Source organism: Nicotiana sylvestris, chromosome 3 (genome assembly GCF_000393655.2).
Source record: "Nicotiana sylvestris chromosome 3, ASM39365v2, whole genome shotgun sequence".
NCBI lineage: Eukaryota > Viridiplantae > Streptophyta > Magnoliopsida > Solanales > Solanaceae > Nicotiana > Nicotiana sylvestris.
The window spans coordinates 171,975,500-172,047,588 of NC_091059.1; the positions used below are offsets into that span (position 1 = coordinate 171,975,500).

General features: G+C 38.6%; 3 protein-coding genes across 7 annotated transcripts; 2 read left to right on the forward strand and 1 right to left on the reverse strand.

Moving 5' to 3' along the window:
- The first annotated feature begins 22,745 nt into the window (after positions 1 to 22,745).
- On the forward strand, positions 22,746 to 28,152 carry LOC104228340 (probable serine/threonine-protein kinase WNK3). Of its 2 annotated transcripts, XM_009780788.2 has the most exons (9): positions 22,748 to 23,215; positions 23,467 to 23,504; positions 23,627 to 23,854; positions 23,934 to 24,157; positions 24,263 to 24,420; positions 25,949 to 26,132; positions 26,205 to 26,342; positions 26,423 to 27,341; positions 27,475 to 28,152. In XM_009780788.2, exons 1-9 carry the CDS (start codon positions 23,123 to 23,125, stop codon positions 27,647 to 27,649), a joined length of 2,157 nt encoding a protein of 718 aa, XP_009779090.1. In that variant the 5' UTR covers positions 22,748 to 23,122; the 3' UTR covers positions 27,650 to 28,152. The 2 variants fall into 2 exon arrangements, with proteins under 2 accessions (XP_009779088.1, XP_009779090.1); XM_009780786.2 differs by having other exon boundaries at positions 22,746 to 23,215; positions 23,934 to 24,420.
- Positions 28,153 to 29,613: 1,461 nt separating this feature from the next.
- LOC104228341 (elongation factor TuA, chloroplastic) lies at positions 29,614 to 31,460 on the forward strand. Its single transcript, NM_001425495.1, has one exon. The coding sequence runs from the start codon at positions 29,731 to 29,733 to the stop codon at positions 31,165 to 31,167; it is 1,437 nt and encodes a 478-aa protein (NP_001412424.1). The 5' UTR covers positions 29,614 to 29,730; the 3' UTR covers positions 31,168 to 31,460.
- A 3,173-nt stretch (positions 31,461 to 34,633) lies between these two features.
- On the reverse strand, positions 34,634 to 38,167 carry LOC104228342 (protein DEHYDRATION-INDUCED 19 homolog 5-like). Of its 4 annotated transcripts, none has more exons than XR_711323.2 (6): positions 37,860 to 38,167; positions 36,356 to 36,498; positions 36,121 to 36,198; positions 35,786 to 36,027; positions 35,339 to 35,577; positions 34,898 to 34,981 (listed from the first exon to the last, which is right to left on the reverse strand). XR_711323.2 is itself a non-coding variant. In XM_009780794.2 (5 exons), the coding sequence occupies exons 1-5, from the start codon at positions 37,939 to 37,941 to the stop codon at positions 34,882 to 34,884; spliced, it is 645 nt and encodes a 214-aa protein (XP_009779096.1). In that variant the 5' UTR covers positions 37,942 to 38,167; the 3' UTR covers positions 34,634 to 34,881. The 4 variants fall into 4 exon arrangements, 2 of the variants coding, with proteins under 2 accessions (XP_009779096.1, XP_009779095.1); XR_711324.2 differs by having other exon boundaries at positions 34,903 to 34,984; XM_009780794.2 differs by lacking the exon at positions 35,339 to 35,577 and having other exon boundaries at positions 34,634 to 34,981.
- Between the last annotated feature and the right edge of the window lie 33,922 nt (positions 38,168 to 72,089).

Consider the following 72,089-nt stretch of genomic DNA (forward strand, 5'->3'; position numbering starts at 1 on the left):
AGGACGGATAAGTTACGAAGCCGGACGGCCTTTTGGTTCCCGGTAAGTTGCCCCCTCCTCGACTCGAGTTGTCCGCTCGGGTACACTGTCTAGAACACTGACCCAGGTTTTTGAACATAGAATAACGTGACTTCATGCCGGATCCCTAGTAGGAACGCTTATTTGCATCATGTTGCATTTTGACTTAGGGGACTCAACACAGGGGTTGGGTCCGTCTAGGACAAGCAACCTGATATGAAAAGACCATCCTAATGCATCCCATTTGTTTTCCGTGCATTTATTTGTCTCGAGCGTGCATGCTGACCAGTGTTTGAATAACGTAAAATTGGAAAAACAAAAAAAAAAAAAAGGGGGAAGGAATAGCGGTTAAGGGGTTAATTGTTTATTTTTGAAAAAAAAGGGCCAATGCCAAAATACCGTCAAAACTCTGCCGAAATTTTGAGAAAATGAAAAGAAAACGTCTTATTAGTTTTGTTTTATTGAACGCAAAGGAAAAATAGCAGAACAAGAAAAAAAAAAAGGTCGTCGTTCTGTTTTGTTTTTTAAAAAATATATATATATATATATATATATATATATATTTGTTTTGTCAAAAGTCATGAAAGTTTTTAGACCCTGAATTTTCAAAAAAAAAAAAAAACTTTATACGTCTAAATAAAGTTTTATTTTTATTCACTTGGCATAATCACCCTAATAAATGTGCAGGATGAGCACGGTACAAAACGAACCTTTTTCACTAATGACCAAGGTCCCGTTTGAGTTGCGATTATGGTGGAACGACTTAGGCAAAAAAGGGCAAGACAAAGTAAGGAAATATCTGAAAGGTCTCCCGGACCTACTAAACGTTCAGCCTCGGGGTGATATCATCAGATCATTGGTCACTTGTTGGGATTCCGCACACAACGTGTTCCATTTTTCGGACTTCGAGCTCACCCCGACGTTGGAAGAAATAGCAGGGTACATCGGGATTGATGAAGCCCCTTTTAGGTTCAAATACTTGATTGCACCTAGAGCTGTCACGGTACACAGGTTTTTGGATTTCCTAAAAATACCTCGGACGTTCCACCATCCAGATCTTGCCAAAGGATTCTGCAGTCTCCACCTCATATATGCTAGATACGGCCACGTGGGCGGGTTCAATAAGCCGGATTTCAAACTATGCAGTAGAGGCAACCGACAAAAATGGGACGAACACAGGCTAGTGGCTTTTATGACAGCCTTTCTGGGTCTTATAGTGTTCCCTAGGAAAGATGGAAACATTGATCTAAGGATAACCGGGGTCGTCAATACTTTGCTTACCCAAGATAAAAGTACTCTGGCGCCTATGATTATGGCTGACATTTTTCGGGCTCTCACTGCTTGTCGAGCCAGGGGCGACTTTTTCGAAGGATGTAACCTACTGTTGCAAATGTGGATGACCGATCATTTATGCCATCGCTCCTCACTTTTGGGTTATGGTTCGCCAGAGAAAACTTGTATTGGAGAATTCTACACGAGAATCAAAGGGCTCAATTTACCTGAGGGAGTCACATCATGGACCTCATTTCTCCGAACTCTCACTGCCAGCCAAATCCAATGGACGCTCGGATGGTCACCTATCGAGGAAATCATATACATGCCGGCAACCCGGCCTCACTTTCTGTTGATGGGACTGAAAAGTATCCAACCCTATGCACCGTATCGGGTTTTGAGGCAACTTGGGAGGTACCAAGTGGTACCAAAAGATGAAGATTTGAGTACCCAAGTGATTGAAATCAGTCCGAACGGTCATTTCCCTGAAGAAGAAGTTCGCCAAATCTGGAGTGAATGCCAACATCTGACAGCAAACACTTGTGTGATTGATACGGCAAAAGGGGAAGTCGCCCCAGGATATCACGCTTGGTTTAGAGGTAGCCTGTCCTACGAAAGACCGGCTAAGAGGCCGCATCTCAAAGATTTCGTAGAATCATCCCAAGGGCAATGGAACTGGTTAGCAAAAGAGAAGGGTTATCGGGCAGAGATTGGCGATTTGAAGCTACAAATGGATAGTCTGAAATTCGATAATAGCGTACAAGTCGCGGCGGATCGAAGCGAAAAGAATAGATTGATCCAAGAGAACGAAGAGCTTAAGGCCCAAATCCAAAAATTGAGATTGTCTCTCGACGAGCAGCCCAGAAGTCGATCAGACCAGCGGTTGATAAAGGGTTTGAAAAGGGAGATCGCGGAATGGCGAGACAGGTTAGAAGAATCCGAAAAGGTCATGACAGAGTTCAAGGCACGGTGGGGAACAAGAGTAGATAAGCATCGCCGGTGTTTGAACCAATTGAAACGTGACCACGAGAAGACTGTGGCCAAAATAAAGAGGGAGATGGCTACACTCGAGTTTAAAGCAGTTAAGCAGGCCGGGGATTTCCAATCGGAGAGTAGATACTGTTACGACTTGTTGGCCCAAATGAAGGAAGAAGTGCGACAGCTGAGGGATCAGCATATACAGGACTCACAGGTATTCAAGACGTGCAGTGATCAGATAAGACACCTACTCATAGAGAAGAAAAAAACCAGAGACAAGATCAGGGCCATTGCCCATGCCATCATCAGAAGGTGTCGACGGTGTGAAAACATGACCTGTGTTACCGTTCTCCCAGCAGTGATGGGTTATGTCAAACAGACCATGCACGAGTTGGAGCAGCTCGAAAGGGATCTCGCACCTAGAACCGCGAAAAGGCCGAATGATGTCTCGCGGGTCCCTAAGTTGGAAAATTAACCTCTGGTCGAGTCTTGTTTTAGTTGAGCTTTGATGTTTTCCCATATGTTGTTTTCCATTTTTCCTTCAATCAAATAGGGTCAAAGAACCGTGGAGTCTGTACTGTTGCTATTTTGTTTGAAGCAATGTGTAATAGCAAATTTTGATAATGAAATTAAGTGACTCCGGAAGAATTTCTATGTGTCTTTACTTTAAGGCAGAACTACGCCTGGTCTGATTCACGCGGGGACGTGATACGTAGGCAATCCCCATAAGATTCGACCGCTTTTAATAAATAAAGAAAAAATGTAAATAAAATAAAACGCGGGGTTTCGCAAAATACTTTAAAAAGAAACGAATGAACAAACCGGGATGACGCATGTGGTTTGAAACAAAGCATGTAAAAACGGTTAACTGCCTAGGTGCATTGCATCCTCTATGTGTTATGATCAAATCTGTTAAGCTCTAACACTAACAAAGTTTGTTGTTGTCTGATATCAGACAGTTAGTTGTTAAAGAATTCTGGCAACACATTCATACCAAACCAGATCCAAAGGACCGGTAGCAACAAGCATGACTACTTCAGAGAATAGTAATGAGGAAGAAAGGCCGATGAGCCAGTTGCTAAAAGAGGCAATGGAAAAGATTGAAAGGATGGGACTAGAGATGCATGCAATGCAGCTAGCCCTGGCCAAAACGCAAAAGAGCCCTGGAGACACTGGGACACGTGCCGGAGTACCCTCACTCTGGCCCTTCCACAAGCCGCCCAAATCCCCTCTATCATCAAGAAAGAAGCCCTCATGATTCCCAAGCTCCACCACCCCATCAACCTCTCCCAACACCCAATATTCCCATTTTTGTGGGACCTGCATCAGCCCCTTTGCAGCGAACGACCAGTGAGCCATTGTTTCAGGCTCACGATACACAATACTATCCCCCTGAGCCTACATTCCACGCACCGGAACCACAGGCTTACAATCCCCATTTGGAAGTACCGGCAGAGGTTGAGAAGCCGGTTAAGGCCCCTGAACAGGATGAAGTGTTAAGAAAGTTCAAAAGCCTGGAGCAATCCTTCAGGAACTTGCACGGGCTGGGCAATCAAGTCAGCGTGGCATACAAAGATCTGTGCCCTTTCCCAGATGTCCAACTCCCGGCTGGGTTCAAGATGCCCAAGTTTGATTTATATGAAGGGCACGGTGATCCCATGGCACATTTGCGGGGATTCTGTAGCAAAATGAGAGGGGCAGGAGGCAAGGATGAGCTTTTGATAGCTTATTTCGGCCAAAGTCTGAGCGGATCTGCACTGGAATGGTATACCAGGCAGGATTTCAGCAGGTGGTACACGTGGGATGACCTGGCGCAGGCTTTTGCAGGTCATTTCCAATACAATCTGGAGATAGTCCCTGACCGTCTCACGTTATTGAGAACTGGGAAGAAACCCGGGGAAAGTTTTCGCGAGTTCGGGTTCCGCTGGAGAGAACAAGCAGCTAGGTCGATCCTCCCATGAGAGAGGGAGAAATGGTAGACTACTTTTTGCAGACATTGGATCCAACCTACTTTGGTCACTTGGTGACAACGGTTGGAAAATCTTTCAACGAGGTGGTCAAAATAGGGGTCATGATAGAAGAAGGTTTGAGGTCGGATAAGATCTTAAACTATTCGGCACTTAAGGCCACAACCCAGGCTATTCAAAGCGGCACGGGAGGTGCGCTAAGAAGAAAGAAAGAAGAGGTTGCCACGATCGAGGCAGGCAGTTGGTCCAGGGCTGGCAGGCCGCACTACAACCAACCCAGGCCTCACAGGTCAAACTACCCATACAACCCACCACAAAATTTCTATCCACCTCGAGAACCACATTGTTCCGTACACCAAGCCCAGGTATACACTCAGCCTCCGGTTCGCCCACAATGGCGCGCACCGGCTCCCCAGAACATATATGCACCACCACAAAACACTTACCCTCCACCAAGGGCATATAGAAATCCTTCAGGGGCAGGTTTCCGGGGAAATTCAGATGCCAGAAATGACAGGTTGCGGAAGCAAAGAACCTTCACCGAACTGGGAGAAACCTACACCGCTGTGTTCCACAAGCTGCGGCAATTAGGTTTGGTTAGTCCTGTCCATACTCGGGAACCAAATCCCCCGCCTCAGAATTTGGATCGTTCAATCAGTTGTGAATACTGTTCAGGGATGCTCGGGCACGATACCGAGAAGTGTTGGAAGTTAAGGCATGCCATACAGGATCTTATTGACACCAATAAGATCGAGGTCCAGACACCGGAGGCTCCTAACATCAACCAAAATCCGCTGCCAGCGCACCACGAAGCTCACATGATTGAGTTGGTGTGTGAGGGAGGTGAATTAAGAAAACCCTCACAAACAGTGATGATGATCCAAGCTGCCCCAAAAGAAGTCTTAACCAGTGGAGGAACAAATGTACAGTCGCAGGGAGAAGGTGTCAAGCCGGTAGTATTATGGGGGAAGAACCCGTCCGTCATAGCAAGCAAACCCGAGCCAAGTAAGTTGGTAATACCAGGGATCCTGCCCACACCGGCGGTCGTGTTGAAAGGGGTATGTAGAGAACGGGTAACCATAAAGCCGGTGGTCCAACTGCCTATGCTTGACAGCAGGGCTGTGCCCTGGAAATATGAAAAAGCAGTGGTGACGTACCAAGGAAAACAGGTGGAAGAAGTCAGTTGTGAAGCGCAAGGGCTGACTCGATCAGGTCGATGTTTTGTTCCGGTGGAGTTAAGAAAAACCAACCCAGTGGCAACCAAGAAGCCAGTGTCAGAGGAAGAGGCTGAAGACTTCCTGAGGAAGATGAAAGTACAAGACTATTCTGTGGTTGAGCAGCTGAGAAAAACGCCTGCCCAGATCTCACTATTGTCATTACTCCTCCATTCCGAGGAACATCGCAGGGCCCTGTTAAAGATACTGAACGAGGCCCATGTACCCAGTGAGATTTCCGTAAACCACCTGGAAACCATTGCCAGCAAGATTTTCGAGGTGAACAGGGTAACATTCTCAGATGATGACCTGCCGGTGGAAGGTACGGAGCATAACAAAGCTCTATATCTAGCTGTCAAATGTGAAGACTCGGTGGTAACTCGAGTATTGGTGGATAACGGCTCAAGCGCCAATATTTGTCCATTATCCACCCTGGACCAGTTAAAGATTGACCGTGGAAGAATCCGGGAGAATAGCATCTGTGTCCGGGGGTTTGACGGAAACGGAACAGCCACTGTGGGGGATGTCGTACTTGAACTGACCATTGGCCCGGTCCTATTTACCATGGAATTCCAGGTGTTGGACGCCACGGTATCTTACAACTTGCTGTTAGGACGACCTTGGATTCATGCGGCTAAAGCGGTGCCTTCCACCCTACATCAGACAGTGAAGTTCGAGTGGGAAAGACAAGAGGTCGTGTTGCACGGCGAGGATACAACATGCACCATGGGCGGAACCATTGTGCCTTTCATAGAGACCACTGATGACAAGGGTCCCTGGGTCTACCAGATTCTCGATACGGGGTCGGCCAACAAAATTTCTGAAGGAGAAATCATCCCGCACCCTAGGGTGACTGCCGCAACAGTCATGATGGTATCAGAAATGCTGGGTAATGGGTTTGTGCCGGGAAAAGGCCTGGGAGTTGAACTTCAAGGGATAGTCCAACCTGTCTCCCTTCCTAAGAATCTGGAAACTTTCGGGTTGGGGTTCAAACCAACCGCAGCAGACAGGAAGCAAGCGCGAAAAATGAAGAAGAGAGTCTGGTCTCTGCCTAAACCAGTGCCACGCCTCTCAAGGTCTTTTGTTAAAGCTAGGGCCAAGGGATCAGCGATCCCAAAGATTCGAGGACCTTTGATCAGCATAGTGAAGACCTGGATCAGAGTTTTGAGAGACTATTCGCGGATGTCAGTATGGTGGAAGCTGGAGAAGGTTCCAGCAGAGCAGAGATACAATTTGTGGGGCCTGAGGCCAAGACCAACAATTGGACGGTTACTCCTCTTCCTGTCCGAGGGGAGTCTTGGTAGTAGGCTTTGATTAATGTTTTGTTTGTTTGTTTGTTTGATCGGATTATTCAAGGGTGTAATCCCAGTTTTACTTTCGTTTTGTAAAAGTGTGAACCCTTTTTATCCTGCAAATTTAATAAAGTTCTTTTCTTTTGTCCCATTTTAATTTCTTGTTTTGTTCTTTTTCTTTCTGAACAGTTCTCTTTTTACTGGTCCTAATGACATGGCATGCACAGCGGATCTTCGACCTAGTCTAATAAATCAATCTGAATCTGACTCAACAATGCAAGAGGTCGTTTGTGATAATGAATCCGAAGGTGACGAAGGGGAAGCCTTCGAAGAAATAAACCGAGAACTGTGCCAATTTGAAGAGAAACCCAAGCCTAACCTAAATGACACTGAGGCTGTGAACCTAGGAGACGCTGATAACATCCAAGAGACCAAAATTAGCATCCACATTGAGCCGAATGTCAAAGCAGAATTGATCGAAACTCTCAGGGAATTCAAAGATGTTTTTGCATGGTCATATGATGATATGCCTGGATTGAGCACCAATTTAGTGGTTCACAAATTGCCCACTGACCCGGCATACCCTCCGGTCAAGCAAAAACTAAGGAAATTTAAAACAGAAATGAGTGTAAAGATCAAAGAAGAAGTGATTAAGCAGTTGCAATCGAAGGTCATTCGGGTCACTCGATATCCCGAGTGGTTGGCCAATGTGGTACCAGTCCCAAAGAAGGATGGAAAAATCAGGGTGTGCGTCGACTACCGCAACCTTAACAAAGCAAGTCCCAAGGACAATTTCCCGTTACCCAACATTCATATCCTGATCGATAATTGCGCTGGGCGCGAGATCGGATCCTTTGTGGATTGCTATGCGGGTTATCATCAGATCCTAATGGACGAAGAGGATGCTGAGAAGACAGCGTTTATTACGCCATGGGGAACCTACTGCTATCGGGTAATGCCGTTCGGGTTAAAGAACGCCGGGGCAACGTACATGCGAGCAATGACTGCTGTGTTTCATGACATGATACACAAAGAAATAGAGGTGTACGTCGATGATGTGATCATCAAATCTTGGCGTCAGGAGGACCATGTGGCAGACCTAAGGAGATTTTTCCAAAGACTCCGGAGGTATGATATCAAGCTTAACCCGGCCAAATGCGCATTCGGGGTTCCATCAGGAAAGTTGCTAGGATTCATCGTCAGTCGACGGGGGATTGAGTTAGACCCATCCAAAATTGAATCCATCCGAGACTTGCCACCGCCAAGGAACAAAACAGAGGTAATGAGTTTGCTGGGTAGACTCAATTACATCAGCAGGTTCATCGCTCAGCTCACAGCAACTTGTGAGCCCATATTTCGGCTACTGAGAAAGGATGCTGCAGTAGGTTGGACGGCAGAGTGTCAGGAGGCTTTCGACCAAATCAAAGGGTATCTGTCTAATCCACCCGTATTGGTCCCGCCTAAGCCCGGGAAACCCCTAATCCTTTACCTGACGGTCTTGGAAAATTCATTTGGTTGTGTACTGGGGCAACATGATGACACAGGAAGGAAGGAGCAGGCCATCTACTATCTTAGCAAGAAATTCACAGTGCATGAGGTCAAGTACACTCAACTCGAGAAAACATGCTGCGCCCTAACTTGGGTAGCTCAGAAGTTGAAGCACTACCTGTCTTCATATACTACTTATCTCATATCCCGCTTGGACCCATTGAAGTATATCTTTCAGAAACCTATGCCCACGGGAAGGTTGGCAAAGTGGCAAATTCTGCTCACAGAGTTTGATATCATCTACGTAACGAGGACGGCCATGAAAGCCCAGGCACTGGCAGACCATTTGGCAGAGAATCCCGTTGACGAAAAATACGAGCCCTTAAGAACGTATTTTCCTGACGAAGAGGTGATGCACACGACTGATTTGGAATTACCTGAGGAACCGGGTTGGAAGCTTTTCTTCGATGGAGCTGCAAACGCAAAAGGGGTTGGAATAGGAGCAGTACTCATTTCTGAAACAGGACGGCATTATCCTGTTACGGCTCAACTGCGCTTCTATTGCACCAACAATATGGCCGAATATGAGGCTTGCATTCTGGGTCTGCGCCTGGCTGCCGACATGGATGTCCAAGACGTCTTGGTCTTGGGAGACTCGGACCTCTTGATACATCAAATTCAGGGAGAATGGGAAACACGAGATCTAAAGCTCATACCATACCGACAATGCTTGCATGATCTGAGCAAGCAATTTCGATCGGTGAAGTTCAAACACATCCCGAGAGTTCACAATGAGGTTGCAGATGCCTTAGCCACCTTAGCATCAATGCTGCACCACCCTGACAAAATGTATGTTGATCCTCTGCATATCCAAGTCCGTGATCAGCACGCCTACTGCAATACCATAGAAGAAGAAGCAGATGGCGAACCCTGGTTTCATGATATCAAGGAATACCTCAGAATGGGGATATATCCAGAACATGCCTCTGGAGACCAAAAAAGAGCCCTTCGGCGTTTGTCGAATGGTTTCTTCCTCAGTGGAGGAGTATTGTACAAAAGAACCCCGGATTTGGGATTGTTGAGATGCATAGATGCCAGTCAAGCAATGACGGTTATGGAAGAGGTACATGCGGGAGTTTGCGGACCGCACATGAGCGGATATGTATTGGCAAGAAAGATCCTTCGAACAGGGTGTTATTGGCTCACCATGGAACGCGACTGTATCACTTTTGTGAGGAAATGCCATCAGTGCCAGATACATGGAGATTTGATTCATTCTCCGCCAACAGAGTTACATACGATGTCAGCACCTTGGCCGTTTGTGGCCTGGGGCATGGATGTCATTGGGCCCATCGAGCCAGCAGCGTCCAACGGTCACAGGTTCATTCTAGTGACCATTGATTACTTCACCAAATGGGTTGAGGCTAAAACCTTCAAATCAGTAACTAAGAAGGCAGTGGTGGACTTTGTTCACTCCCATATCATCTGTAGATTTGGGATCCCAAAAGTGATCATCACGGATAACGGTGCGAATCTTAATAGCAGCTTGATGAGAGAGGTATGCCAACAATTCAAGATTACACACCGCAATTCCACCCCATATCGTCCTAAGGCAAATGGAGCAGTCGAAGCAGCCAATAAGAATATCAAGAAGATACTGCGAAAAATGGTGGAAGGGTCCAGACAATGGCACGAGAAATTGCCCTTTGCTTTGTTGGGTTACCGCACTACCGTCCGGACTTCCATAGGCACAACTCCTTATTTGTTGGTGTATGGAACTGAGGCCGTGATACCAGCGGAGGTCGAAATTCCGTCCCTCCGAATTGTCGCTGAAGCCGGGATTGATGATGATGAATGGGTCAAAGCTCGATTGGAACAGTTGAGCCTGATAGATGAGAAAAGATTGGCAGCAGTGTGCCATGGTCAGCTGTACCAGAAGAGAATGGCAAGAGCGTATAATAAAAAGGTGCGCCCCAGGAAGTTTGAAGTAGGGCAGCAGGTATTGAAGAAGATCCTCCCACATCAGGTCGAGGCGAAAGGCAAATTCGCCCCAAATTGGCAAGGGCCTTATATCGTGACCAGAGTCTTGGCCAATGGTGCTTTGTGTTTGACAGATGTCGAAGGTAGATGTGTCGACATGGCTATCAATTCAGATGCAGTCAAGAGATATTATGCGTAATTTCTTTAAATTATGGCAATTTTGGTTTATTTGTTTGTATTTGGCATTTGTTGAATAATGAGATGACGGAGGCAATTCTTTCTTCTATCCAAACACTTTTAACCTTCGCTTCCCCCTTTGAGCCTTGAGCAAATTCTTTCAATACCCCTCTTTTGGAATCACTAATGGGAAAGATACGAAAAAAGGGAAAAGAAACGAAAGGAAAAGAAAAGAAAAAGAAAAAGAAAGGGAAAATGAAAAGAAAGAAAAGAAAAATCAAGGAATATAAAACCGTGGGAACTACGTTTGACCTGATTCCTCAAAGAGGATACGTAGGCGCCTCACGGCTCGGTCATAGTATGCATCATAGCAAATATAGGATGCATAATGTACATAGTGTGCATAATAGGCACAATGTGCGTAACGCACATAGCTCAACATAAGCATAAAAAATAAATTCCCCAAAACAAGAGAACTGGGGCAGAGGTTATGTTTTAAGTTCCAACAAAGGTTTGATTCCAAAAGTTGTAGCACATCACCCTTCAAATTGTTTTCATTTTTGTAGCCTTTCTTCAATCCCACACCAAAACCAACGTCAACATCCAAAAGACCTCCCGATCAATGTTCGAGAGATGCCAAATCCGGCAAATAAGACCGAGAATGATACACCAATCCCCAGCAAAGAAGAGGATCGTAAGACTGGGAATGAATTGATAGCCGAAGGAGTCTCCAGAAGAGAGGGTCGTATCTACAACGCCCCGATTCCTCGAAAGAAATAAAATGAGAGAGTCTTATCGGTGAAAACCTTCACAGGCACCGAGAGGCGATGTAAGATGAGGGCTATGAAATGAGAGAGTCTTAGTGGTGAAAACCTTCACAGGCACCATAAGGCGCCGGGAGATGAGAGAAAAGAGAGAGTCTCATTAGTGAAAACCCCTCGAAGGGCACTATGGGGCGACAAGACAGATCAGCAAAGCTACCACATTCGAAACGAAGTGAACACTCCTTTATCATCCCCAGCAAGTCAAACCATCGAGCAAATCAATCGATACAAATAGACTGGGTCGGAATCTATGGTGCACGCCATGATCACGGGGACCAGTTTTGTCCTCCAGATAAGTTCTGTGGATTGTCTCCTCCCACAAAATATTGGTTCAGAAAGTTTTTCTCTTTTCCATATCTTTATTTCTTTTCCTAAAAAAGTGTCTTTAAAGGATTTTTCAAAGCTTACTACCAGGAATCAAAGGGGAATTCATCCAATGCAGGATAATACAAACAATCTTACAGGCCGGCCCCAGGCAATGCAGGGATTGTGCTCGGAAATGTTGGAAGAAGTAAGCTCCAAAAGGGAGTGGTTTCAGGAGTTAGAAGCAGACTCCCACATCATGTGTTTAAAGAGAAAGCAGAGTAGGGGATAAACTGAAAACCAATCCCCAGCAGGCTAGAAACCCCCCAACAGGCAACTTTGCCCGCCAACCAATTATGGGGACAAAGAGCAAGAGAAGGGGAAGAGAGAAAAATGGCTTGCCAGAAAGGCACCACCACGATTAAAACTGACTAAATCCTTTTGTCTGTTGCAGGAGATCAAAGAATTGATGATGGCAGCAAGATGCAACGCCATGGAAGTCACCAAAAACCGGGGCAGAAATTTTCTGCCGATTGTCGAAAATTTTCTGGAAGAACGGGAAAGCAATTTCAATACTTTTAAGTTCTAGGTCGCCCACCAGTATAATGCGGGAATACTTTTAAGTTCTAGGTCGCCCACCAGTATAATGCGGGAATACTTTTAAGTTCTAGGTCGCCCACCAGTATAATGCGGGAATACTTTTAAGTTCTAGGTCACCCACCAGTATAATGCGGGAATACTTTTAAGTTCTAGGTCGCCCACCAGTATAATGCGGGAATACTTTTAAGTTCTAGGTCACCCACCAGTATAATGCGGGAATACTTTTAAGTTCTAGGTCGCCCACCAGTATAATGCGGGAATACATTTAAGTTCTAGGTCGCCCACCAGTATAATGCGGGAATACTTTTAAGTTCTAGGTCGCCCACCAGTATAATGCGGGAATACTTTTAAGTTCTAGGTCGCCCACCAGTATAATGCGGGAATACTTTTAAGTTCTAGGTCGCCCACCAGTATAATGCGGGAATACTTTTAAGCTCTAGGTCGCCCACCAGTATAATGCGGGAATACATTTTAAGTTCTAGGTCGCCCACCAGTATAATGCGGGAATACTTTTAAGTTCTAGGTCACCCACCAGTATAATGCGGGAATACTTTTAAGTTCTAGGTCGCCCACCAGTATAATGCGGGAATACTTTTAAGTTCTAGGTCGCCCACCAGTATAATGCGGGAATACTTTTAAGTTCTAGGTCGCCCACCAGTATAATGCGGGAATACTTTTAAGTTCTAGGTCGCCCACCAGTATAATGCGGGAATACATTAAGTTCTAGGTCGCCCACCAGTATAATGCGGGAATACTTTTAAGTTCTAGGTCGCCCACCAGTATAATGCGGGAATACTTTTAAGTTCTAGGTCGCCCACCAGTATAATGCGGGAATACTTTTAAGTTCTAGGTCGCCCACCAGTATAATGCGGGAATACATTAAGTTCTAGGTCGCCCACCAGTATAATGCGGGAATACTTTTAAGTTCTAGGTCGCCCACCAGTATAATGCGGGAATACTTTTAAGTTCTAGGTCGCCCACCAGTATAATGCGGGAATACTTTTAAGTTCTAGGTCGCCCACCAGTATAATGCGGGAATACATTAAGTTCTAGGTCGCCCACCAGTATAATGCGGGAATACTTTTAAGTTCTAGGTCGCCCACCAGTATAATGCGGGAATACATTCGGCTCTAGATTTTGGAATCAGTCACCCCACCTGAAGACGGAAGGGTACAACAGAAAGCCCCAAGCAGGAAACCATAAAATCCCCAGCACCAAGAAGCAGACAACTGCAGAGGCAAGCGCGCAATTCAAAAGGAAAAAGGAACGCATCTCAAAAGAAGCAGTTTGGGAGCGTTGTAGCATGCCCAGTATGACGGTTGATGAAGAAACATACCACTGAAGAAACCATTGGAAAATTTAAAGAAGAAAGTCGTGTCCCCAGCGGATCAAGCAAAGTGATGAAACTGGCATTCAAACGTCAGCAAAGGACCAGCATCATCTCCCAAAGTCACAAGATAAAGGCATCGGAGGAAAGTGGTAGCCGACAAGAAAGCAAGGCAACAAGAACAAGTTGAAGATGGATGAGATTTCAGGATCCTCAGTTTAGCTTAGCTTCTTGTTTTCCTTTGAGCAATGTAATAGGGAGATCGGTTGAGCAGTAGCATCCTACATCAGCATACAACAGCGCACAACAACAACAACAAGCACTACAGTCACACGGTAGTCCCAGCTACCAAATTTCCCGAACTACATTGACCTGATTCCTGTTCAGCCCAGGATATGTAGGAAACCTCTGAAGCAAAGGTTCGGTCAAATCTTTTTCAAAAAATGCTTCACACGGAGTATTCGGACGGGCAAAAATCGCTCGCTTTATCTTTGCGCGAAAACCCTTCGTGTCTTCGGGCAAAGAGGGGCAGCTGTAAGCACGTGATTTTTGCTTTACGGACAATCGCTCCAAAAGAAAATAAAAATAGTGACAAATGGTTTCGCTGTACAATTTTTCGATCTGTCCGTGACATGTGTTTGTGGGTCTGTCCATTTTGCATCTAGTCATTATCAAACGAAAAAAAAAATATATATATATATATATATATATATATATATATATATATAAAGTATATGTGTCGTTAAAAGAAAATTCAAAAATATGAATATATGTGCGTCGTTCGTTCTAGGTTGTGATTTAACTTACTTAACTATTTTGTGATAATTATGTGGAAATGTCACAGTGTTGTTGATTTTAATTTCACTATTTTTATTATTATTAAAAGAAAAAAAAAGAAAAAAAAAAGAAAAAAAAAAGAAAAGTAAAAGAGTGAGGGAAAACCGGTTTGGGCCCAAAAGAAATGAAATACAACAGGCCCAAACCAACGATCTGACCCAGTCCAAGTCCGGCTGCCCAGGCCTCTTCTGAAACGACGCCGTTTCAGGCAAATCAATCTGGGCCGTTCAAACTCTCGATCCAACGGCTCAGGACCTCTATCAAGTAACCCGCTTCAAAACCCGACCCAAATAACCAGCCTGACCCAACCCCTCACTTAAATCAAACGACCCCGTTTAACTACCAAACGACCCCGTCTCATTTCTCAGCATCAGATCCAAGCCGTTGAGATCATATGATCCAACGGCTCAGATCTAAACCCCTAGACCATATATAAGCCTTCCCTTACACCCCACGCCCCCTATACCAACACCCCATCCCATCGTCCCCAAGCTCAAACCCGGACCTCCCATTAGAAACCCTAGCCGCCCCCATCTCCCTCGCCATTAAAGCCGGCGGCACGAACGCCGGTGACCACCTCCTGAACACCCTAAGACCCCCTCACTCTCCTGAACATGGATCTGTTACCCTCTTGCCTCGAATCACCTTCCCTCGTCTCGAATCTTCGTTTGAAGATTTGAGTCGAACCCGGACCTATGCCAAACCACCCCATCTTCATACCAGACATTCCCCTGACCTTCCTCGTGACCAAACCAAGCTTGGTTTGGTCCGAATCTACCCACAACTCCTAAAAATCCAGATCTGGGAATCCAGACTTTTGAAACACATGCACCTGGGGAACCCGGCCAGTTTTGACATGGGTTTGAGGTCTAATAGACCTTAATCAAGGTGTTCTCGTGTGAGAACACCCTGATTAAAGTTTGTTCGGCCTCAGAAGGTCGAAGTTGAATCAGATTTGGGTCTGTTTGATTTAAACATTTTCGGTAAGTTTTCCTTTCTTTTGTGTTAGTTTTGATTAAGTGGTCAGCATGTTTCGTTGTGTTTGTTTGTTATTTTTGTTATTTTCATCCGGATTTCTTTCTTCTCTGTAAAGACCTTTTTATTTGGTCGATTGTGTTCTGTGTATGATTCTGAATGTACTCTGTGATAAACATGATCGTCGATTAGTTTAATCGTCAGATAAGTTAACTCATATAGGCCCCAGTAATTGAACAAAAATTGTCTGATGCCCTTTAGGTCCCTAAATGTATTGTTTATGTGAGCGATTGATTATTACCTGCTATAATTAGTATAGTCGACTCGATAAATGTCGTCGATTAGTTTTCTATAACTAATGAAACGAACGAACTAATAATGTCGCATGACTAATTGAGCTTTGCCACTGACTGTATGACCCAGGATTGTTTGAAATGGGTCGTTTGCATTGTAAAACTGACTGAAAAGGTACAGCCCAGGCAGTCTTAAGTTCGAACTTTCATCAGATAAAAAATGCCCTGATGCTGCAATAGGCAGGGGCAGTAATAATCAAGGTTGACAGGGGTATTCTGGGGTGTTAAAAAGAACAGAAGTAATTAGTTTAAGTGAGCTGACAAATGGGGTACTAAATTAGGATTAAACTAATGCCAATGGGGGGACAAGACATAAGAGTATGGGGCTTAAAATGAATAAATAAAACGAGCCCATAACTCTTGATTAAACAAAGACCAGGCGTAGGGAACAAAGGGGCTGGCACCAATGATGCTTAGGCATGGGCTTAAAGGGTATGGGCATTCTGCCAATTGGCAGGACAAGCAGCTCAGCTGTACTGTTTCATTTGGCCTATAAATAGGCCATTTGATAACTTAAAGAGGGCTGGAAAAATTTTAGTCTTGAGAGGGATTTTGTGAGTTAAAGAAAAGTGAAGAAAAACAGAAAGAAATTTCCAGAAAATACTGTAACTGAACATTGTCCAAAACTGCGTAAGAAATCAAGCTGGTCATCCTAACTAGGTTGATTACTGTTCCATTAAGAGAAGCCTGTGTATCTTCAGCTGTGATTGCTACTACATTGAGTTTTGTGTGCTGAACATTGAGTTTGTAGTCTTCCTGATTGTTTGAAACTGTGGTGGTTGTGTACTGAGCTTTGGTGGTTATTGAATTTCTGTCGGCTATAGCACAAAATATTCTGGTTCTTTTCTCGATTGGTCTTGTTTCCTATTTTGCTTCCTGGGAATATTTGTCTGCTGTTCGACCAACGTGTGAGCTTCATCTTCGTGGTTATTTGGTTGTTGCTGTGTTGTTGCTGAGTATCTGTTGTTGCTGTGTTTACTGCATACTGCCTAGCTGATCATTCCTTCCTTCTTTGTTCTCCATACCAGGTACACAATTACACTACCAATGTAACTCGAAAGTTTGAGCAATGAGTATAAAAGAGAAGATCTGCAGATGTTGTTTATATACATGTACTGTTGTGTTGAACGTCATGTAATGTCTAATAGCTCATATTTTGGGATACTGAAGTTAGCTAACAAGCCTAGTTGAGGTCAACATAGGGTATCGAATGATAATTATATATGTATGCTGTTAGATAAAGGTGGTCTCAATGAATTAGGTTGCATCTCAGATTTAGTTTACTGTGCCATATATGATGTAATGTAGTCCAAGCATGAAACTTGTACACTGTAAATTAAGTTCTTGCCTTTCCAATAAATTGCCATATATGACTCTTAAAATCATGTTTCAAGATAAAGAACACAAATTCAGGGCCTCAACCTCATGAAGGTCGAGCCCAGGTCGAAGACAGACCAGGCAGGCCCGCATCGAACGAGCAGTGGCCCAGGTCTGGCCAACCACGCGTGGGCTGGATTTGGGCCCATGATTATTTGTTTGGCCGACTGTGCATGCAGCTTCGGTCCCGATTTTTTTTAAGCATTTCCGAATTCCATTACAAACGACTTGCAAGCATGTAATTAATTAGGATTATCTACTGTTTTCAATTGATAGAGACAAACACGACAAGAAACGTAGTTGCTATAGGATATCCTTTTAAAATAAGAACGAAATGAGCCTCGATGAAAATAAACAAAACGCGCATATGCGGGGCCCTTGTTAAATGTATATTATTGAAGCATTTAGTTTCCAGGACGGGTTGTTTAGCAAATCTCACAACCCTCCTAAAATAACAACACGTTAGTCTCTTTAGGACACGCTTTAATAAACCTTACCTTCTTAAACTCGGGTGCACATTTATGTGACCCAAATCCAAATCTCAACGGAGTCGAAATATGTCTCTAGTCACGGGCGCATTGATTGTGGCGTGGCCTGAGATGCATTTCCATGACGTTGCAAATTCTTTTAAAAAAAAAAAAAAGAATGAGATGAGCCTCGCCGAATAAAAATACAAATTGCGGGGCCCTCAGTAAATACCTGTTTAAAATTACTTAGAATTCATGAGGGTTGTTTAGCGAATTCCACGGCCTCCGCAAAAATAATAATGCGCTAGTTGCTTAGGCGCGTCTTCAATAATTTAATTTTTCTTAAACTTGGGTGTGCATTTCATGCGACCCAAATCCAAATCCTAAAACATCAAATAAAATATGTTTCGGATTGTGGGTGCATTTCATGTGACACAGTCCAAAGATATATTTTAAGCGATGTTCACATTCTTGTAAAAACAATAATAATAAAGCGGTTAAAAGATAAATTTGCACATAAGTTCATATTGTATTAAAAATCAGATAAATAAGCCAAATATAACAGTTGAGCGACCGTGCTAAAACCACGGAACTCGGGAATGCCTAACACCTTCTCCCGGGTTAACAGAATTCCTTATCTAGATTTCTGGTACGCAGACTGTAATATAGAGTCATTATTTTCCTCGATTCGGGATTAAAATTGGTGACTTGGGACACCCTAAACCTCCCAAGTGGCGACTCTGAAATAAACAAATAAATCCCCTTTCGATTGTCCTTTAATTGGAAAAAACTCCCTTGTCCCCTCGCGGGTACGGAAAAAGGAGGTGTGACAGCTCTGGCGACTTAGATCTAACCCTCAATCACTAAATAAAGTTCCTTCCTAATTAGCCTTTCTCCAATGTATTTCCTACTGCTTTCTAATATAGATCATCTATCTTCCTTACCACTTAGCAGTTGCTTGTGTGTTATAAATTCGGTGAAATTTAATTAATATTTGAATCGCTTGTTGTATACCTTCTTCGATTTTTCTTTTACTTTTTACTCGTTTTTGCAATTAAGAAAGTCACGACCAAGGTGTTTCCGTCAGCAAGAGGAGGGCTTATGGATTACTAGATAAATCTGTTCATGGATCCCAAGGTTTCAAAGCAACCGCAGGAGAGATCCCGTACCAATATTCTGGAGAGAAGAAAGAGAAGAGGAGAAAAAAGAAGAAGAAAAAGAGTTTAACTAAATCCCTTGATTGAAGATTCTAATAATGAATTGGGAGCCTTAAGGTGGAATGTAAATATTTTGTAAACAAAACTTGTGTAAGTCGGGTAAATACCAAAACATGAATATTTTTCGTAATAAAGTTTCAAATAGTGTATAGGAATAAAAAAATTCCTTGATTTTTATATAAAAAATTGATTATCTTTAAGTTAAAAGATATAATATGTTTAATAGAAAAGGGAAAAAAATTGTTAATGATGTTGACCGTTGAGATTTGAATAATATCCGAAGCGTATACAATTTTCTTCGATTTTTTATTTAGTTGGTAAAAATTGAAATCACTAGATGAGAAGGATCTGAAAAATATTGTCTTAGCCTCGATTAAAACATAAAAGTCACTCTGGCATGACAATTTAAACTTATTTTTCAAATTGTATAGTGTTAAAGGAAATACCACATGTAGAAGATAATACTCTAATCAATATACTTGTTTTAAAACGAAATTTCCGTATTCTGAGGCCTTGAAAACCTCATTTAAAGTTACCTCAATTTGCGTGTACAATCTCGGCGCATAGCCGGAAAGCTTAAATATGAAATTTTGTGAAAAATAATAAGTTTTGACTGTAAAATGAACAAATTTGACTTCGGTCAATATTTTGGGTAAACGAACCCGGATCCGTGATTTTATGGTCCTGGAGGGTCCGTAGGAAAATATGGGACTTGGGCGTATGCCCAGAACCGAATTTCGAGGTCCCGAGCCCGAGAAATAAATTTTTAAAGGAAATTATTTTCTAAAATTTTTTAAGGAAATTTGAAATGAAGTTTGATTAGAAAGAGATGGTATCAGGCTCGTATTTTAGTTCCGGCGCTCGGTACAAGTCTTATATATGGTTTAAGTCATTTCTGTAAAGTTTGGTGGAAAACGGACGTCGTTTGACGTGATTCGGACGTAAATTGCTAAATTTGATACTTGATAAAGTTTGAGAAAAAGTTCTTGATTTTGAGGTTTGATTCATTGTTATTAAGGTTATTTTGGCGATTTGATCGCGCAGATAAGTTCGTATGATGTTGTTGAGTTAGTACGTGTGATTGGTTTGGAGCCCCGAGGGCTCGAGTGTGTTTCAGATGTGTTTCGTCAAGTTTTGAACTTAGGAAAAAGTTGCAGGTCTCTGAAGCCAGGTCTCGCGGTCCGCGGTGGAAACCTCGCGGCCGCAATGGGGACTCCGCGACCGCGGTGGGATTTGTGCGGTCCGCGATGATCAAGGCCAAGCTTCCGCGACCGCACTCGATTTCTTGCGGTCCGCGGTGGAGCTCCGTGGCCGCAGTCCTTTTTATGCGGTCCGCGGAGAGGGTCTGAGAGGAGTATATTTAAACGGACTTTTCAGTTATTTTCACTTTTCAAAACCCTAAAAACATAAGAGACGATTTTTCAAATAACCTTTATTCTCCAAATCAATTGTAAGTCATTTTTAACTAGTTTTCTTTAATCATTAACATCTTTTAACATGATTTCAACTTCAAATCAATTATTTTCATAGGGGAAATTGAGTGTTTTGGGTAGAACCTAGGTTTTTCAAAAAATGAGGATTTGGACCTCGATTTGAGGTCCGATTTCAAAATAAATTACATATTTGAGCTCGTGGAGGAATGGGTAATCGGGTTTAGGTCCGAATTTAGGGTTTGGACCAAGCAGGCCCGTGTTCGATTTTTGACTTTTTGGGAAAATCTTTATAAAACCTACTTTCATGTATTAGAATTTATTCATTTAGCATTTATTGATATCGTTAAGCAAATTGTGGCTAGATACAAGCGAGTGGGTGGTGGAAACAAGAGGTAAAGCGGTAGTTGAGGCTTGAATTGTGTTCGTTGCATCGAGGTAAGTGTTTGGTCTAACCTTAGCTTGAGGGATTAAGAGTTGTGTCCTATTTTCTATTTGCTTCTTATCGAGTACGACGTATAAGCATGGTGACGAGTATCGATACGTTGATGTCAAGCATGACCGCTGGTCTTATATTGTGGTTTTCATGATTTTCGTTGATTATTCATGCCTTGATGAAGATTCCTAACTGTTGTATAAAGTTTGTGGAAAAAATTGTGACCTATGAACATTGAGGAGCGTTGACTCAAGTTGTATAGTGAAATTGTGAAAGTATAAGTGATAATCGAACCTCTAGAGCATTGGCTCGAGTTGTGAAGTGAATTGTAAAGTAAAATTGAGAAAGAGAAGAGGTCATTATGTTATCACCCTTGTCGGGCTATTGTTGATTTATTTGTTGTTTCCTTGCCGGGATTTAATTGTTTAATCGTTGTTCCCTTGCCAGGATTCTTATTGCAAATTTCCTTTATTTCCTCACCCTATTGTTTGTGATTATTGTTTGGGTGAGGAAGAGAGTTAAAACACGAAGGGTGATGCCGTGCATTGTTTGTTATTGTGAGAAAAGAGTGTAAAACACGAATGGTGATGCCGTGCCGCACGACGTACCATTCTGTGCCGATTCTATTGATTATATGGTGAGGAAAGAGAGTAAAGGCACGAAGGGTGATGCCGCGCACATTTTGATTATATGATTGTTTTGGTGAGGACGAGAGTAAAAGCACGAAGGGTGATGCTGTGCACATTTTTATTATATAACTGTTTTGGTGAGGCTGAGAGTAAAAACACGAAGGGTGATGCCGTGCAATTGTTGATTTCTGCTTCCTTGTTGGTATTCTAGTTATGTTGTTTCTTTCCTTATTTGATGCCTTCCTATTCGGAACTATTATCGCCCCCATAACATGTTTCCCCCTCCCACATTGGCTGGTTATTTCTGTATTTCTTTTCCGCTGTATATACATATGTGAACTGCACAGGTTTATTTGGTAGTCTGGTCCTAGCATCGTCACTACTTCGCCGAGGTTAGGCTAGACACTTACCAGCACATGGGGTCGGTTGTGCTGATGCTACACTCTGCACTGTGTGCATACCCAGGAGCAACTTTCGGACAGTAGTTGGAGTGCTTCCTTCAGTCCACTCGGAGACCCAAGGTAGACCTGTAGGCGTCCGCAGGCCCTAGCGTCACCCTCTATCTCTATTTCCTATTTCATTTCCTTTGTTCAGAAACAATGTATTGTATTTTTTCAGACCTTGTATATAGTAACTCTTAGATAGTTTGTGACACTGTGACACCGGGTTTTGGGTATTTGAGATTTTAAAAGTTGTAATAGACGTAGCCTTAAGATATATAATTGTTGACTTCCGCTTATTTATTTAAAATTTCGTTTTTATCATATTATCGACTTGTGTTTGTTAAACTGAAGCAAAAATAAAAGTGGCAAGTAGTTAGGGTTCGGTTTGCCTAGCTCCCATTAGTAGGCGCCATCACGACTCCTGATGGTGGGAAATCCGGATCGTGACAATAACAAGACTTGATTATTTTACAAATGCCTATATTTCTTATATAATACATTACTATAACAATTGCGTTAGGGGAAAGAAATTTTTCTACATTAAAATTGATAAAATATTGTATAGAATCAACAATGTCTCACTAGAAGCTAAATGGATATGATTAGCAATATTATCAGTTGAAAAGAATTATTAGAATAATTCGATTATAAGAAAATTATTAATAATTTTGTATCTAAAAAGGTTAGGAAAATAACCTTCAAATAAAAATATATAATATTTTTTTAAAATAAATTAAGGCCTTTTAGCAAGATTTTATTTTAGGCCCCAACAATGTGAACCGCCCCTGCTATTACTACACTTAGCCAGGGGCGAAACTAGAATTCTATTTATGAATTCGACAGAATATTTTGGTCAAAATTTTATATTTGTGTTAAAATTTTCACTAAATATATATAAATAATTTATTCTAAAAAGAATTTTAAAAAATCTTGAACTCAGAGTCTCAAAAGTAGTAATTAGATTCGCCTTTGCGAGGGGTAGTAAACAAGAAGGAAAAAAATTACTTGGCTGAAGAATTTGCCAAATGTAATGTAACCTTAAAGTTCCACAAGCGTCTAGGGTTACTTAAAATAAATAAAAAAAGCAAAAGAGAGGATTGACTTTCCATAAACGTCCAGAGTACTCCTTTATTGACTAATCCAAATCCGAATCCGAATAATAAAGAAATTGGAAAAAAATGGGACTCCCGTCGGTCGCAGTCAGTTAGCGGATTCCCTCCGTTTATACGCATTCAGAAATCACAACCCCTTCACCCGCCACCTTTTTTTCCTCCTTTACACGCTTCAATTCTCTCATTACTGATCCTCTGCACCAAACCTACGTACGTAAAGTACCTACATATAAACAACTTTACTTAGGTGAAGGAAATAGTAATCAAAATTTTTACTTTTATTTTCCTGAATTGTGGGTGACAGTGTTGAATTGGGAGTAGTTGTTCGCTATATTTGACTGATCTGAATCAATTAAAGAACTAGGGTTCGGAATTTTGTTGAATTTTAATTCCTTCGAGGAAGAGAATGCACCAGGATTCGGCGTCCGAGCAGGAACCGGATGATTCTGAATCTGAGCCCGACTTCGTAGAGCTCGATCCTACTGGTCGCTACGGTCGGGTCAGTTCTCACCTTCTACATACTTTTTTTTAAACCTTTATTTGGTATTTTGACAGAATTTGGCTATTTGTTACACTGACCGATCTGCTTCAATTATTTGCTGAATTTACTAGTTTTTTCCCGCTTTCTTCTTCTTCTTCTTACTAATTTGGTGATAATGGGGTTACATTACTGATTTTATTGCTTGTACTAGTGAATTTTATTAACTGTTTGCATTTGAATTATGGAGTTGTTTTTCCTGTTATGTGCAGTATAAGGAGGTTCTGGGAAAAGGAGCTTTTAAGAAAGTGTATCCTTTATCAAACACCTTTACATGCATATTATTTGCTTATCATTCTACTATTTTTTTTCTATAATGTTTGTTGTGAAGTGATATTCTGTCAATCCCTTGACTTATTATGGGGAAAATAGATATCGAGCTTTTGATGAATTGGAGGGAATAGAAGTAGCTTGGAACCAGGTTAAAGTGGCTGATCTCTTGAGGAATGCTGTGGACTTGGAGCGTCTTTATTCAGAAGTTCATTTGCTTAAAACCCTCAAGCACAAGAATATCATCAAATATTTCAACTCCTGGGTTGACACAAAGAATGAGAATATCAACATCATTACTGAAATATTCACTTCTGGGACTTTAAGACAGTATGTATTTTCTTGTTTGCTCACCCACACCCCAACAAACGTTCTCAATCGCATATACTCATTGTGTACACATGTGTAGATACCGTAAAAAACATAAGAAGGTTGATTTGCGAGCACTCAAGAATTGGTCTAGGCAGATATTGGAGGGACTGTCATATCTACATCGTCACGACCCTCCAGTTATTCATCGGGATCTCAAGTGCGACAACATTTTCGTCAATGGTAACCAAGGAGAGGTGAAAATCGGTGACTTGGGACTCGCAGCGATTCTTCGTAAGGCTCGTTCAGCTCATAGTGTCATTGGTGAGGTCTTGGTCCAATTTGCTAATTTCTGCATCTATCCAAGGTTGCAATTGTTTGTGTTGTTTAGATGGTATCTTAAGAGAGCAATTCTATATTTAATCTCAGGCACTCCGGAATTCATGGCACCAGAACTTTATGAGGAGGAATATAATGAGCTAGTAGATATCTATGCTTTTGGCATGTGCTTACTGGAGCTGGTGACTTTTGAATATCCATATGTCGAGTGTGCAAATGCTGCTCAGATATATAAGAAAGTGACAGCAGTAAGATCATATCTTTCTTGCCGTTTGTTATGTTCTCTGTTTCCTTGTTGTCCCTCAGACGTTATAACTGCATCCTTCATGTCTTGTGTGCTTGTGTATCAATAGAAATAGAACTGCACAAATGGCTGTTTTGGTTTCCAAAATTTGGTTCTGAAACTGCTGGGACCGAAGAGCCAATGCTGACCACTCATACAGCAGTTAGGTTTAATTCGATTCTGACTCATTTTGGTTCAGCTAAATTGGTTTGATAATTCAGTAAGTTCGGTCAATTGACTTTGGGCTCAACGATATGAATCATCTTTATATTCAGCTCTATTCAGGTCCATGTTATTCCAACAGTATAAGCAACTTCCGTTTAAGGCACTTTAGAAATTTTCTAAAACTAAAGGTCATCTAAGTCTTGAACTTATCCATACCTAGAACTAGTGTTAGTGTAACAATAATAATTACACTTTAATTGCTACTAGTTGATATTCCCTATATGGATCTTTGCTTCCATCGTGTTATCTTCTTAACTAAGTATTGTACTAAAATCACACATCTTAGGTTCAACACGTAGATGTGGTAAAATTCAGCGGATGATTGCTGAAGATACAGCAATAAAAGTTTTATTGTGTAGATTTTCACAAGTTTAAATTAGGTTTCATTTGAGGTACATAAGTGAAAATAATGGAGGCACCAATCAATGATGTAAAGATGTATTGAGATGGATGGTAGTGCTAGATGCCTTGCTAGGCAGTCACAAGGAACCGTATCCTCGCTCACATGGTGGCTAAATCTAGAGGGAAGGAGGGAGGGAGGGATCAATTCGGCAAAGAAAATGATTGGAAAAAGAGAAGGAGAAAGAAATCGGGAAAAATACACCATCAAAAACGGATATTTTGGCAGAGTGAAGGATCTGAAAAAGGGAAAGAGAAAAGAAATCTAGGTTAAGGTAAAAGAACATTGATAGGGAATCGTGGAAAAGATAAGTAAGAGGAAGAAATAGAGATAATTCTAAGGAGGAGAAAAAAGAAAGCGAGAGTAAAAAATACAAATATAGGAATCTGTAGAGATACTCAATCCACCTTGACCTTAACTACTCTATACCAAGACAATTGATATTGCTTCTGCTGTATTTTAATAATGGGAATCCATTGGGAGACTCATCGCTGTTCTTAACGGCTCTCTTAAGATGCGCTTAGAACCATAATCTAGGTGACTCTCGTTGGAGCTTCGCCTTACTTTGGTGGAGCTAGAAATCTTACTGATGCTGTTTGGTAGCTAGGAAACATTAAAAGGTCATAATCAATCCACCCTTTGATATTTTTTTTTGTTCGGGGTTGCTACTGGGAGGAGTCCAACTTTGATGATTTGATCCTGAGTGTTAGTTAACAATGTTAATTCTTCTATTGACTGTAGTTTTGATACTTTATTGATTGATCCAATGATGTATATATGTTCTAAAGTTGGTTTAGTTAACACTTGATTTCTTGTATCATTGATTTGTATTTACAAAGCTAAGATCTTGGTTATACCACGTTTGAAGGGAGTTAAGCCCGCATCATTGGCAAAAGTGAAGGATCCTCGAGTCAAAGCATTTATAGAAAAATGTATTGCAAAAGTTTCTGAGCGGCTGCCTGCTAATGAACTATTGATGGACCCCTTTCTTCAGTCAGATGAAGATTCTGGAAGTATATCTAGATCCTTGAGTTCCCACCCCATACATGCAGGTAACTAGAAGATTTCAGCTACACCCTATGCTGATATGTCTGGAAAAAATTGACACTTTTGGGATCTTGCAGATAAGAGTGATGACCAATCTGACAGTGGAAGAAGTCCCAAAGATCCTGTGGCTGAAGGAAGCAGAGATTTCACAGTGCAGGGCCAAAGAAAGGACCTAAACACAATTTTTCTTAAACTGCGAATAACTGATTCAACAGGTTATGCCTCGTCCCTTGTTTCTTCATCAAACTAAGACGAATCACTTCATTAGTTGTTTGACATTTGCCCTGCATCTCAGGTCATATTAGGAATATTCACTTCCCCTTTGATATTGAAGTTGATACAGCAAATGCTGTTGCTAGTGAAATGGTTGAGGAGTTGGACCTGACAGATCAAGACGTCTCTGCTATTGCTGATATGATTGATTCTGAGATCCGGTCATATATCCCAGATTGGGAACCAAAAGAATGTTCTAGCAATCACATTACTGATGAAGTTACTCTTTCTGAGGGCAGTACCTCTGAAGCTCGTGAAGTTGCTCCTTCTGAGAGCAGTACCTCTGGAGCTCGTGAGGATGTTTCCCCCTCAACAATTGACTCCACTCCTTCTGGTGGTCTTGTGTTGGAAAGACTTCCTTCAGGTCGTAAGTACTGGTCTGATTCACCAAAAGCAACCAGTAGTGCGAGCTCTCCGCTCAGACCGGGGCCTTCAAATCTGTCACAGGCAGATTCACCAATTGCCGAGGGTAGCTGGACTGACGAAAATGAACAATCATCTGTCAGCCGGAAAGAGGGAAGCAGTTCAGGTGATGATGCTTTTGAGCATGAAGAGAATGAAACTGAAAATGATATGGATGAAGAGGCTGGTGTATTTCCCAATTCAAACACAGGTGATAAGAACCAGTCTGCTGATTTAATTTCTGAGACCGAGTGTCATTCGTTAGAGGCAAGAAACAATCATCTCAGTAAGAACTGTTCGGCTGACATTGGAGAAATTGTGGAGAAACTTGAGAAGCTGCTAGAAAAGCAGCAGAAGGAGCTAGACGGGCTCAGAGCGAAACATGACTTGGCTATCTCAGATTTTATGAACAAACTTCCTTCTGAGTTACACAGCAGAGTGCGTGCTATTTGTGGTCATAAATTGTCTCCCCATAGGCTGCACTATGAAAGAGGCTGCTCGATTACAAACTCTGCAGACCCAAGCCCCTCTTTTCAGATGTAAGTTATGCTGTCTTTTCTTTTGCTATTTAACTGTGGATATAACTGCCGACTGTTCTTTGAATGTGCCAATCATGTTACTTTTGATTGACTGTTACTGCCGATTATGTTACTTATCCTGAAAGATTTCAAGATATTCCAGAATGCTGAAAAATATTAGAGCTTCTGGCAATGGTTACAAGCAAAATTCAGTAGCTGGGAGTTTTTTGAATGGACCTATATTTAGACGCTGTTTCAGCTCTGTCAAGGGCAACATCAGTTCAGGATTGGGAATTGCCGTAATTTTGAAAGAGGAGGCAGGAGAGTGATCTGTCAGTGAGTGGTGCTTCAATTTGCCTTTTGGTGAGTTTATTGTTAGATGACATATTCAAACTTACGCTGTTCACGAAGAGTAGATTCCGTAGTCCTTCAGAAGGTTTTGTTGACCCGTTGGAACGGTTTGAAATCTCATATTCACGTATGGGATGCCTCAAGCTGCAGCGACAATAGGTTCTTGCATTTTCGTGATGTGTATACTTGTACATATTTACATTTGTATTTAGCAAAGGTCAATTGGTTTGAAATCATTCCTGTTGAGATTTACCTTCATAGGTTTCTTTAACTTTATCAGATATGTTCTATAGACCCGTAAAGAGTTACTTTGGTTGTGAGATTATCATTAGTTTGCGAGATAATTTGATCTCTTAAGCGGATGGCTAATGTTTAATGTTGTCCCTTTTATTTTTGTTTTTACATGATAATATGATGAACAAATGATTTGTTATTCATCGAATCAATGACAGTTCATTGATATATATCGTTGCTTGGCTGATGATGAAGAACTGTGTGACTGACTAATTGTTTGATACGCAATTGAAGAGATGACAGTTTGTATTCCGAGTTTTGGTTCTCTTCCATACGAAATTATTGCAAGTGAAGTTCGAGAGTTGTGCAACGTTAAGCAATCTCTCCCTCTGTGTGTGTATGGCTGCAATTGGCGAATTGAACTCAAACCAACCTCCTGCAACCTTTATAGCATGCCAAATTGAATGACCATTTTGTTTCCTTCCCGTATTCGTGTATTATTTTTTAGACTCAGTCAATCACATATTACTCCGTTTCAATTTAGATGAGGTAGTTTTGACATGAAATTTAAGGAAAAAAAAAGAATACTTTTGAAACTTCAAAAGTAGTCTTAAAAGCTTAATGTGTAAAGGATTTGTGGGGCCATGATATTTATGTGGTTATAAAAGCTTTTCAATTAAGGATAAAATAATTAAAATGAAAGTTTAAAATTGAATTATTTCCAATTGTAGAAATGTATCATCTTTTTGAAATGGACAAATAAGAAAAGTGTGTTATCTAAATTGAGCCGGAGGAGTAATAAATTGGACACTACTATATATTGACACAGGTTTTAAGATATTCAGTTTGGAAAAGAAGAAGGGGGGAAATTTTAAAGAAACGGGGTGATCAATAGGTGCAAGATCAGAGTGGCCTGTAACACTCAAAACTAGAGTACCTGAAGTAGAAACGTGGCCCAAAGAGAGACTCTAATGAATGAATCACTTTCAATCATTTTCTTTCGTTTGAGCCACAGAATTGGAGCTCTCCTTCATAGCATTACTCGTGCAAAAATCGCCACCATTGTACTACTATATTGTCTAATATCATAAAAAATTCAAATAGCGTATGCACTTGTGGTCAATGACAACAAAATGCAATAATCTTCTTTACTTTTTTACTTTAGCGGGTTTTCTTTATACCAGACATATTTCGAGTTAATTGTTTAACTTATTTATTTAAAATAGATACATACATAGACATTATATATTTTAAATATGCTTATTGCGCATATCACATTAAATTAACTTTAAGCCATCACAACATATTCGTGAAATTGATTAGTTTTAAATTATTTATTTCAAAATTAAACATGTAAACATCAAATCAATGTATAACATTAACACCAAATAGGGGCCAATAAACTTTTTAATATCCAATTGGTTAAACACTGGATAAATTGTTTCCCATGGTAAAACACTAAAACTTACTCAAAACATATAGAATTCTTATAAATTAACGTAAACCAAATAATTAAAAAATCGATCTTCATATTGCAGAAAAACATGGATTTTATATATGTAGTTTTAAAAAAAGAAAAAGAAAAAGAAAAAATGTTTCCCTGCCCCTAATTCCCAAGAGGAAAGTTGTTGCCGCAGCGTAGTGTTATCCAAATAGGTAGAAATGGATAGAAAAATCCCCCCAAAATGAGTATATGAGCGGCCCTATTTTTTCCTTCCAAGGGATATAACACTATTATCCCCTTCTCCTCATTTTTCTTTCAAATCCCAATTCTCACTCGCTCTATCCTTAACTCTCTTTTCTCTCCCAACTTCAATCTCCGGCCATGGCTTCAATTTCAGCAGCCACCGCCACCTCCTCCACTAAGCTTGTATCATCCAACTCCACCAATCCTCTTCTTCCTTCCTCCACTAAACCCTCTAAGCTTATCCTATCCTCTTCCTTTACCCCTAATTGTTCCACCCTTTTCCTCCACTCACCCGCTACCCCTTCTTCTACTGCCACCCATCGCCACCGCCGTTTTACTGTCCGCGCTGCCCGTGGCAAATTCGAGCGGAAAAAACCCCATGTCAACATCGGTACTATTGGCCATGTTGACCACGGAAAGACTACTCTCACCGCTGCTTTAACCATGGCTCTTGCTTCTATGGGAAACTCCGCCCCTAAGAAATACGACGAAATTGATGCCGCCCCAGAAGAGCGTGCTCGTGGTATTACTATTAACACTGCTACTGTTGAGTACGAGACTGAGAACCGTCACTACGCCCACGTGGATTGCCCTGGTCACGCTGATTATGTCAAGAATATGATTACCGGTGCTGCCCAAATGGACGGCGCTATTCTTGTTTGTTCAGGTGCTGATGGTCCCATGCCACAGACTAAGGAACACATTTTGCTTGCTAAGCAAGTAGGTGTCCCCAACATGGTTGTGTTCTTGAACAAACAAGATCAGGTTGATGATGAGGAGCTGCTTCAGCTTGTTGAGTTGGAGGTAAGAGAGTTATTGTCAAGTTATGAGTTTCCTGGTGATGATATTCCTATTATTTCTGGCTCTGCTCTTTTGGCTTTAGAGGCTTTGATGGCTAATCCTAGTATTAAGAGAGGTGAAAATCAATGGGTTGATAAGATATATGAGTTGATGGACGCTGTTGATAGTTATATTCCTATTCCAGTTAGGCAAACTGAATTGCCTTTCTTGATGGCTATTGAAGATGTGTTTTCCATTACTGGTAGAGGTACTGTGGCGACGGGGAGGGTAGAGAGAGGGACTGTTAGGATTGGAGACACTGTTGATATTGTAGGTTTGAAGGACACTAGGAGTACTACCGTGACGGGTGTTGAGATGTTTCAAAAGATTTTGGATGAAGCAATGGCTGGAGACAATGTGGGGTTGTTGTTGAGAGGTATTCAAAAGATTGATATTCAGAGAGGAATGGTGTTGGCAAAACCCGGAACAATTACCCCTCACACCAAGTTTGAAGCGATTGTGTATGTGTTGAAGAAGGAGGAGGGTGGTAGGCATTCCCCCTTCTTTTCAGGGTACAGGCCTCAGTTTTACATGAGGACTACTGATGTGACCGGAAAGGTTACTTCCATTACGACTGATAAAGGAGAGGAATCTAAGATGGTCATGCCTGGTGATCGTGTGAACTTGGTGGTTGAGCTCATTATGCCGGTGGCTTGTGAGCAAGGGATGAGATTTGCCATCAGGGAAGGAGGAAAGACTGTTGGAGCTGGTGTCATTCAGAAAATTATCGAGTGATCAACCAATAGCGGAGCAATTTCCCTTCAAATGGTCTGGTCCCTGTCACACAGTATTTTTAATCCATTGTCATATATGCAGCTTTTTGGTTACTTTTTTCTTATCTTTTAGAATCCTAGTTCAGTTGGAGAAATCTTGTTATAAGTCAATCCTAGTGGACCTTTGCGAGTTTGCTTCAGTTTCGTGCTTTGTTTTTTCATTTGTTTGCAAGGATGGAGAACATTTTGTCTCTTGTGCATCTTACTTTCTGCCAGAACAAATTCATATTGTGTTTGAAACTCGAGTTTAACATGCTAATGAAATTAGGTGCATTTGATATTTGTTTTGACGAATTGATGCTGCTAGGAAACACCCAAAAAAAAAGATTACTGAGATGTTTTCTTTACCAACATATGTCGTTCAAAAACTAAAATTGATGGACATGAGCTGACCCTGTAAGGAAAATATTGTAACAGAACCTCATAAGACTTAAGTTTAGTGATGCTTAATTGTTATTCTCAATTCTGGCTTTAATCCCTGAGTAGAACAATCTGAAATGATCAGTTGGTTCTGTCTTGGAATTCCTAGACAATGGTCTTTATTTATGTACATGAGCATCGTAGAAATTACACTATTAGACATGTCATATACCTATTGCTTATTATCCTTGGAGTGAGATGGTTCGTTCATGCTTGATGCTGTAAGCATGCTTGAAAGATATTCTAGCTGGCTGTTATACTAGGAAGCCTGTTTTACTAAGCTGAGCTAATGAATGAGATTATGTGTTTGATGCCTCTGGATTCAACCTCTGATGTGGAGTTGATTGTTTGTAGCATCTGGTGAAAATGAACGTCATAGCATGTAATTTGTTATATAATGTGATGTTTACTGTTTTTTAAGTGGTATAAGTCAAGCTGTTGAACCGAGCTTTTTCTTAAAATCCCCTATCAACTGCAGCTTTGCAGTCCTTTAGCTCTGAATCAAACAAGCACAACTCCTGTTGCCACGAATTGTAGAGCAACATTTCTTCAGATATTTTTAGTTTGATGTCATTTGTGATGGCAAGTCCTGTTAAGTCCACATATTTCTTCCTCCTCCCTTCTGCACCCTTTGCATGTCACCCATGAGTTATGGTGTTGTTTCAGGGTTATTTGGCTAGTTATTATTCCTGTACTCTGGTGTATTGAAATTAGGGTCTCAAATCTAAACACAACTATTATCACTAAGGTGCAATCAGCTTCTTTTTGCCTTATCAAGCATAGCTACTATTGCTGAATGATGATATAGAAGATTAGGATTACTTGCATGGCCTTTGTATTTGCGCATAAAATGTCATAAATAACTTGTTTGGATAAGTTTCAAAGATCTGCACTTTGCTTATCATCTTTCATTTCCCTACTTAGCATGGTATTCAGTTTGTGATGCAACGGTGGTCGAAAGGAGCAATCTGTCTGTATTCAGTCAAATGATGTTGGCTGAATACACGTGGGCCATCAATATCATTAATCTTGTTATTTTTCACGGTTCGGAACAGTGGTCTGTCAAAGAGCTAGTTAATTGTCGATGTTGCTGAATTTGGCAAGTGATGCTGGAACATCTAGGCTTGAAAAGAGATTTTAAATAATGAGAATAGAGTTTACGTAGATGGAGCATGCCAGTAATATTGCGATGGACCATCTGCTACCTCCCACCAGCGACGGGTACCAGGTAACTCTATCCACCAAGTCTTGGATAGATGAGAAGAAATCATCTAGTGGTTTTTGCCCCTGCTGGGACTTGAACCTGAGACCTCTTGGTTCTCACCCACTTGATTGACCACTAGGCCACACCCTTGGATGAGCGATGGACCATCGTTGTCCAGTGTTTGATGCTCGTCAGTTTACTTACCAGTGAGGCATCCATGGTGGGGGAGGGGATTGTTTTTTTGCTGAATATTCTGGTTGGTGTTTGTTAATCTTACTGGACTTGCAAGTGTTTGAAAACTAGTTTGGGATTGAGCTATGTTTGATTGATTGATACCTTTGGTTACCTGTTGATGATCATGGTCAGTGTGTAGACATTTGGAGTTCTCTTAGTTCTTGTGCTACCTCATGATATGATCTTTTCTGAATTAGTGATTCGATGGTTTTTCTCTTGACCAATTATTTTCGAAATTCAGTTAACCAAGCTGGATTTTGGTATCATTGTATGTATCTATTTTTAAAACATCGGTCTATTGGTAAAATGTTAACCTTCACAGCTTCCCTTATGATTGCCAACATAAGTACAACCAGCAACTATGGGGTATCTTGATAGGTGTTGTTCGTTAAATGTAGTTGACTCATCGCAAGAAGTCAGTAACAGTGTAAAGATTCGCAGCTCAAAGTTTTATTCGTTAAGATTAGAATGTAGATGTTTTAATGAGAGCTAATCAAAGCTGAAAGAGCTTTTCCTATCTGGTGTTTCTGCTTTTGGGTTGCAGCAAAGGTGACCAGTTCTGCTTATGGAATCAGGTAAAATGCTCTGGATTCAGCTCTCCCTGACTTATTAGTATCATCTTGAAAGATAAAGTAAAACAGGTATAGGAAAACTGAAACTGTACAGTTGGATCAACAGGAGACTGGAGAACCAGTAGCTAATATAGGTGGTCTTTTGGTAGACGACCAAGCTTATTACTTAACTATGAGTCTATGAGAGTAATACTTCATTCGAAAATTAAGAACCTCAGATTCTGGTGGTATGTGACATTTAAGCACCTCTGAAAATTGGAAAAAATTAAAAAGGGGTGATGCTCATACTCTCTCTGTTAAAACAATTTGTCCAAACAACTTACAATCGCCCTTCTCATTGTTAGTCCTTTTACCAAAATGTTGTCTAAACAAGTTGATGACTACGTTAAAGGAAAATTTCGTTTCAGTCTACTCCTTCATCTGCGGGTTAAGCTGTCAACCAGTTTGCCCAATTGAACCAGAATATTTTTCTCTCAGTGCAACAGATTACAATGTTGGCCCCTTCAACAAACGATTTATTTTTGAAATGGTTCAATTTGTATTCAGATATAGCCAGCCATATAGGAGATAATAACCAGCACATATTAAAGAAATGTTAAAATGTTCACTGCGTACTTGTCAAAGCCAATTTGCCAACTTCTGTTGAGTTTTTTTTTTTTTGGTTTCCCACCCGGTATCATGTACTCGCATTGGAGCCTGACTATATCCGGATTCACGCCGCATATGAACACAGGGCTCGAACTCGAGACCTCTGGTTAAGGGAAGAGCAGTTCCGTCCACTGCATCACATCCTTTGGTGGTAACTTCTGTTAAGTTGTTAGGCAGCATGAAAATTTTATAACGTTTGGTTTAAAAAAAGCATTTTAAGAAAATGAATATATTACTCCGTAGTCCTTACTATACACTCTCCATAGAAATTTCTTATATCACGAAAGTGTCTAAAGATGACGAGAAGGATATAAGTAGCATAAGTGGTGTGATATGCCCCTGAGGACAAATGAGAGACATTAACATATTTCAGTTTGCACTTAAATTGATCCATGACAGATAGTACGCAGTGCATGTGTTTTCGTGTAAATAGTTTCTAGCCACAAATAATGTAATTAGATATTCCGAGACTTTAGCTAGTAATGGGATACATATAGCACCTACATGTTTTTTGTGAAGAATTATTCTCATACATATGCTCTAATACTAAAAGCTGTTCTCTTCGTTGGGTTGAATCCTCCGGCTGGTTATGCATATCTTAGAAGATAGTTGAAGCAATAATCTCTTGAAGAAATGCAGCTCTTTGCCTTTTCTCTTCATACTGTTCTTCTTGGGCTGGATCACATACTGGCAGCTTGCTGCTACAAAGAAAATAGATTCATGTCATCCTACTGTCACTGTCACAGCCATGATTAATTGCACTACTAGTTCCCTCTTGACACCCTTCTTCTCTGGGATGTTAATAGGGTAGTGGGAAGAGGGGTTCAACAGGAAAAAGTAAAATTCTTTATCTATCTATATAATTATACAGCCAAAACCTAGGCACATCAACAGTTGAGAAATCTCTAGTGTCTCCTGCCTGTCCAAATTAAGCAATTCACAGAGCAATAATTTGTCATAACAATGATAGCTCAGGAATGTCCATTTTGGTATCACTCAGCATTTAATTTTAAGGGCTTAGGGTAGAATTCATAGGACATTTCAAACAATGGTACCTTTTGTTTCATGTTTAAGGTGTCCATCACTGCCCGTTTCATCACCACAGTTGATCATCTTTTACTCACACAAGGATTCTTTGCTACTAGTACCATTGGGCTCTGGCTGTCTTCTTGTATGCCAAAGACGTAAGTCCAAACTTCAACATGATGGGGGCATTAAAGAATACACCCAGAAAGAGGCCGAATCTACTTTGAAGGGCATGCATTGGTTTCTCAAATGAGGAAAGAGCACCCACCTACATACATACTCTGTTTATTCCAGTGACAACTAATATTGGAAGGTACACTTTTTAGTAGGAATTGCAAGTTTGCTTCCATGTTATTTCACGTTTAGCACTAGTGATTCCAGTTGTTTTTATGGTAAATTTGCAGGAAAGCTGAGATTAAATGAATAAATAAGTAATTATACGCATGCATATCAAATAAGATTTCCTTAATTGGTACCTTTCTACATCAGGAGCAGCAGCAACACTACCAGGAGACTCATCTAGTAGACCATCTTTAGAATCAGAATGAGCCGTACTGCATAGAAATGGCAGCAGAAGGGGATCAGGAGCAGGTTCTTGTACATTGTAGCGGCCAACCATTAAATTTGTGCACAAGAATGAATTTATTTCATGGGGGTCCTTGCCACTTATTGCTGAAGTATTGTTCCAGAAGTTAGACTTCTGGTATCTTCTCCTCCTCTGCAAAACAAGGTGGGAAAAGGGAGGTTTGCTTACTCATTAGGTGCTAATAATCATATATTTATGTACTATTTCTTATTGAAATATGCTTACCTTTACTGATTGTGCATGCTGCAATGTAAAATGCCCCAGAGGATCTTTACCTAAATTTGCAGCACATACGGGACAAACCTGTTCAAGACAACAAGAGGAAAAATATCGGGAAAGTTTGAGAAGTTTCTGAAGTAAGCAGACGCTAGTATTTTTCATTGTTCATTTCCCATTTGACACAACACACATGTTCTTAAAGAAAGTAACATAAGAAACAACTATCAGATGTCTGCATTACCGCGTTTCTAAAGTCAAAGCAATGCTCTTCTTGCAAATGGTTGCAAAGCATCTGGACTTCAATTTCTACATAACAGAAAGGGCAAGGGAACCAGGCCCGAACATCCTCTTCTTCTGCAGTATTATCCACATTTGAGAGATTATCTGCTTGAGAAACCATCATTAGCGTTGAACTATAGGAACTAAATTACGATAGCAAATAGTTCTGGCATAAATAAGTAGAATGGCTAGTCATCTACCCCATGGTTATTTGTTGGAAGTCTGAATCTTTTTCAAGTCAAAAAGGTGAAATGGAAAATGAATCCATCCATAGGGTAGATGTTGGAAGTCTGACTCATTTTCTCACTTAAAATTACCCCCCTACTCATGAAATCTTACCAAAAGTGAGTTGGGAGAGAAGAGTAAAGTAAAGAGTTAAGCATCTGCAAATATGATAAAGTCTCTCAAGAATCTTTCTGGTCCTAAAACCTCATTCAACCACACAATACCCTCCTCAAAGAAGAAAGCAAAGATAACTGATAAATCCAAATATGTTGAGTCGCACATATTATGATCTTCTACATCCCGTGTCTTCAAGTTTTATCATTTGCTCATCTTCTTCATGCAAAGGTACCTCGAGAAGGGTATAACTAATTTGGAATGTTTTCTTCATTATTTAGCCTTACTCAGTAGAACAGGATTTTCAAGAAGTGTTTAAAGTTCTCATGACTCAAAGAGAACACGAAATGTATATGCATATTAGGAGAGAGCTTCTTCTATCGTGATTTTAAGTTTGTTAGTTTCTCCTTCAAAACTTCCAAATTGGTTTATTTATACTATATTTTCTAGCTATTCATGTCATTCATCATTTTCAAATATTATTATTCCTAACACAAGCCAATCAAGCTTCGATTGAATTTCTTTTCCAACTGACTAACCAACTCCAACAACATATGTAACTGTATAATAACAGATCAAGAAAAGAAGTATATAGTTAAACTATTTAAAATGAATATCTTAAGAAAAGGAAAAGAAAAAAGTATAATACTCCTAAATCTGGCAAGTGAAGGAATGGAAGTATAGTATGTTTACCAATTAATGAACAAGCCAACATAAAAAAAAACATCTACTTTAATCCAAAAATAGTCAAAGATCATTATAGCTTGTTTGGCTGCCAAACTTATTTTTGGCCAAAAGTGTTTTTTTTTCTTTTCCAAAAGCACTTTTGGCCAAGCTGAAGGAAAAAGTGCTTTTGAAAAGAAGTAGAAGCAGTTTTGGAAAAACAGAAAAAAGTAACTTTTCTCCGAAAGATTGCTTCTCATCAAACGTACTTTTGAGAAAAGCCCTTTAAAAAAAAAAGGCTCCTCAAAATAAGTTATTTTTGCAGCTTGGCCAAACGAGCTATTAGAATCTGTACTTAAAAACTCCTGTGACAGTGTGACTGACTGAAATGGGACTTAAAAAGCTATGGCAGGAAGTCAGAACAGTTCCTAAGACAAAAACGTGAGATGCAATTTGATAAATACCAGAATTACTGAGATGGTTTGTTTGGACAGCAGAGAGGTGTCTAGCTGAATTTATTCTTGCTGCGCAAAAGTCCAAATCCATTTTCCACAAATTTCTCTCTTTTTTCTTGGATTACGATAGTACAAGTCACCTTCTTATTCTTCTAATCCAAGCAAAGAATAAAGGGCTTACAGATTGTTCAATAAATAGCTAAAGCCAGCCAAATCAACAAAAGTTTTGGACAGAGATGGTTCTAAAGATTTAAGAAGAAAGGAAAAGGAGTGTGGCTGCTGCTTTTCCTAATATGTGTTAGATGATGGGAAGTTGTGTTGTACTAGTAATTTGTATTTTAGCAGTGGAAATATTGTATACAAAGAGACAGGTGGGTGGGGTCAGAGATTTTGGAAAGCTTTTCTGACACACAAATGCTATAGTGTTATATATATTCTTGACACGTGTTGCTATCTCAGTGGTAAATTTTCACTGACAAAATTCCCACTGTTTACTGGACTGGTAATTATTTGAGTTAGATCTGGACATCTGGTTAACACATTTTCTTTCATTCCTTCAAAATGGTAACTTAGGAAGAAATTTGTATAACTAGTGAATCACAATGTACTTAATAGTCAAGTAATTAGGGGTCGTTTGGTAGAGTGCATAAGAATAATTCTTAATAGGGTGTATTAATAATACTGATATTAGTTATGCTGACATATTTCTTATTCATTATTTGGTTTGATATATTAAAGCATTGCACAATTTCTAAAAGTGTTGTTTACAAAAATATCCTCACAATCATTCCATCACTTTATCTTTTTGGAAGAAATATATGTTGAGGAATGTTTTTATATAAAAAAGATTTTAAAAATTTATTTGATTTGTCTACCTATATTGTCGTATAAAACTTAATATTTATTTATAAAAAAAATATGCTAAGTATTTATTTATTTACTAGAGATATAATTTTGTTTTCTCACTTTCATGGATTATTGCAAACTTGCATAAATATAATAGCATCTTTTAATCAAGCGTAAATTTTGAAGGAAAATTATGTTTTTAACTAAGTTAATGCATGCATTAAAATCCATTACATTGTTAATACCATGGTTTCTTATGCATTAGTTATGCATATGATAATACTAAATAGGGTGTATCTTGCAAAAAAATACATAAATTCAAAAAGTATACCAAACAAAGTATTACTAATACACAAAAATAGTACTTGCATTATTTTAACTAATGCTTCCTACCAAACGATCCTTAGTATTCGGCATATTTGCAGATTTTCCTCTGGCAAACTTTTCAATAAAGGGCTTTTTTTGGCTAAAGAAAAGATACCTTGCATTCTAAAAGTACTTTAAGAAAGTTCAAAAAAGAGGTTAGGTAACGTCCAAATGTTGTGGTCAAATATAGTAATTAACTACGTGCTTTTCAAATATAAATCTTAAGTAATTATGGAATAAAGAATGTAGCATACCTAAAAGATTGATGAAGAAAATAATAGTTGGGTTATATGGTGGAAGTAATTAATAACACCTGGCCTAAATATTACTTTGTTGTCAAGGATAGCGACTAAGTGATTATTGTTCCATAAATAATTGACATTAGGACGGTGTAGAGTACCCACATGACCAAACAATTGCATACAAGTTCATTAATAAGTCCTTTCTTTTCTGCTTCTTTTTGTGGTGGTTAGGTGTGTGTGAAGAAAGAAAGCTAGCTATTCTCAATATTTATTTATTCTGATTAAATGCTGATGATATTATCAAATTCTCCTTCCAAAAAGTAAACATTGTTAGTTGGAATAGAGCTAGTCAAATAAAATTTCAACATTTACATTCTCATTATTTATATAGTATAATGTTTGGTTCCCCTTTTTTTTCCTCCAAAGAAAAAAAAATAGTTCAACAAACAGTTCAGAGAGATGGTAAATTTTGTGCAACTTACTATGTTAGAGCTCCAAATGGACCAGATAATTATTGATCATGTATTATAGCGAGCTAGGTCATTCAATGTTTTGCTCGTCTAAATACTTCGAAGTATTAAATATTGTTAATTATCATATTCGTATTCCCTATTAGTTTATTTATTGCAGCAAAAAAAATGAAGAAGAGAGTTTAGTGTAAAATTAGGTCATGGGCCTTGTCTCCAGTGTGTGGGGGGTAAGGTGTGCATGAAGAAAGAAAGAGTAAAAATAGCACGGGATAGTCAATTTTCGGACCGGTCATTCAAATATAGCCAGCGTTTGCAAAGTTATTAAAAAAGTCACTATTTTGCTGCAACACAGAAAGTTCCAGCATAATATACTGGAGATCGGTATACCTGTATATGAATTCCAACATATTATGCTAGAAGTCCAGTATATTATACTGGAATTCCAGTAAATTTTAATTACTTTGAAATTGTGGCTATTTTTGAACGATCACTTGTAAATCTGACTATTTTTAAATTTCATTCTTTGAAAGCGGTTCTCAAATAAATTTGGGCTTTGTCTCTGGCCAGTGTGTGGTCTTGTGCCCTATTGATAAATTTGGGCCAAAATGGTAAATCTGTTCAAATAAAAGCCTACCACACAAGTTGGAACTTGGAACATGAAATAATATGAGGAAAAAACATAAGTGGGCACTATTTTAGAAAAATTAACATAATCATAGCAGTAGGCCATGATTAACAAAAATGGCAGCAACTTAATTTCATTCTGCAGCCGTTAAGCATTTATTATGGCAACTAAACATAGACAAACACGTGATAGATTCCTAAATCAAAGGAGGGAATCAGGAATAACAACTCCAAACTTTTCTTTCGTACTTTTCAGCTCAAAATATTATCTTCCAAATATGTTTTATAAACAAATTCAGTTAAAGAAAAGATAATATCCTAAAAATATTAACGTATAATCCCATATATTAAATTTATAATTTGATAGGAAACATGTATCTTATTTTTAGTCTATCTTGTATACTAATACATGTGATATCCCATACATATCCACATATTTTGTATTTAACAATTGCATATTATATTATATACCATCTTGTATATTTAAAAAAACAGATACGTAAGGTATATATGTGATATATATACATTATATACAATTTATACATATGGTATATACCATTATATATATATATATATATATATATATATACCATTTATACATATGGTATATGTTATTTATACAGTATAAACTGGTATGTTCTGAAAAGTGTGTGTATATATATATATATAACTCATGAATGCTTCACGTTTAAAGCCTTTCAATTTATTTAGTGATTGAATTTTGTGGCAGGGCGAGAAAATAGTGAAAAGGAAGAGAAAATCATGGAATAAAGGATTTTTAAATTTATTTTGACAAATTTATATTAAAGAGGGATTACTTTTTAGATATTCTTTTTTCAAAATCTTTGATATATTTGGGTAAGTGTTATTTATGAAAGAGAAGAAAAAAATTATGGAAGAGAGAGGGAAAAGGAAATGTAATAAAAGTGTATTGATGAAGATGGATCCCTTAGTTAATGAGCTACCAATGTGAAAGTGCTAAAAAAGTTTAAAAAAAATGTGTCAGTTTTGGAATAAACAAAGATTACTATCATTTATGAGAATAATTTTTAAAAAGGGAGCAACCATGTAAAAATCTCAAATAATTAATATTCTAGGGATTTTTTCCTATGTATACTATAATAGAAATTTATTTATCTATTTTCTCTAGGTTTTGTAGTTTTTAAAAAGTATCTAGTTTTTTTTTTTTTACAAACTATATGTATTCCTCCTTAAAAAACTTTTACCTCATTATTAGCACCTTCAATTAAGGGATTGAATTATATCCATTCCGTTTTTTATCTACTCCCCTCCCTCCCTTTTCTTCTACGTAGATCTGGAAGCAACTTCTTCTTCCAATATTATTTCACCAATTTTTTTCTTCCAATATCTCGAAAATTCTATACAAGATACTCGTTTCTGGTATAAGAAGGCACAAGAACAATAAAAATGGACAAAAAAAGTCTTGAACAAAAAAAGAAGCCATACTCGCCATAGAAATGGAACCAAGGAAATGGTTATTTTTTGTACGGTAACATTTTCGATCCTATACAATTTTGAAGATACATCCTAGTAATTATAGGAAATCTGAAATTTTTCTACCCGTACATGTTACTACTCTAAAAGCTAATATAATTCTGATACAAGATTGTATTGTAATTGTATCATTATTGTATCAAGTATTCTTTCATGTATTGATGCATCAAATACAATTCAGATAAACAAATTTGATATAATCCTGAACGAATTCTTATACAATTACGATACAACTTAAAACCAATTCTAAACTTAAACTGAATCAATATCATATTATACTTGTATTAGTAATGTATCATGTATTGTTTTAGGTACAAATTGTGATACAATTATGATACAATCGTGATACAATTCTTAATTATGATACAATTTCGATCTTTCATCTTTTTCAAGTTTCAATCTATAACATCTACCTAGAACCAACTCTAAACTTAAATTATGATACAATATAGTATTATAATAGTATTAGTATTGTATCAGAATTGTCTTAGGTATTGATGTATCAAATACAATTCAGATACAATTATGATACATTTATCATACAATCGTAATACAATTCCGAAACTTCTTCTTTCTCGAGTTTTATTCTGAAATTCTATCTAAAACCAACTTTAAACTTAACCAATCTCCCTTAAAATTGAGATATGAACCCTAAAGGATATTTTTAATCGTTTTCAAGAACACCCAATCCAAAAAAATCACAAATTCGTAAAATTCAGATATCTAATTCAAAGTTTCGAAACTTTTTAATGGCATGTCAATGACAGACCCTCTACCTACAATTTTAGAGATAATATCGCTGGATTTGTCAATAATTGAAACTTTTTAATGGTTGTTGATGGAAGTGATTCACAGAAATATATGATGTCATTAGAGAGATAATAGTTTGATTTGTATGAAAGAAAGAGAGAGAGAGATTGGTTGATTTGTATGAAAGAGAGAATGACTTTAAAATCTTTTGAAATTGGGAAGAAAATCGTGATTGTAGGAGGCTATTTAAGCTGACAGATGGGGATGAGGGGTACAGTTACAAATTAATCCCTATATTTAGGGGATCCTTCTTTTATCCTGATTTTGTACATAAATAGTAAATATAGATACATAAAGTAATTTTTAAGGAACATAAAAAAAAGTAGTTAATAAGTTTCTAATATAGTATAACTAGGTAAAAATTCCAATATTGTAACTTGAATTACCTCACGTGTAGCCTGTTTGACTAAACTTTTAAAATCAACTTATTTTAAAAAGTGGTTTTCAAAAAAATACTTTCAGTGAGAAGCAGTTTATTATTGGCTAATCAATTTGAAAAGTACTTTTGAACAACAATTAATATCTGACCAAGCTTTTTAAAAAGTGTTTCTAAGTATATTTTCTCAAAAGTATTTTTCAAACTATTTCTCTTATAGCCTGTTTGACCCAGCTCTAAAAATTAACTTATATTGAAAATTGCTTTTTTAGAATGTGCTTTTCGAAAAAGTACTTTTGGAGAAAAATAATTAGTGTTTGGCTAATCAATTTGAAAGTACTTTTGAGCAATAATTTTATGTTTGGCCAAGCCGTTCGAACGGTGCTTTTAAATATCAAACTATGGACATGAACAAATTTACTTAATAGTTCATATTATATAAATAGATGAATAATCATAAATATTTATTATTAGAGACAATTATTGAGCTTTTTTTAATTTTATTTAAGTAAAATATGAAAATAAAATTGAAATACTTTACTCTTTCAAGATGATTTAAATATATCAAAAAATTATTCAACAAATATGAAAGTTCATCCCAAAAATCATTATATATTACTTAATGCAGTTCAAACTAACTAAGGTTATTTTGGTATATACAATATTTTGCTGAGAGTATTTTTGGTAAGAAGAAAATTCAAAATTTCTTCTGCTTCTATTTCTAGGGAGAAGTTACTTTTTTTATTTCTCAAATACTGTTTCTGCTTCTACCCAAAAGAAATTTCCTCCCAGAAAAGCTTGGCCAAACACCTCAAGTTGAGAGAAAAAAAATAATGTTTTGAGAGAAAAAACACTTTTGGCCGTGGGAGAAGCTTGGGTAAACATGTTATTATACTGAAAAGTACTTTTTCTAAAGGTTTGGTCAAACACCTTAACTTTTTAAAAAAAATACTTTTGGCTAAAAAAGAAAGCTTGACCAACCAAACTATTAGTCGCTTAATATACTCTATAAGTGAAATTCTAAAATATATATTTTCTGATATTACTCAAGAAATGGCAAAACTGAAATGGAGTTTAATTCTTGTGCACCCACAATGTATAACCTGTTAGATTAGTTAGTGTTTGATGGGAGTATTTGAGAAGAAGTTGTTTTATCCCTCATTGGAAAAAGAAAGAAAGGAAGAGGTGTTTAAAAGCACTTCTTTGTCTTATATAGTTTGAATATTTTGAGGGTGTTTTGGAGGAAAATTGGAATTTAACTATATTATTAATAGTCAAGATTGGGCACTTGGGCTTTGGGCCAATTAAGTAGCCCGATTTAATATTTTAGTTACCCATTATTTGATTAATTAAAAATGTTTTAGCCTTTTAATTTCAGAAAAACGTTTTAATATTTTCTTTTAAATTCAAAAGAAGGTGACTATTGGTTTTAAAAGGTGCCTATTATGAAGAGATGAGTCTGTTAATTCCAACAGACTCCTAGATATATTATAAATACCTATTTCATCTCCAAAACGATATCATCTGAAACTTTCATCTCTTTCTCTTCTACTTATTTTCTACAACTCACAACTATTTTTTTGTGTGAGAAATTCGAGTTAATTGCTGAAACTCGGATTTCAGAGGCTTTGTAGAATCCTGGAGGAATTCTGCCATAATCCCTACAACAACATAATTGGGAGGCTTAAATTCCTTAAGGACAGTGACTGCACTATCAAGTCCTAATTATTTCGTCCCAGATTCTGTTATTTTTCTAACAATCTTAAGGAATTTAATCAACACTGCAATGGAGGCTTCTGGTGGTGATTCTGGTTTCAACAAGATGTTCGATGTGTTCAAACTGGATCGATTTGATGGCTCAAATTTCACCCACTGGAAAGACAAATTGTTGTTCTTTCTCACGGAGTTGGGAATAGCATATCTGTTGAGTTCTGATCTTACTGCAATGCCAGAACCTACTGCTGAAGATTCTGACGAAATTAAGGCGGCACGCAAAAAACGCGAAGATGATGAGGTGCTTTAGAGGTTTTATTTTGAACTCACTTTCTGATCGTTTATATGATTTGTTCCGTCTTCACAAATCACCACAAGAAATCTAGAAAGCCTTGGAACAGAAATATACTGCTGTGAAACAAGGAACAAACATATTCCTTGGAATGAAATTTTTGAATTTCAAATGATAGATGGGAAATATGTCATGGAATAGGTTGATGAGTTGCTCGTTTTGATATCTAGACTCAAAAATTTTAAAGTCGATGTTTCTAAATCTCTTCAAGTGGATGCTATACTTGCAAAATTACCAGCCATTTGGAATGACTATAGGAAGAAATTATTACATTCTTCCGAAAACTTTAATGTGGACCAGTTGACAAAGCATATTCGAATTGAAGAAGAGTCACGAAAACGTGAAAATAAATATACTGCGGAAACTAGTTCAAAGGTGAATTATGTTGAGTCTAGCAAGGCAACAATTCAGAAAAATCTAGAAACAAGGATGGAAAGAAGAGAAAGTTTGAGGCTGCTCCAAAAGAAAATTCTTCTAACATTAAGAAAGATCCGTGTTATACTTGCGAAAAAATAGGTCATTTTAAGAGAGATTGCAGGTTTCGTAAGAGACAGAAAAATGAATAAAATGCTGGACAGAAGAGGATAAATAATGTTGAACAACAACAAACTTCTTCTTTGGATATTGTTGCTATGATTTCTGCCTTTACCAACTTAAATCTGAGTATAATAACTGAATGCAACATGGCAGCAACTATGAAATTTGCAGATTGGTGGTATGATTCCGGTGCTACAGTTCATGTATGCAATGACAAGAGTTTCTTCAAACATTATAAAGTTGCAACAAGTGATGAAAAGGTTTTAATGGGAAATCATGACACTGCCAAGGTCTTTGGAAAAGGAACAGTTGAACTACAATTCACTTCGGGAAAGAAGTTGATTTTAATTAATGCTTATCATGTACCTGATGTTAGGAAGAATTTAATTTCTGCAAGTTTATTAGTAAGAAAGGCCTCAAAACTGTTATAGAGGTAGAAAAGATTATTTTCTTTAAGAATGGTGTATTTGTAGGACAAGGCTACTCTTGTGAGGGCATGTTCAAATTAAGTATTAATAAAGTTGAAGTTTCTGCTTATATGATTGAGTCATCTATTAATTTATGGCATGCTAGACTTTCACATATTAATTTTTAATATGTTAAGTTTATGTCTAAAAATAAATTAATTCCTGCTGTTGAGAATAATGATAAAAAATGTGTAATATGCATACAAGCTAAGATGACTAAGAAATCTTTTCCAAAGAATGAAAGAACATGTAATCTACTTGAACTTGTGCATTCTGATATATGTGAATTGAATGGTCATTTAACTAGAGGTGGAAATAGATACTTTATTACTTTTATAGACGATCATTCTAGATATACACATGTTTACTTAATGAAAACAAAAGATCAAGCATTTGATATGTTTAAGATATTCAAAACATTAGTTGAAAATCAATTGGAAAAGAAGATTAAAATCCTATGTAGTGATCGGGGAGGCGAATAATTTTCCAATGAATTTTCTGTATTTTGTGAAAAAAATGGTTTGATTCACCAAGTTAGGGCACCGTATACCCTACAACAAAATGGTCTTGCTGAAAGAAAAAATAGAACGTTTGTAGATATGGTTAATGCCATGCTTTTACATGCAAAGTTACCCACGAATTTGTGGGGGGAAGCTTTGTTAACGACTTATTTTGTGCATAATAAAGTACCTTCAAAGAAATTTAAGGTTTCACCATATGAATTATAGAAAGGAAGAAAGCCTAACTTAAATTTCTTAAGGGTATGGGGCTGTTTAGCCTATTATAGAATTCCAGATCCTAAAAGGACTAAGTTAGGACCTAGAGGAATTAAAAAAATATTTGTAGGATATGCTGAGAACTCAAAGGAATATAGATTATTGGACATTGAGTCTAAGTATATTGTGGAATCTAAAGATGTTGAGTTCTTGGAATCAAAGTTTATTGGTGATTCTAATAATTCACATGAGGATACAGAAATTACTAAACAAGAAGGTAATGCAACAAGCATTGGTGATAATGTAGTAACTCAAGAAAATTGTGCAGAACCTAGTTCTTCTTCTAACAATAAAAGAAAGGCAATTGAATTATCCTGTAGAACCAAGAAAAAGTCAAAGAGTTAGAAAAGAAAAAAATATAGGTTCTGATTTTATTTCTTCTCAAGCACTAGTCTTTTTTGTAGAAGAAAGTAGAGATGAAGTATTAAATAAAATACCCATTATTTTAAATTTAGAAGATGATCCTAAAACCTATAGTGAGGCTATGGCTTCGCGGGATTCTTCTTTCTGGAAAGAAGCTGTAAATGATGAAGTGGATTCTCTTTTATCAAATGGTACATGGGTATTGGCAGATTTACATTCTAATACTAAACCTATTGGGTATAAATGGGTTTTTAGAAGAAAATACAATACTGATGGTTCTCTACAAACATTTAAAGCTAGACTAGTAGCCAAGGGATTTAGACAAAAGGCAGGAGTAGATTATTTTGACACATATGCTCATGTGGCCAGGATTACATCAATAAGAGTATTATTTGCTTTGACATCAATATATAATCTAAATGTCCATCAAATGGATGTTAAGACAGCATTCTTAAATGGTGATCTTGATGAAGAAGTTTATATGGAGCAACCCGAAGGGTTTGTGCTTCCTAGAAATGAGAAGAAAGTTTGTAAATTAGTTAAGTCCTTGTATGGATTAAAACAAGCTCCAAAACAATGGCATGAAAAATTTGATAGTGTTATATTATCAAATGATTTTAAATATAACGGAGAAGATAAATATATTTATTCCAAATTCACAAAGGACTATGGAGTGATGGTATGTCTTTATGTTGATTACATGCTAATCATAGGAACTAACATTCAAGGCATAAATGAATTTAAGAAGTATTTAACTTCTCAATTTAAAATGAAAGATTTGGGAGAAGTTGATACTATTTTAGGTGTTAAAGTTAAAAGACATAGTGGGGGTTTTGCCTTATGTCAGTTTCACTATATTGACAAGGTTCTTTCCAAATTTAATTATTTGGGTATTAAAGAATTTAATACTCCATTTGATGCTTCTAGCAAGATGGTTGATAATTCCGGAAGATCTGTTAGTCAATTAGACTATGCTAGTGCAATTTGTAGTTTAATGTATGCTATGCATTGTACTAGGCCAGATATTGCTTTTGCGATTTGTAAATTGTCAAGATATACTCACAATCCAAGTGGTGATCACTGGAAAGGTATAGTGAGGGTACTTGGTTATCTGAAAAGGACAAAATTTTTTGCCTTGTATTATAACATTTTTCCTTCAGTGTTAGAAGGATATTGTGATGCTAGTTGGATAACTAGTGTTGGTGATAAGAAGTCAACGTCTGGGTGGATATTCACTTTAGGTGGAGGAGCAATTTCATGAACTTCTAAGAAACAGACGTGTATTACTCATTCCACAATGGAATTTGAGTTTATTGCTTTAGCAGCTGCAGGAAGAGAGGTAGAATGGCTAAGAAATCTATTGTTAGATATAAAGTTGTGGCCACAACCAATGCCAGTTGTTCTCTTGCACTGTGATAGTGAAGCAACTATGTCTAAGGAATTTAGCAAAATATACAATGGAAAATCTAGACATATTGCTTTAAGACATGAGTACATAAGATAATTAATTTTGGATGGGATTATTACTGTTGAGTACATCAAGTCTAAAGACAACCTTGCTGACCCATTCACTAAAGGACTCGTGATGGATATGATAATAAGTACAACATGTGTTATGGGTCTAAGATAATTTAAATTTGTCACTAGTAACGGGAATCTTACTTTTCTTATTGTTTAACAATATTAAAAGTTTAAAAGGTAATAACAAGTTATAGTTGTAACGGATAGCAGGTACTGGAAATTAGTACCTAGAAAAGGAGGATGAGTATAAAAATACTCTTAATGAAGAAGCAGAGTTCGGTTTAGGAACTAAAGAAGTCCTTGTTAAGAACTTGGTTAAATCTTCACCTATGTAAACACAAGAAGTGGTGCCACTTCAATCAAAGTTTGAAACACAAAACTTGATAAGTGTTTATGAATTCAGGAAATATCACAAGGCCATAATCGGGTGCTAAAACTCACGGTGAACAAGTTGTCGAGTTGCTACAGTAACGACCTGACCGGTTGTTTTGAGCTTTTGAACTTTGCTCGCTAGTTCTCGGGCACGACTTGCCCCGTGTGATGTATTATGATTCATGTAAATCGTCGGTTTTAGTTTTCAGGGTAATCAGAATGAAATTGGAAGAACAACTCTCAGTTTGAAGCTTGAAATTTGAAAGGTTTGACCAAGATTTGACTTGTTGGTATATGATCTCGGATTGGAAGTTTTATGATATGGTTAGCTCCGTTAGGTGATTTGGAACTTAGGAGCATGATCGGAATGCATTTTGGAAGTCCCTGGTGTCACACCTCCTTTTTCACTTATACCCACAAGGGCGCGTAAAGGAGTTTTTCCAATTAAAGGACAATCGAAACGGGATTTAACATTATTATTCAGAGTCGCCACTTGGGAGATTAATGGCGTCCCAAGTCACCGGTTGTATCCCGAGCCAAGGAAACATATGACTCTGTTAACAGTCTGCGAACCAGAAATCTGAGTAAGGAATTCTGTTAACCCGGGAGAAGGTGTTAGGTATTCCCGGGTTCCGTGGTTCTAGCACGGTCACTCAACTGTTGTATTTGATTTTATCTGATTTTAATACCTGATAGCTTATGTGACTTTTATTCGTAAACCACTTTTTTATCATTATTTATTTTAAAAGAATTGCAACGTCGTGAAAACGCGTTTCGAACCACGTCGCAATCAATACACCCGTGGTTGTCAACATATTTCGACTTCGTCGAGATTTGGATTTGGGTTGCATCAATGCGCACCCGAATTTAAGAAGGTAATTTAATTAAAATCGCGCCTAAAGATTCTAACGTAATATTATTTTGGGGAAGGCCGTAAAGTTCGCTAAATGGCCCTCCCAAATTCTAATCATTTTTAATAACCATTTATTGAGGGCCCCGCGATTTATTTACTTTGTTTGGAGAGACTCGTCTCGCTTATTTCAAAGCCAAACCAAAGGCGACTACCATTATCTACTTAGTTTATCTCTAAGAATCCTGATTAGCTAAGGCCATACCTTCCAAGCCCGAGTTCAAACATAAAAAAATGCGGAGAAAATTGGTCTTGAGACCAGAAGGCCCAAATCATATAATGCATATGCTGTGAGCTCAAACTCCCACAGCTCCAGGCATTGGGCCTAACGCAGGCCAAAATTTCGAACCCACGACAGGCATATGTAAAGCCCAGGGATCGAGCCCTTGGGGGCACCATTATGTTTAATTAGTTGCTTCAATCTATTGATGCACCCAGGCCCAATTCAAATTACTACTTGACCATGACAGACCTGGGCTGCCTATTAATGCATTCAGGCCCAAATGAAAACTGGCAGCCCAGTGGACGTAGAGGGCAGCTCAGGCAAATATGATGCTAAAGTCTGGGATCAAGTCCCAACCAGAACGACTACATAAATTGGCTACGATGCCAACGTCGAGCCCAAACCACAGCCACGAAGGGGCGTGATGGACAAATGTTACTCCAAATTAGAAGACTAATTAATAATTATGATCAGAATTACTAATAGCTGATATGAATACTGCCATTCTAATCCAGGGATTCAACTTCTACTGACATTTAACCAAATTAAGCAATATTAATGATTGTCCAGTTCAGATGCTCGAGATGAAATTTCCAGGTAATGCAACATCTTGACACATTTCCTAATTATACCTACTTGATACACAAGCTAAGCTAACAGTCCACTAAGCTTCACCAAATAGAAAATCACTAGTTCGACAGGAGTTCAACAGTTCACATTACAGACTATCATACCCGTATCAGTTGGCAACAATATTAATTAAACAAATCGGAACTCAAACCAACAAATTAGAACTATATCAATTGGCTGCAACTATGAAGGTTCCATTGAATTTGAATCTAAAATGAGCATGGGTTTCACTCCAATTTTGTCATTACAACAGGGAAAATTCAAACATGTACCTGGAATGAGAGCACAATCAAAAAAGGAAGAGGATCAGCAACAATTGTAAATCTTTAGCAGATTGGCAACCACAATAAACAGCACAGTATTTAGCTCCGTGAAACCAAAACACAGCCCAGGAGGAAATTTGAAACCACTGAGAAATCGACTCAAACCAAAATCAGAATGGACCAAATAACTTTGACAATTATCTAGCAAATTCCTACTATTTTCAGTCAAAACCAGATTCAATCGAGATCCAGCTCAATGAGTCTTACAACCCTTCGAAATCAGCAGATGCAACTACCAGGCCTTGAACTCAAACACTACTGGGAGTTAAAAATGAAAATTCCAATGGAATACTGACCTATTTTTTTGGTTTTCTATTAGATTTCTATTGTATTTGTTTTTTGCTTTTTGAAGTTTTGAATTTCAGTTTTCAGATAAAGAGAATGTTTGTGAGGGGTAATTTTTATGGCTGAAAGTTGAATCCCTTCCTCAAGGCACTTGATGCCCTTTTATAGGTGACACAAAAGGGTGAATCAAATTTTGGGTTTCTTTTTAGTCCCTCCCTTATTTTCAGTTTAATCCCTTTATTTTTGACTTGCTCAACAAGTAAATACCTCTATTGTGCTAACACCTACACTAAAGTACCCTTCTAGAAGGCCCTAGGATGCTCTTCTACCCTCACAATACCTATACTACCCTTACCCCTACTTTAAAATTACTATTTTTATCAGAATTACCCTTTTCCATGCCTAAACTACCCCTGAAAGCTTCTCAAAGTTACTGATTCTACCTACATTCTCAACAACTATAACCAATCCCCTAAATTAATTCAAAACTAACTAGGACTGATTAATTAGAACTCAGAAATTAACCAATTGAACTAACCAATTCCAATTATTCAATCACCCAAACCCAAACAACTTAGAAAAACCAGGAGACCAGGATCAATCAAAGCAAAGCTTAAGCTAATAGTCAACATTAAATGAAAATAAACTAACTTTTAACCAATAAACTCACAATCGACCATTCGAGCATCAAATTCAGAACTAAAAAGAAATTGAAATTAATCTAAACATCTAGCTAACATTTAATGGACAGAATGGTATCGAATCCAAACTAATCAATTATGCCGATTCTGAAATTTAAACTATGATTAACTAACAAATGACACATGCATCAAACTAAAACAAAACTAAAAATGCGATGATGCTTCACTGATTAAAACAGATGGAACAAGGAACAAAGAAAATTTAAACTATACTAATACACAAAAATAAATCGTAAAATTAACAGTACACTTAATGAAATCAAAACTATAACTAAAACTTCGACCATGCAAGTAAAAAGAAACAAGAAAGCTCACTGAAGCACGAGAAACTCTGGCCAGTTGCTGACGTCCGAATCTTTCCAGATTTTTGACACATAACATCCCTAACCATGTGTTTTTACAAGAGAACATATGGTTAAGGATATTACGGTCCAAAATCACAAAGATTTTGGGTTAGAGTTTTGGCCAGAAATTCTTAGATCTGAAATTCGAGCCGCTTCACCGAGATTCGAAGGAAGATGGTCATGGATTTGGGTTGAGGGAAGTCTGGGGATGGTGTGGTGTGATTTTGGGCCGGTTTGGATGAGTTTGTGACTTGGCCGGAAAACTTCAATCGGAGATTCGACGAGCTCCGGCAATATTCGAGGGAAACCAATGGTAGGAATGGAAAGAGGGATTCATGGGGGATCTATGGTGTTAATTTGGGGCTTTTTGGCATGGAAATCGTTTGCCGGCGTCGAGGTTCCGGCGGGGCTGGAGATTGGTACGAGGAAGAAGGTCTGATGTCTCTAGGGTTAGAGGTTTATTCGGACAGTTTTATGTCAAATGGGGAAGGGTTATGGGCCGTTGGATTAACATGATTAAGGGCTCAGATTTAACAATGCCAAACGACGTCGTTTGGTTGAAAGAGGGTTGGGTCCGGATGGGGCGACATTGGGCCTGAGCGGATGACATTGTTTTGGGTTGTGGTGGAATTCAATTGAAAGAGACCAATTGTGGCTTTGTATTAAAGACCCCTTTATTTATAAATATGCAAAAATTAAAAATTAAAATAAAATCCTAATATTCCAAAGCTACACTAATTAAAATTTGAAATTATTTTAAACCTATTTTTCGACAAATTCACGATTAAAACAATAAAAATGCAAAAATGAACTATTTTTTTTTGTAATTTTTCATGCTTTGTTCTAAAATAAACCAACCCCTAATTGATCCTAAAAGTATGAAATTATATCCTAAATGCAAATGCATATTTTTGTATGAATTAACATGCATAAATAAAACGCAACCAATATCAGAAAATGATACCAAAATGCACAAAAATTATTTTGTTTGAACTTTTTGGGAATTATTCATATATAGGGCAAAAATCACGTGCTCACAGCTGCCCCTCTTTGCTTGGAAACACGAAGAGTTTTCGTGCAAAGATAAGTGAGCAAATACGAGCGATTTTTGCCCATTCAAATATTCCGTTGTGAAGCATTTTGAAAAGTTTTGACCGCACCCTGCTTCAGAGGTTGCCTATATATCCTGGGCTAAACAGGAATTAGGCCAATGTAATTCAGGAGTGTCTGGTAGCTGGGACTACCAGGAGCTGTGATTTCACTGCGATTGTCGCTGCTACTGCTCGCTGACCTTCCTTATTGCACCAATCAAACATAAAAGAATCTAGCCTAAGCTATGAGCTACTAATTACAAAATCCTATCTAAATTCTTCAAACTTGTTCTTGTACTTCCTTGTTGTCTTGTGGTCTTGTATTCCCTTGGTGATATCCATTGTTGTTACTTCAAATTGCTAACTGAGATGTCGTTCCTTCTCTTCAACTTGCGGGACTTGAATAAACTTGAACTTGAATGTATTCCTCTGTTATCTGGGCGGGCTCCCAACTTCTGAAACTTGAACTGTATGTATTCTTCTACTATCTAGGCGGGCTCCTGACTTCATAACTTGAATGTATTCCTCTGTTCTCCAGGTGGGCTCCTGACTTCAATTGGCGAAATTGGCGAAATTGAGATTTTGACATTTTTCGGATGATAGGTGAGATTTTGATATAGATGCCGCAATGGAATTCCGGAAGTTGCAGTAGTTCCGTTTTGTTATTTGGGTTGTGTGTGCAAAATTTAGGTCATTCTGACGTGGTTTGGTTGGGTTTTTGATCAAAAGCGGAATTCGAAAGATTTTGGGATCTTAGGCTTGAATCCGATGTGTTTTGGTTGATCCGATGTTGTTGGAAGTGTTTTGAAGATTGGTATAAGTTTGAATAAGGTTATAGGATATGGTTGTGCTTTTGGTTGAGCTCGGGTGCTCGGGATGGTTTCAGATAGTTATTGGGAGGGCGGACTTGGAGTTTTGTAGTAGAAAATTTGCTGCTTCTGTTATTTCCACACCTGCGGATTGGTGACCGCAGGTGCGATGCCACTGGTGCATAAAGGAGACCGCAAAAGTGGTGCTGGCCGCAGAAGCGGAGACCTTGACCGCATCTGCGAGGCCGCAGGTGCGATAGCTGGGTGGCAGATGCGGAATCTGATGGAGTAAGTGAAATCCGCGAAAGCGCTTGTTTTTTCGTAGAAGCGGAAGCGCAGGTGCACTTATGGGATCGCAGGTGCGGAAGTGCTAGGCAGAATGTATAAATGCCCCTTCGCAATTTTCAGTCATTTTTTCACCATTTTTGTGCGATTTTTGGAGCTCATTCTGTGATTTCAAGAGGGGATCAAGTGTTTCCAAAGAGGTAAGCTACTTGGGATTTATACCTTGTGTTTATGGTGATTATTCCATTGTTTAATCATGCAAATTAGTGAAAAATTTGAGGAAGAGTAGGGGAAATTAGGGCTTGAAATTGGAGAGTAGATTTTGAGAATTTGAATGATCATATCAGGTAAGATTTTGGTAAATTTGATATGTATGAACTCGTGAGAGGATGAGGATTCCATTGATATTAATTTTATCGGATTCCGAGATGTGGGCCCGGGGGCCGGTTTTGAGTAATTTTGGGATTTTGATGTTAAATTGGATATTTTCGAGTGGGATTCGTTCCCTTAGCATATTTTAATGATTATGTACTGATTGTGGCTAGATTTGGAGCATCCGGAGGTCGATTCGTGCGGGCAAGGCATCGCGGGCTAGAGTTTGGACCAGATCGAGGTGAGTAATGATTGTAAATTATGTTCTGAGGGTTTGAAACCCTGGATTGCACATCGTAGTGCTATATTGAGGTGAGCCACACGCTTGATGACGAGCGTGTGGTCGTGCACTATTGGGGATTGTGACTTGGTTCGTCCCGATTGATGATTTTATCGCGTATCTGACTGAAATCTATTCGCTATCATCATTATTTGGGCTGAATGCCATATTTGGGCTTTGTGCCAACTATTTGAACCCTTCGGGGATTTTTGTTGATATTTTCTCACTGTTTTGACTTTATGCTTGAACTCAGTCATGTTATTTTCCACTGTTTTCAAAACTCAGACATGTTTACTTTGCTTTAACACTTGAAATGATATTTCAAATAATGTTTTTGGGCTGAGCATCATGTTTTACTGTTGCCCGAGTGGCTTATGTGATTTTTGACTGAGTAAGGCCGATGGCCTGTATTGTGAGGATACTTTTGGGTCGGGCTGTACACCGCAGTAGTGATATATTGATTATGATAATGAGGCCGGGGGACTGAGATTGTGCGCCACGAGGTGGCTTGATATTGATATGAGGCCGAGAGCCTGTTTATGATGCCACGAGATGGCTTTATATTGTGCTTGGGCCGTAAGGCGCCCCTCCAGGAGTCTGCACACCCCTAGTGAGCGCGGGTACCCATTGTGATGTGAGATATAGCCCGAGGGGCTGGTATTGTTCTATGTGATTGCCCGAGGGGCTAGTATTATTTTGAGATATTGCCCGAGGGGTGGATTTGTTGACATTGTGCCCGAGGGGAGAACCATATGTGCTTATCTTTCTTATTTTCCTGTCATTTACCTGTTTAATTGTGTATTTGTGCCCGAGGGGCGAATTTTCTATACTTATCTATACTAATTATTTTGCATTCATTTGTGTGGCTGTTGAAAAGTCATTTTTAAAGAAGTTTAAACTGAGCTAAGATGTTTTAAGAGATTTCACAGCTTCATTGCTTTCTTACTGGTTTTGTACTACTTTTATACAACATGTTGATGCATTTTTCGTGATTTCTTACCACTCAGACTTTAGTTATGATTATTACTCACTGAGTAGGAGTACTCACTTTACTCCGTGCACCTTGTGTGCAGATTCAGGTATTTCTGCACCCGGTAGCGGGTTTTGGATTATCTGAGGCAGAGTCATTGAAGTTTTAGCGAGGTAGCTGCCCGACGTCCGCAACACAGCTTTACTCCCTCTTGATGTCATTAGACTATTTGAGTCTATTTCCAGAATCCCGTCGTATTTTAGACCTTAGTAGATGCTCGTGACTTGTGACACCCCGATGTCGGGCTGTATTCATTCCCACCCTTGTTTTATTTCGCTAAATCTATACTTGTCGGGGATTTATCCTTATAAATAACTTACATTGACTTATTTAAACTGGTAAAACTAAATTTGGGAATTATGTCGGCTGGCCTTGTCTTCACGAGAGGCGCCATCATGACCGGGTCCGGTTTGAGGTCGTGACATGTTGGTATTAGAGCCTAGGTTACATAGGTCTCACGAGTCATGAGCAGGTTTAGTACAGTCTCGTGGATCGATACGGAGACGTTTGTATTTATCCTCGAGAGGCTGCAGAACCTTTAGGAAAAACTTCACATTCTTGAATTCTTATCGTGCGTCCTTGATTCAGCTTGAAATGTAACTCTTTGAATTCCTTCCACGTGTTCGTATGCGCGCATGAGTGCTCAGTATCAGATGTGCATCGATGGCTTGTAATTCCCTGATTGAGGGGCGAGATACGATCTCTGTGTGTTGGTGTTGGGCTAGTATGGAGGACTTTAGGTCGAATTTTTGCATATAGCTTGAGCCCTGAGCTGTTGATTGCTTGAGCATGTGTTTCTGGATCTTTGTGTGCTATTGTGTACCTATTAAGTGAAGTAATGACCGGATAGCTACGTGATGAGTATGTTATGACTGCGAGGTGTATTCATATGATTTGGAAACGCCGAGAAGGGTCTGCTAGAGGATAGAAAAACTATTAGGTACCTGATTTTCATCCCGATTTGAGGTATAGCCCCGAGTTATGGGTGTGTGAAGAATCTTTTCATGTGTTCTAGTTGGGAGTGAAGTGAATTTTAGGTTGTAGTATGAGTTCAAACTCAGGAAGATTAAGTGACTGCGTAATGTTTATGATGGTGGGAGGTATACAAAAATGTTAGTTAGAGGCAAATCAGGTGGTTTATCTCCTGCGGAGTGCTCTGAGGTTGTGTGATCCTCATGTTGTCTATTAGAAGATCTCATTTACAAGTGAAAAATATGTGTTGAAATTTAAATTTGGGTCTCTTAAGAGAGTGGGCTTGACTGTTGCGAGGATAAATGTGAGATTTGCAGAAGATTTAGTGTACCAGATGGTCTGTATTTCATGAGCTTATGAAGGATTGAGTTTAATCTCACTATGGTATTATGGAAGCAATAGAGTATATGCGTTATGAGTTATTGTGTGTGTGTTTTGTTCTATGGCTTTGAGCCAAGTGGGGGAGTCTGCTATTGATTAGGCGATTGCACAGCTAGGTGCTATGTTGGTTCTAGTTTGAGGCGTGCTGGTGAGTCAGTTATGGCTTACAGAGATTGAGACCGATAATGGCTCGAGTAAAGGAAAATTATGAAAAAGGTTATATTATGCTTCATAGGTGCATGAGAATCACGGAATGTCTTGAGTTGTTGTTGGTGAAGGATGCTCGGTACATAGAGCATGAATTTTCTTGGTTGTATTGAGATGAGGTTACATTCTATGGTGTTGGAGTGCTAGTGAGGCACAGGTTGCTCGGTTCATTTACTTATGCTAATTGCAGTTTGAGTAGAGGGTATGACTCTCGAGAATGGTTCTAATGGGTTCAAGATTCTACATGTAATAGTTAGAGATTTTCAAAGTTGTGTAATTGGCTAGAAGCTGAGGTTTGCATTTGGAGATGTCAAGATTTGTGGTATTTCTACATTAATTATGGGCTTCTATATATATCAGTATCAGGAAGGTGATAGTAATGGATTTAAATTCGCAGAAATTTTCTTCAGAGTAAAGTATTTCGAATGGGGTACTTTGAGGCATTTAAGAGAGTGTCCGACGGCTTATGAGCTTAGTCGATGTGGTTTTATGCTTGGGTCTCGTGCGGTGAGTCTGGGTTGAGGAATTGTGGTGTTACATCAAAGAGGAGTATCAAGTTGAAGGTAAGTCAGAAGGAAACTTGGATAGATGGGATAACTTGATAGTAGGCCAGATCGGCATGGCAAGGATATGGTCAGTTTTTTGGATGCTTACGAGGTAATGAGTTCTTACAAGTGTTTCGTGGCAATGCTCTTAGGTATTAGTGGCTTGCGTAGCTTGGTTTAGTTAGAAGGATTCAGTCATGTCAGGTTTGGTTTTGTGGAAAAGGGAGTTAGAGAGTTCTTGATGATTGCTACCTTAATTTGGAGGTGTATATTTTCTACTGGCATGAGGAGCATGGGATGTATAGTGATTTTCTTCAGATGGGTTCAATGGGTTCAATGGAAAGTCTTGGTTGGTTGAGTACATAGTTGCTTGTGGCTCAGAATGGATATGAAGTTCTCATGTTACTTTAGGATGGTATGATATATGTGGTAGGTGGTGCAAGACTTAGATTTGCACGTGTAAGGTCACAAATCAATTCTGAAGGGAAGGTCACAACCCTTAGGCAGCGGGCAGCTTCAAATAATTAGAGAAATGAGCTTCGAATGATTAGGGAAATGATCTTCAGATGATTAAGAAAATGGTATTGCTAATTGGGGTGATTTGATGAGGGTATATGCTTCAGAAAAAGGCTATGTGATTAAGTTGATGGTACTTCGGTAGTATTGCGGCACCTTCTTGTTAGATCGACTGCTGATATTCGAGTTGTTTGGCGGCACGGAAGAATTTTAGAGTATCTCTCATGGAATAATTGGGTATTTGAGGTGTGGTATGTATTCTGACAGTGGAATTGGGATCAGGTATGGTGATTTATGTGCTATGTGGAGTTGGAGATTGGGAGTTCTCATGTTCAGGCTTGTTGTGGTTGTGGGTCGCGTGTTTGGCAATGTTTAGTGACTATTGGGGTTTGGAGACCTGAGAGGATTATTTGTTGCTTGGTATGTTAGATTTTGGATGTGTTATTGGGTTCAGACTGGTTGTCTTTGTGTTGTGTCATTCTGGACTATCGCACTAAGGCGACGCTGTTGGCTATGCCGGGAATGCCACGGATTGAGTGGCGAGGTTCGACGGATTATGTCCTAATAGAGTGGTTTTATATTTTGAAGATCCAAGGAATGGCTGGGAAGGATCGTCTTTCTTACTTGGGTTTCGTGATGGATGTTAGTGCAGAGACTCCTACCATTGACTTAGTTCCGGTGGTAAAGGACTTTTCAGATGTGTTTCTTGTGGCCGGGCATGTTGCTAGACAGGGTTGTTGATTTTGGTATTGATTTGGTGCCGAGCACCGTAGCGTATGGTACCGGCAGAGTTAAAGGAGTTGAAGGAACAGCTTCAGGAACTCCCTAATAAGGGTTCGTTGGTAGAACTTTATGGATGTATGTTCAGTATCGAGATGGCTTTGTCGACTTCCAGTTGCTATGGGTGAGGGATGTGTTGATTCGGTTGCTGTTGAGCTATTAGCGTTCTAAGTTGGCCTATGAGTTACTTTTCTGTGTTGCGAGGTGTTATGATTTGCTGGTTATAGGCACATGTGGTGCAGTTCCATTGGGGTTCATGGTGGAAGTCGAGAGGGAAGGGTACTGGGTATTGCGCGGTGGATGACATATTAGTTATGTCCTTTTAGGTTTGTGTGGTGTTATGTATTTGCTTCACCGTGGTTATAATGATTTGCTTTGGCTCTAGACATCAATTGCGTGTGGTCGTCAAGTTTCGAGCAGAGTGACTTGAGGTGTTTCATGTGGAGCAGTGTTTGGATAGGATCGCGCCTTGCAGTGAAGTTATGTGGAGGTGTGACCTTGCTGGTTAGATTCGTGTGTTCTGTTTCTATGATGTGAGACAGGTTCTCAGCCTTGTGTTCTGGTGGTGCTTGTAAGCTTGCGGTACAACTCTTTCATTTGAGTTATTTCCGTGATTTGAGTATGTTGGGATTGTTGCTTATTGGTGCGCAGATTTCACAAGTTGTGACTTTAGCCTATATTGATGTGTCATATCACCAACATAGTATGTTGGATTAGATGAGATCGTTGTGATCATTAATGAATATGAACGGATTCGATTTCAGCATGTTGGAAGGATAATATCGAGGTTCGGCTCAGAAATTTGCTATGGTATTTGCCAAATGAGAAGTGGCTTCATGAGTGGTTGATCTGGGAAATGGTTATTGCTTACTGCGTGTTTTAGTTATCATTGGCAGTATATGAAAGTGTTGGGATGAGACTTTAGTTGATAAGAGGTTTTCTACCGGTATTCGGTTGTTATGTGCAGCTGCTGTGAATAGAAGTTATTGCTACAAGTGTTTGAGTTATGTGGCATATCATGTAATTGCACCTGCGGTTGCAGGTATGGTTATTACAACTGGTTCGGGTTTATTCAGAGTATAAATGTGAGATTCTGATATTGTGGATGATTTCAGAAGTGGGAATGTGGTTCTAAGGTTTATGGGCTAGGTTGGATTGTGAAATTCTAGTTACATTGTATTATCGGACCTATATGGGATAGAGTGACGTGGGATCACCCCCGGGTTTAAGCATAGTAAGGTTATTCAACGATTGGTTGGCTTTTGGAACAACTCTGGGCACGTTCGAGGACAAACATATGTTTAAGTGGGGGAGGATGTAACGACCCGACCGGTCGTTTTGAGCTTTTGCACTTTGCTCGCCAGTTCTCGGGCATGAATTGCCCTGTTTGACATATTATGACTCATGTAAATCGTTGGTTTTGGTTTTCAGGGTAATCAGAATGAAATTGGAAGAACTGCTCTCAATTTGAAGCTCTCAATTTGAAAGGTTTGACCAAGATTTGACTTGATGGTATATGATCTAGGATCAGAATGTTTATGCTTTGGTTAGCTCCGTTAGGTGATTTAGGATTTAGGAGCGTGATCGGAATGCATTTTGGAAGTCCGTGGAAGGTTTAGGCTTGAATTGACGAAATTGAGATTTCGACGTTTTCCGATTGATAGGTGAGATTTTGATATAGAGGTCGGAATGGAATTCCGGAAGTTGCAATAGTTCCATTTTGTCATTTGGGATGTGTGTGCAAAATTTCAGGTCATTCCGACGTGGTTTGGTTGGGTTTTTGATCAAAAGCGAAATTCGGAAGATTTTGGGATCTTAGGCTTGAATCTGATGTATTTTGGTTGATCCAATGTTGTTGGAAGTGTTTTGAAGATTGGTATAAGTTCGAATAAGGTTATGAGATATGGTTGTGCTTTTGGTTGAGGTCCCGGGAGCCTGGGGATGGTTTTGGATAGTTATTGGGATTGGACTTGGAGTTTTGCAGCAGAAAATTTGCTGCTTCTGTTGTTTCTGCACCTGCGGATTGGTGACCGCAGGTGCGATGCCGCTGGTGCATAAAGGAGATTGCAAAAGCGGTGCTGGCTGCCGAAACGGAGACCTTGACCGCATCCACGAGGTCGCAGGTGCGATAGTCGGGTCACAGATGCGGAATCTGATGGAGTAAGTGAAATCTGCAGAAGTGGGTGTTTTTCCGCAGAAGCGGAAGTGCAGGTGCGCTTATGGGATCGCAGGTGCGAAAGTGCTGGGCAGAATGTATAAATATGCCCCTTCGCGATTTTCAGTCATTTGTTCACCATTTTTGTGTGATTTTTGGAGCTCCATGCTGTGATTTCAAGAGGGGATCAAGTGTCTCAAAGAGGTAAGCTTCTTGGGCTTTATACCTTGTGTTTATGGTGATTATTCCATTGTTTAATCATGAAAATTAGTGAAACATTTGAGGAAGAGTAAGGGAAATTAGGGCTTGAAATTGGAGAGTGGATTTTGAGAATTTGAATGACCATATCAGGTCAGATTTTGGTAAATTTGATATGTATGAACTCGTGAGATGATGAGGATTCCATTGATGTTAATTTTATTAGATTCCGAGACGTGGGTTCGGGGGCCGGGTTTGAGCAATTTCGGGATTTTGATGTTAAATTGGATATTTTCGAGTGGGTTTCGTTCCCTTAGCATATTTTAATGATTATGTACTGATTGTGGCTAGATTTGGAGCATCCGGAGGTCGATTCGTGTGGGCAAGGCATCGCGGGCTAGAGTTTGGACCAGATCGAGGTGAGTAATGATTGTAAATGATGTTCTGAGGGTTTGAAACCCCGGATTGCACATCGTAGTGCTATATTGAGGTGAGGCACATGCTTGATGATGAGCGTGGGGTCGTGCACTATTGGGGACTGTGACTTGGTCCATCCTGATTGATGATTTTATCGCGTATTTGACTGAAATCTATTTGCTATCATCATTATTTAGGCTGAATGCCATATTTGGGCTTTGTGCCAACTATTTGAACCCTTCGGGGATTTTTGTTGATATTTTCTCACTGTTTTGACTTTATACTTGAACTCAGTCATGTTATTTTCCACTGTTTTCAAAACTCACACATGTTTACTTTGCTTTAACACTTGAAATGATATTTCAAATAATATTTTTGGGCTGAGCATCATGTTTTACTGTTGCCCGAGTGGCTTATATGATTTTTGAATGAGTAAGGCCGAGGGCCTGTATTGTGAGGATACTTTTGGGTCGGGCTGTATGTCGCAATAGTGATATCCTGATTATGATAATGAGACCGAGGGCTTGAGATTGTGCGCCACGAGGTGGCTTGATATTGATATGAGGCCGAGAGCCTGTTTATGATGCCACGAGATGGCTTGATATTGTGCTTGGGCCGTAAGGGGCCTCTCTAGGAGTCTGCACACTCCCAGTGAGCGCGGGTACCCATTGTGATGTGAGATATAGCCCGAGGGGCTGGTATTGTTCTATGTGATTGCCCGAGGGGCTGGTATTGTTTTGAGATATTGCCCGAGGGGCGGATTTGTTGACATTGTGCCCGAGGGGCGAACCATATGTGCTTATCTTTCTTATTTTTCCGGTCATTTACCTGTTTAATTATGTATTTGTGCCCGAAGGGCGAATTTTCTGTGCTTATCTGCACTAATTGTTTTGCATTCATTTGTGTGACTGTTGAAAAAGTCATTTTTAAAGAAGTTTAAATTGAGCTAAGATGTTTTAAGAGATTTCACAGCTTCATTGCTTTCTTACTGGTTTTGTACTATTTTTATACAACATGTTGATGCACTTTTCGTGATTTCTTACCACTCAGACTTTAGTTATGATTATTACTCACTGAGTTGGAGTACTCACTTTACTCCCTACACCTTGTATGCAGATTTAGGTATTTCTACACCCGGTAGCGGGTTTTGGCTGAGGCAGAGTCATTGGAGTTTTAGCGAGGTAGCTGCCCGACGTCCGCAGCACAGCTTTACTCCCTCTTGATGTCATTAGACTATTTTGAGTCTATTTCCAGAATCCCGTCATATTTTAGACCTTAGTAGATGCTCGTGACTTGTGACACCCTGATGTCGGGTTGTATTCATTTCCGCACACGTTTTATTTTACTAAATCTATACTTGTCGGGGATTTATCCTTATAAATGACTTAAATTGAATTATTTAAATTGTTAAAACTAAATTTGGAAATTGTGTCGACTGGCCTTGTCTTCACGAGAGGTGCCATCACGACTGGGTCCGGTTTGGGAGTCGTGACAGCTACGACTTATGTGTATAACGCTTTTCCGTCTTGTCGTATAGTAATTGTGGTTCAATAAAACTTAATCTAACCATTAATTTCGAGTAGGTCTTGAATAGTTTATACAAGTAGTAGGTTTAAATCGAAAGGTACTTACTATATGCATGAATCTCATAAATAACATCAATCACTAACTAAGTGGGGGATTGTTAGATTAGTTAGTGTTTGATGGGAGTATTTTAGAAGAGGTTGTTTTGTCCCTCATCGGAAAAAGAAAGAAAGGAAGAGGTGTTTAAAAGCACTTCTTTGTCTTATATATTTTGAATATTTTGAGGGTGTTTTGGAGGAAAATTGGAATTTGACTATATTATTAATAGTCAAGATTGGGCAGTTGGGCACTTGGGGCAATTTGGCTTTGGGCCAATTAAGTAGCCCGAATTAATATTTTAATCACCCATTATTTGATTAATTAAAAATATTTTAGCCTTTTAATTTCAGAAAAATGTTTTAATATTTTTTTAAATTCAAAAGAAGGTGACTATGTTTTAAAAGGTGTTTGTTATGAAGAGATGAGTCTGTTAATTCTAACAGACTTCTAGAGGTATTATAAATACCTATTTCATCTCCAAAATGATATCATCTGAAACTTTCATCTCTTTCTCTTTTACTTATTTCTACAACTCACAACTATTTTGTTCTTGTGAGAAATTCGAGTTAATTGTTGAAACTCGGATTTCAAAGGCTTTGTAGAATCCTGGAGGAATTCTGCCATAATCCCTGCAGCAACATAATTGGGAGGCTTACATTGACTACACTATCAAGGCCTAATTATTTCGTCCCATATTCTGTTATTTTTCTAACAATCTTAATGAATTTAATCAACACTGCAATGGAGGCTTCTGGTAGTGATTCTCATTTCAACAAGATGTTCGAGATGTTCAAACTGGATCGATTTGATGGCTCAAATTTCACCTGCTGGAAAGACAAATAGCTGTTTTTTCTCACGGAGTTGGGAATAGCATATTTGCTGAGTTTTGATCTTATTGCAATGCCAGAACCCACTGCTGAAGATTCTGACGAAATTAAGGCGGCACGCAAAAAACATGAAGATGATGAGGTGCTTTAGAGGTTTTATTTTGAACTCACTTTTTGATCGTTTATATAATTTGTTCTGTCCTTACAAATCACCACAAGAAATTTGGAAAGCCTTGGAATAGAAATATACTGTTGTAAAACAAAGAACAGACAAATTCATTGGAATGAATTTTTTTGAATTTCAAATGATAGATGGAAAATCTGTCATGGAACAGGTTGATGAGTTGCTTGTTTTGATATCTAGAATCATAGATTTTAAAGTCGATGTTTCTGAATCTCTTCAAGTGGCTGCTATACTTGCAAAATTACGAGCCACTTGGAATGACTATAGGAAGAAATTATTACATTCTTCCGAAGACTTTAATGTGGACCAGTTGACAAAGAATATTCGGATTGAAGAAGAGTCTCGAAAACGTGAAAATAAATATGCTGCGAAAACTAGTTCAAAGGTGAATTATGTTGAGTTTAGTAAGGCAAACAATTCAGGAAAATCTGAAAACAAGAGAAAGTTTGAGGCTGCTCCAAAGGAAAATTCTTCTAACATTAAGAAAGGATTGTGTTATACTTGCAGAAAAATGGGTCATTTTAAGAGAGATTGCAGGTTTCGTAAGAGACAGAAAAATGAAGAAAATGCTGGACAGAAGAGGGTAAATAAAGTTGGAAAACAACAAGCTTCTTCTTTGGATATTGTTGCTATGATTTCTGCCTTTACCAACTTAAATCTGAGTATAGTAACTGAATGCAACATGGCAGCAATTATGAAATTTGCAGATTGGTGGTATGATTCCGGTGCTACAGTTCATGTATGCAATGACAAGACTTTTTCAAACATTATGAAGTTGCAACAAGTGATTAAAAGGTTTTAATGGGAAATCATGACACTGCCAAGGTCTTTGGAAAAGGAATAGTTGAACTACAATTCACTTCGGGAAAGAAGTTGATTTTAATTAATGCTCATCATGTATCTGATGTTAGGAAGAATTTAATTTCTGCAAGTTTATTAAGTAAAAAAGGCCTCAAAACTGTTATAGAGGCAGAAAAGATTATTTTCTCTAAGAATGGTGTATTTGTAGGACAAGGCTACTCTTGTGAGGGACATGTTCAAGTTAAGTATTAATAATGTTGAAGTTTCTGCTTATATGATTGAGTCATCTATTAATTTATGGCATGCTAGACTTTCACATGTTAATTTTTGATATGTTAAGTTTATGTCTAAAAATAAATTAATTCATGCTGTTGAGAATAATGATAAAAAATGTGAAATATGCATACAAGCTAAGATGACTAAGAAATCTTTTCCAAAGAATGAAAGAACAAGTAATCTACTTGAACTTATGCATTCCGATATATTTGAATTGAATGGTCATTTAACTATAGGTGGAAATAGATACTTTATTACTTTTAAAGACGATCATTCTAGATATACACATTTTTACTTAATGAAAACAAAAGATCAAGCATTTGATATGTTTAAGAGTTACAAAGCATTAGTTGAAAATCAATTGGAAAAGAAGATTAAAATCCTACGTAGTGATCGAGGAGGCAAATATCTTTCCAATGAATTTTCTGTATTTTGTGAAAAAAATGGTTTGATTCACCAAGTTAATGCACCGTATACCCCACAACAAAAAGGTCTTGCTGAAAGAAAAAATAGAACGTTGGTAGATATGGTTAATGCCATGCTTTTACATGCAAAGTTACCAACAAATTTGTGGGGGGAAGCTTTGTTAACGGCTTGTTTTGTGCATAATAGAGTACCTTCAAAAAAATTTAAGGTTTCACCATATGAATTATGGAAAGGAGGAAAGCCTAACTTAAAATTCTTAAGGGTATGGGGATGTCTAGCCTATTATAGAATTTCAGATCCTAAAATAACTAAGTTAGTACCTAGAGGAATTAAAAGCATATTTGTAGGATATGCTGAGAACTCAAAGGCATATAGATTATTGGACATTGAGTCTAAGTATATTGTGGAATCTAAAGATGTTGAGTTCTTGGAAACAAAGTTTATTGGTGATTCTAATAATTCACACGAGGATACAGAAATTACTAAACAAGATGGTAATGCAACAAGCATTGGTGATAATGCGGTAACTCAAGAAAATTGTGCAGAACCTAGTTCGTCTTCTAACAATAAAAGAAAGGCAATTGAATCTCCTATAGAACCAAGAAAAAGTCAAAGAGTTAGAAAAGAAAAAATGTAGGTTCTGATTTTATTTCTTCTCAAGCACTAGTCTTTTTAGTAGAAGGAAGTAGAGATGAAGTATTAAATAAAATACCCATTATTTTAAATTTAGAAGAGGATCATAAAACCTATAATGAGGCCATGGCTTCGCGTGATTCTTCTTTCTGGAAAGAAGCTATAAAAGATGAAATGGATTCTCTTTTATCAAATGGTACATGGGTATTGGCAGATTCACCTTCTAATACTAAACCTATTGGGTGTAAATGGGGTTTTAGAAGAAAATACAATACTGATGGTTCTCTACAAATAATTAAAGCTAGACTAGTAGCCAAGGGATTTAGACAAAAGGTAGGAGTAGATTATTTTGACACATATGCTCCTATGGCCAGGATTACCTCAATAAGAGTATTATTTGCTTTGGTATCAATATATAATCTAAATGTCCATCCAATGGATATTAAGACGACATTCTTAAATGGTGATCTTGATGAAAAAGTTTATATGAAGCAACCCGAAGGGTTTGTGCTTCCTGGAAATGAGAAGAAAGTTTGTAAATTAGTTAAGTCCTTGTATGGATTAAAACAAGATCCAAAACAATGACATGAAAAATTTGATAGTGTTAGATTATCAAATGGTTTTAAACATAATGGGGAAGATAAATGTATTTATTCCAAATTCACAAAGTACTATGGAGTGATAGTATATCTTTATGTTGATTATATGCTAATCATAGGAACTAACATGCAAGACATAAATGAAACTAAGAAGTATTTAACTTCTCAATTTAAAATGAAAGATTTGGGAGAAGTTGATACTATTTTAGGTGTTAAAGTTAAAAGACATAGTGGGTGTTTTGACTTATGTCAGTCTCACTATATTGACAAGGTTCTTTCCAAATTTAATCATTTGGGTATTAAAGAATTTAATACTCCATTTGATGCTTCTAGAAAGATGGTTGAGAACCCTGAAAGATCTGTTAGTCAATTAGACTATACTAGTGCAATTGGTAGTTTAATGTATGCTATGCACTGTACTAGGCCAAACATTTGTTTTGCGGTTTGTAAATTGTCAAGATATACTCACAATCCAAGTAGTGATCACTGGAAAGGTATAGTGAGGGTACCTGGTTATCTGAAAAGGACAAAAACTTTTGCCTTGTATTATAATAGATTTCCTTCAGTGTTAGAAGGATATTGTGATGCTAGTTGGATAACTAGTGTTGGTGATAACAAGTCAACGTCTGGGTGGATATTCACTTTAGGTGGAGGAGAAATTTCATGGGCTTCTAAGAAACAGACATGTATTACTCATTTCACAATGGAATCTGAGTTTATTGCTTTAGCAGCTGCAGGAAGGGAGGCAGAATGGCTGAGAAATCTATTGTTAGATATAAAGCTGTGGCCACAACCAATGCCAGTTGTTCTCTTGCACTGTGATAGTAAAGCAACTATGTCTAAGGCATTTAGCAAAATATACAATGGAAAATCTAGACATATTGCTTTAAGACATGAGTACATAAGACAAGTAATTTCAGATGGAATTATTACTGTTGTGTATATCAAGTCTAAAGACAACCTTGCTGACCCATTCACTAAAGGACTCGTGAATGATATGACAATAAATACAACAAGTGCTATGGGTCTAAGGTAATTTAAATTTGTCACTAGTAACGGGAACCTTACTTTTCTTATTGTTTAATAATATTAAAGGTTTAAAAGGTAATAATAAGTTATAGTTGTGACGGATAGTAGGTACTGGAAATTAGTACCTAGAAAAGGAGAATGAGTATAAAAATACTCTTAATGAAGAAGCAGAGTTCGGTTTAGGAACTAATGAAGTCCTTGTTAAGAACTTGGTTAAATCTTCACCTATGTAAACACAAGAAGTGGTGCCACTTCAATCAAAGTTTGGAACACAAAACTTGATAAGTATTTATGAATTCAGGAAGTAGCACATGGACATAATCGAGTGCTAAAACTCATGATAAATAAGTTGTCGAGTTGCTACGATTTATGTGTATAACGCCTTTCCGTCTTGTCGTATAGGAATTGTGGTTTAATAGAACTTAATCTAACCAATAATTTTGACAAGGTCTTGAATAGTTTATACAAGTAGCAGGTTTAAATTGAAATGTACCTATTATATGCATGAATCTCATAAATAACATCAATCACTAACTAAGAGGGGGATTGTTAGATTAGTTAGTGTTTGATGGGAGTATTTGAGAATAGGTTGTTTTGTCCCTCATTGGAAATAGAAATAAAGGAAGAGGTGTTTAAAAGCATTTCTTTATCTTATATAGTTTGAATATTTTGAGGGTGTTTTGGAGGGAGATTGTGTAACGATCCGTCTGGTTGTTTCATGAGTTACCGCTCTATTTCCCCTATTTCTACTTCTTATTGACTTATTCAGCTATATTTTGTGTTACCGGGTTGGTTGGTTCGGGTTCAGAGAGGTTTTGGTAAGGTTTGAGACACTTAGTCTCTTTTGAGTAAGCTTAGGTTGGAAAAGTCAGCCGGATGTTGACTTATATGTTAAAGGGCTCGGATGTGAGTTCCGATGGTTAGGATAGCTTCAGGAGGTTATTTGGGACTTAGGAGCATGATCGGAATGTGTTTTGGAGGCCCGGAGTGGATTTAGGCTTGAATTTGCTAAATTGGAATTTTGGCGTTTTTCGGTTGATAGGTGAGATTTTGATATAGTGGTCGGAATGGAATTCTGGAATTTGCAGTAGGTCCGTTGTATTATTTGGGATGTGTTTGCAAAATTGCAGGTCATTCGGACGCGGTTTGTTAAACTTTTTGATCGAAAGCAGAAGTTGGAAGATTTTAGAATTCTTAGGCTTGAATCCGATGCGAATTTGGTGTTTCGATGTTGTTTTGAGCGTTCCGAAGGTTGGAACAAGTTTGAATGATGTTATGGAATATGTTAGCATGTTTGGTTGAGCTCCCGGGGGCCTCGGGTGAGTTTCGGGTAGTCAAACAGACTATTTCGTGTTGTGGGAAGTTGCAGAAAAATCTGCTGAAGTGTTGCAGACAGCAGTGTTTCGCGTTCGCGAGTGGACCCTCGCATTCGCGAAGGGTTAGCAGGTGAGGCTAAAGATTTAGCCTTTGCATTCGCGAGATAGGATCCGTGTTCACGAAGGGATGGGGTCGTTGAGTTACACATTTGCAAGAAGGGAGCCACGTTCGCGAAGGGTTGGAGTCAGGAGCATCGCGTTCGCGAGAGAGAAGACACATTCGCGAAGAAGGAAAAAGTGGTCAATGTCAGGTTGTGCTTCGCGAACGCGAGGCTTTGACCACGTTCACGAAGAAGGTTTTGAATGCCTGAGCAGAATGTTTAAATAGCCATTGTCCGCGATTTTGGGGCTAACTTTCACCATTTTGGCGATTTTGAAGCTTTTTGAAGAGGATTGAAGAGGGATTCAATGGGGAACACTTGGAGGTAAGATTTATGGACTTAATACTCAATTCTAATATGAATTATACCTAATTAATCATGGAATTTAAGCCTAATATTGAAGAACTAGGGCTTGTAATTAAAGACCTAAAATTAGGGATTTGAGGGATCATTTGAGGTTGGATTTTGGTGAATTTTGATATGAATGAACTCGAAGAGTGATAAGGAGTCTATTGATGTAATTTTGTCACGTCCCAAACCAGGGAGCGAGACCGGTACCTGGTACCTTACTCGACCGAGTACCAACGTAATGTATCTTTCTTATTACATCATTATATACAAGTGACATACGGGCCTAGTAGGCCAACATAATCATTTATAAACTCAAACATAGGCCGACAAGGTCGTACAATCTTTCACATATACGACATATGTCTACAAGCCTCTAAGAGTACATAAATGTCATAAAGGTCGGGATAGAGTCCCGCCGTACCAAACAATACACGTCTAAATCATACTAACCAAACAAGCAACTCCGAAGCAAATGAAGCGCACCAACATCTTCCGCTAAGCTGATAGCCTAATTGGACGACTCTCGACCTATCTATCGGGACCTGCGGGTATGAAACGCATCATCCCCATGCAAAAGGGACGTCAGTACGAAAAATGTACCGAGTATGTAAGGAACATAAATAAGTACATAACAGACATGGAAGAAATATAAAGTACTTGACTCAACCTGTATGTCTGAATAACTCTGTAAATCATGAAATACTTTTAGCGTCATGTATATGCGTATGAATGTCATGTCGTGCATAGGTACATGTTTCATAACATCATCAGCCTCTGAGGGCATCCCATCATGTCATATCGGCCACTGTGGGCAAAATCATCATCGTATACCAGCTGATTAGGTGGTGGTGCGTATATAATGCCATAACCTTTCCCATATCCCATATACATACATATATACGCGTATATAACGCCGTTTGAGTACATACATATATACACATATATAACGCCATTTGAATCATATTTTAGCCACTGTGGGCAATATTATCATCATATACCAGCTGATCAAGTGGTGGTGCGTATATAATGCCGTAACCTTTTCCCATATACCATACACATATATTTACATATATACGCGTATATAACGCCATCTGGTCATGGGTCAATGCACATGTATAAATGGGTGAGATGCATGAAAAATACGTAATAATCCCAATATTTCTTCCGGATAAACTTTTTCAACTGTGTATTATTCTGAGACCCATGAAC

Bases quoted from the DNA above. Each gene is read 5' to 3' on its own strand.
- LOC104228340 (XM_009780786.2), top strand. From the start codon at position 23,123: ATGCACCAGGATTCGGCGTCCGAGCAGGAACCGGATGATTCTGAATCT. The intron at 23,855-23,933 runs GTATGTATTTTC...ACACATGTGTAG, and splicing joins ACTTCTGGGACTTTAAGACA to ATACCGTAAAAAACATAAGA. The intron at 24,421-25,948 runs GTAAGATCATAT...CCACGTTTGAAG, and splicing joins TATATAAGAAAGTGACAGCA to GGAGTTAAGCCCGCATCATT.
- LOC104228341 (NM_001425495.1), top strand. From the start codon at position 29,731: ATGGCTTCAATTTCAGCAGCCACCGCCACCTCCTCCACTAAGCTTGTA.
- LOC104228342 (XM_009780793.2), bottom strand. From the start codon at position 37,941: ATGGATTTGGACTTTTGCGCAGCAAGAATAAATTCAGCTAGACACCTC. The intron at 36,199-36,355 runs GTAATGCAGACA...TGTCTTGAACAG, and splicing joins GCTTTGACTTTAGAAACGCG to GTTTGTCCCGTATGTGCTGC. The intron at 34,985-35,785 runs GTACCAATTAAG...TTTTCTTTGTAG, and splicing joins GCTGCTCCTGATGTAGAAAG to CAGCAAGCTGCCAGTATGTG.